Raw genomic sequence first — 62,881 nt, 5'->3', positions numbered from 1 at the left:
GTAACGATAATATTAACGCATATTAAGACTTGCGATTAATTTCACTGTAAATATTGGTGCATGGTAATTTCGTGCGGCCTAGACGCCTAAAAAGATCACAACAGGTGGTGTGGCTCGAGCATGCGAAACACTTTCTCGCGGACTATTAAATTTCACGGCTGCGTTAATCAACATGTCCGAGGTGAAGGTACGATCGCATCTCATTGTTCGCGCGGAGGAGAAACAACAATTAACTCGAATCAAGAAGCCATCGGTGGGTTGGACGGTTGAGTTTAGGGTGTCGCGGTTCGCTGATCATCCTGCCAGTTCTTCCTGCTTAGACGCGATTAAAGCCTTCTCTTCTTTTGTGAATGGTGACTAAACTTGGCGCCTGTGGCTGCACGGGATACCGTGACGAAACGTAAGTGGAGGGTATCGGAGAGATTTCTTATTTTACAGTTACAGCTTGTTATTTAACGATAAATGAAGGAAAGTAGGCAATTTTTTAACGGAATTTTGCTAAACTTTATGGTTAATAAGATGTACGAACGTAACGTTGGGCATTGAATACTTTCTGTGTCGTTTGTCAAAAAGTAGCGCCTAACCGTTCTCCTGGTGCATTCCGTGTCAGTCGTTCGCGAAGAGGTCGCGATTGGATATTCATTTAGAGATGTAACGTACAATCATGTGAACTTACAATAATCGAGCTTCGATTCGTTCAAAATTGAAGTCTAAAAAAATATAACTACTGCATAAAGAATAATAATTTAAATAGTTGAACAATGTGGGTCTGTCATACGTTGTCGTTATAAGTCTAAAAACTATATTAAATGTTTCAAATATTTTTAATACCAGACCCTTGTTAATAGCGTATAAAAAATATGTCACGAGTGTAAATATATGTCACGCTATATAAGTTATGACAAGAAATATTTGCTACTTTGGTACCGTTCTCAAACAGTTTCAACGTAACACTTATTTGAACAGTACACTGCCGCTCAAAAGTTTGGAGCAAGTTATGATTACAAAACAAACGTATCATTACAAACATTATCTTCCTATAAAACGATACTACACCTTACCATACTCAAAAGTAAACGTCTTAACTATAATATATTATAATACAATGTATTCCTTCATACAGTATGTGATAAAAATTAAAAATGCTTATTGTCAGACCAGCGAAAAGGTGTTCGAAACTTTCGAGCGACGATGTACGTCAGGCATGAGCGTCCTATCAATCAAACGATCCCTCTAACAATTTTCATCGGATTCCAATGTACACGGGCCAGCTCGCATCCGCCTTCGATTTAGAAGAGCGGCTGGCACGCTCGCCCGAAGGCGTGATACACTTTTATTCGCGGCGCGTGACTGAAATTCGTAAGGGAGCAGACCATCCGCGGAACTAGGTGACTCACTGACAGCGCGCGCGCGCGCGCGCGGCTTTTGTTGTTTTTAGGGCACTTTCAGCATCGCGGCAAACGTCGAATTGCGTAGGACCAGATTTGGTAGAGGCGGAAATTTGGTGCGACGAAAGCTAGCGGTGTCGAGTCACTTGTTAGTAACATCGGCTTCCTGACCCACATACCACGACCGCCATACAAACGTACCCGTACGCTCAGGTAGGTGTGTGCATTCACGGGGAAACACAAACGCAGGTACGCGCGCATCAACCGTACGAGAAGCCAGCCAGCGTTGTCGGAGGATAAGGTCCTCGTTCACGTCCCTGATCATTCCGACATGGGAAGCCACGGCTATTGATGTCGCGCTATAACCGTCACTGACACCCTTTCGCGATTAACCCTTCGAGTAGTGAGTTATTTTTGGAGGCTCCCAGAATTTATTTTATGAACAACTCGCGCGTACACGTACGGCTGTGTTTTTTTAAATATCCGTGCAATTAATTTGGTTCGTTATTGCAATACTTGCCACACGCCATATGTTATAAGAGTCGCGTCGTCAAACAAATATCGTTACTGAGGACTTTATAAATACCTTCAGGCTGCAGTGAGTTACTTATTGTAAAAAATATTTTAATATTTAATGATAATAATGAATCATGATAATAAATTGACATCAGCTTAGTGTGACTTCTTTGGTTTATAGTCGACGGTTATAATGCGACATCGCTGGGTATACGAGATAGAACTACCATTAATCGGCACATTATTGTAATTGTTGGTGCTTTAATATTAGAAATAGCGACGATGAAAGTATAGCCATTTGTTCCAAATGAATTGGAGCGATAGGTATTTAAAACAAGATTCTTTATACGTACCAAAAAGATTACGCGAAGCTGCGATCTAGTCATTTGGGCTACTTTGATAGTATGCAACTTTCTTACAGTTTATATCAGTTGCTCGCAGTTAAGAATGCATCACCTGGGAAATTAAATGAATAATTTTAGAGTTTAAAAAAGTTACACGTATCAAGCTTGCACACCCTGAGGCACAGATGTATAATTTTATGAAAATTAATATGATTATACCAGATAAATATTTTCCTACTTAGTGCCTCATCACTCATGGTTTCCAGAAATCAATGAATAAGCAGTAGATGGTTCTTCGACTATGTAAAAGTAGGGTCATCGACCGAATGGATGTCTAATCCGACCAAATCAAGTTTCTCCGTTAACCATCGTTCGTGACTACATATCGATGACATTAGTTTCTTCCATGCATATGAATTCATCGGCCATATCCAAAAATATTTGGGTCATCGATGGTTTACTCCCCATATCGTTCTTCTTCCTTTTAATTCTGATTATTGAACACTGAGCAATCGCACGTACAGAAGATCTGAAACAATAACAAAATTATGGAATCAGATATACAATTAAGTAAAATATTTTTAAGTTCTTTCGTTTGGACCTCGCATACTTAGAGATTTTGTAATAGATGGTCCAAGGTATGCACAAAAATACAATACCAACACCCAAGCCAGACAATGGACGCGTGAAAAATGACGCATTCAAAGCACATGGTATGCCCAGTAATTTTCTACCGTTTTTCTATGCAGTTTGGCGTAAAATACATTGTTTGCGTATATGCAACACATTCCCACAGAATAGTTGCACAGTTGTGTGTTACACGTAGCAGCGGCGTGACCCCGATTTAAGCACCTGCAGATTCCTCGAGGCGGCCGATGTTCATGGAAAGTCAAAAGAGTAAGAAGATCCTAGATACGGATATAGTTATACATATTGTTTCCCGTTCACATGCGCAACGTGTACACGTATCATTTTCTCACAATTTCTAGCTTTCCCGGCCCATTATCTGTCGCTGTTGTGCAATTCTGATTAATTGATTGCCTGATTAATTAACATTTAATTATTCTGACCGAGCAAATTTCGTAAGTGGCTACTGTATTTGACGAGACTCTTGTAGAAACATCTAAATACCATTTGCACGCTTTACCTTGCATTCGAAACGGTTAAAAAAAGAAACAAACTCATAATATATATTGCAATTAATCGTTTTCACGAATTACACAAACGCGTTTCTTTCTCTGTGTATATTATGGCCAATTTCAATGCTGACGACTCAACATTTGGGTAATCCGATTCGTGAACGATTCGACAGCGGAGGAAACAAGATGTTGCACTAATTCGTATCATTTTGAAAGTAGCACCGCAATTAACGCTTTAATAGCATCTCCGGCAACGTCCACGCATTCTCGCTTTCGACTTGTCACGCGAGAACAACCTGTCCCCTTTACGTCCGGTCGAGATAGCATTATTTCCGCCTTCGTTCGTTTCCGCAACCCCGACAGACGTCTATTCTGTCGTGTAGCATCCACGACGGACTCATTTTGCGCAGTGGTCAGCCTTTCGAAATTTTCCTCCATCCTGCGTCGATCATTGCGACATTGCATTAATCGCGTGTTATGCTTCACCGCAATAACGCATACGACCCGCATTTATGACAGTCTGCATCGCTCGGACGCTTTCCAATTATTCTAACTCGGATACGTACTTCTTCTTTTCTAAAATACAATTAAGAACCGTACACAAATAATAGAGAAGAAAAGTAGAAAGAATACATTTATAAGTAGCACGTATAAAATGTACGAAGCAACGAAAAGGTTAAATCTCTATTATACCATGCTTTCTCTCATAATTAAACTGGAGAGCATTCATTTAGTAGAATCACTGAAAATGCTCGTTAAAAGCCAAACTACCATTTCGGCCCTATTAAGGAAGAAGTGGATTTTTATTATAATTAAAGCCACCGAGAAAACGTTCCTCGCTTTTTTTGTGTCTCTCCTCTCCACTGAAACCTTTCGCTTATGAATTTAACCAGATTAATGACTTTTAAACAGCTAATCATTCGACATCAGCACTTTCGTATTACGCGATTATTTATTTTGTTTCTTCCATACAATTGCACAACAGTCTATATATGCATATTCTTCCTTACAATATTCTGAAATGTTTGAACAACCAAACAAACCGACGAAAGTGTACAAATTTGGAAATATCATTTGGGACAAAAAATTGCTGTCTCACACTTTTTTTTCAATCTGAAATAATTGCACGCGAGGAAGTCTTAATTTAACAAATTATGTCTTTCAGAGCTAAGTTAAAAGCGGTATGTGTTATAATAACCCATAAGAATTTTGTTTTTTGCCACGTAGTAACTTTTCGTGGAAGAACATGTTGAAAGATATGTGTTATTAGCTAAAATACTTTTTACAACAGACTATATAATCTTGGTATACTAGAAACTTTCTTTTTAAATCTTATGTTTAAGATCAGCCAGCAAATTATTCACAATCTCTTTTTACTTCTAAGCTCGTCAAGTTCCTACCATAAATCTTGCGTTAACATTAAACTTTACTTTTTCTCTGCTTCCCTTGTAATTGTAATATATACGACTTTCTTTTCCTTTTTTTAATTACGTAATGTAATTTCTACGTGCATGAAGCCACTGCTATGTATGTAGTTTCTGTTGCTCTTTAACTTTCTTCGCATTCCGTAGTGAATAACAGTGACTACAAAATACCGTTCATACCCGTTCATCATTCCCTGCTATTTTCCCCCATTATCCATATTGATATCCCGTTTTTTTTTCTCTTTATTAGGTTTACATCGCATTTTTCTGCACGAAAGTTAAACCAGTATCTTCTATCGTCAACCACCAATTATTTCTCATTTGAAAGGTCATAATTGAAAGTTTTCTCACACGTTCATAAAATTTGTTTTAACTCCTTGTCACTTCTTTTTGCATCATCGATATTTTCTGATGACAATTCACTGAACCTTATCGATCAACCACTCGCAGACTTTTTACTTTCTCCCGATTTGTCCATCCTTCGAACTTTCTAGACCGCTCCATAACGCATCGAGTGGTTTTATGTCTTACTGGAATTAGTCGATACGGTTTCGACTCCATTCCATGTATGCTAAATTGGTATTTTATCAAAGGTAATATAGACTTATTAAAATGGAGGAAAGAAGGAGAACTAATAAAGTAAAATGAAGGAAATTAATGTCATCGACGAAGTCTTTGTAAATCAATTCACATGCGCATAGTTTTCACTTTCTTCAAACGATAGATCAGATGTACGGTATTTCTATTGGAACGTGAAAATTACATGTCGTCTAAGGCGCGATAAGATCGAGAAAATATAATCGAACTAGATCAACCAACGAAGGACACAGCCCTCATTTTTTCACCTATTTGCAGGAGAAAGCTACGCAAATTTACTAAGCGTGTGACTCGCGTGAAATCGTTCGCGCGAAATGCTTAAAATAATTCTGTGTCAACGCGACATTCAAAACGATCAAAAACGTTTTGTCACCTTCCTTTTAAAATTTCACTTTTCAACCTGTACATAAAGCGAGATAAAATACGAAAACTGGACATTTTGTATACTTTATTTGAAATATTTAAGACCTTTGGTTTTATATTGTCTTCCACTATAAATAAATGTCTCCTACAATTGAAATATAACTCTTTTTTTAAAACGATACTTACATGTATAAAAATAGCATCAATTTCTGCTTGTCGCATGTTCCAGGTTGTTAAAGTGCTAAGACCACAGCCAATTCTACGTATTATCCACGGAAGTTCAAAGCCAGTTGCACTAACGGTCCTCCACCTGTTATTTCTATAGTACAGTCTACTTCAGTGTTCTGTAACAAATGTCCCATTAAAATTTTAGAGATAAAAAGTATATCAATTGCTTATTATATAAATTTAAGTAAAACTCGCATGCACACACACACAGATGCACACTCGCACGGACATACACCAATTTGAACTTATGCTCTAAAGACTCATTGTAATATCATATCACTAATTCATAAAATTATTTGTATGAAAAAATCATAATCATTTGAAAATTTACAATAAGAGAATGCAAATTGTACTATCCGTAGAAATAATAAAAATTAATGGAATTATTTTGACAAAACCTAATTGCAAAATTACCCTTATTAAAAGCCAATATTTCAGTAATGATTCTATGTAGAAAGCATATTTTAACTTTGTTATGCGTGTCATAGTTCCACGATGACACGTACTTAAGCAGCTACAATTACCAAAAACGATTGAACATAACTTTTAACGGCTAACGAAGTTATTAGCCTCAACCGCAACGCGCGATACCATGCAGTTATTTAGTAGCGGTAATACAATGACCGCAAGATCGCCGATAGTTTCACCGCATTAAATTAACCAATTGCGGGTCAAATTGATCGAAACAAGATAATGTTCCGAAGAATGTGGAGCGACGTGAAAGTTGCTTCTATGGATCCCAGGAGAGATTAAAAAAAATAGAAAAATGACTTAATCGTAGATATTAGAACTCGTAAGCTGTCTGGGTCTCCTGTTTCTCTGCAACAAATTTCACTTCTGGTTATTCCGAAGAACATCATCGAGAGACATTTCTCTGAATAATTCGGTGAATCATGTCTTCTGGACTCCCCCCTCACAAAGAGGAGGTTCAACGAAGGGAGAAACGATCGCATCACCATTTATTCTCGATTCTTCGAAAGTGATCTCCTCAATTCTATACTACAGACTGCCTTTTTCGTTTATTTTTAAGTTTGATTGGTATTATATACATTTCTTAGCTAATCAGTATTTCTGGAGAGAGAACAGCTGATCATGATAAATTAAAAGCATCATATAGATTTGCATACATGTGTTTGCATATATGGTATGTAACTATCATAGTAAGGGGTACGTGTAAAAGCATAATCGGACACATCGTACATAATTATCTTACCAGATTTATCGTGGGAATTGTGAATGCAATAACTAAGATGATTCTGGTTAAAACAATCCTACGAGAGATAAAGAAAGAGAGAGAGAGAGAGATGAAATAGATAAAGAGATTAAATGTTAACTATCAATCGAGGTTTTCATTGCGTATCGAAGAGAACGTGTACTAAATCAAACGTACAAAATAAAATCGGCAATATAGGAAATTACATTACAGTATCAATATAAAAGGAATCTACTTTCAAAACTGCGAACCCAATCAAGGCATGGTAATTATCAAAACTACAGAAACTAACACTAAAGTGGTAGAATATTTTTATATCTTAACATTCATACTGCCAAAAAACCTTCTAACAAACATTATTTTCACATGAAATAAAGCTAGCTGCAAAATGTTACGTCTCCTCAATGTCAATCATATTTAGAACAATAATGTTCAATAATTAAATGTGTATGAAATAAAGGCAGCTGATAAACACTCAACAACACGACTTAGAATAATACGCAGTCGATAAATAGGCTTGTGAATATACCTTAAAAACAATCAGCACGACATGACGCAACAACACCTCGATAATACGTCGTACCACGCCACAATAATTAGAGACAGCTGATGAACAAAGAATAATACTACTTAATAAAATAACAATTGAGAGTAGTACGCAGTCGATAAGTAAGCTTGTGAACATACCTTAGAAACTATCAGCACGACACGACGGAAGAACAGCACACTAATACGTCGTACCTCTCCGCGCCCCGTGCGACCCGCGACTGTCGAAGATCGTTGTCTCTCGTTTCCCCCACTCCAGGTCCAAATTCGCTTCTCTTATGTACAACGCGTCGAATTTAAATTTTATACCTATAATATACGATATTCTCATGAAATGAAATATTCTACTACAGTCAAACTATATCACATATTTAAATATAAAATGTACATCGCAGATTATACATGTTACTAAAGAAATAAACCAATTATCATACCTAAAATGACTATATATATTACTTTATTATTCGCATGATATTTATTGTAAATATTCTAAAGTATTAAGTACTTAAATATAATATCTTAGTTAATATAAATATAAGTACTAAACTTAAAATTCTTACTGATATATTTCTGAGATAAATGTTGAATTTACATGAGAAACTATGAAATTAAAAGTGTTTCAAGCTTCTGCTTCTTTTCTTTAACAATTAAGGAATTTATGAAATAGATTGTAATAGTATATGCAAATTGAATTAATATTCATTGATCAACAAGGGATGCACTCACCATGAAAGCCCAGGAAGGAAGAGGAAACCAACCGAAATTTTTTCGCGCAGGTAAATTATGATTGGACGAATTCAAACGACTTTTCTGAGGGAAAGTATTACCAACCTCTTCCAAACAAAATCTAAAAATTAATCTAAAACTTTCTTCTGTAATCGATAGCAAATTAAATGTATCGATACAACAAGATATTACAATTTCGAGCTGTCTTATATTTTATATAAAAATTGAAAATCTAGTACGCAATAATAATAGATGTATGATTCAGATACCTTAACCATAATTAACTCAATTTATGCTCGAATGATAAAATTGCTACAAAATATTTTACCTGACTAATCGCTTTACTTCTCGTTTCACGATTTCCTTAAAATTTCCACCTTCAAGAGCAGTAAAATAAGATAAAAATTCATTCAATGGCGGAACACAAAGTAAGATTGGTATCTTGTCTATGAGCAAGCGTAACTTATGACTTGCAGCCGGAAGTAGAGGGCTCACGCAAAAGAAGAATTTATTTTGAAATAACGGAAATGATCGTTTGAATGAAATGATCATTCAACTAACATTTCACAATTCCGTTCTTTTAGAATAATATAATTCAATTAAAATATAACCAAGCAAATATTGTTTAAGAAATAAATGGTACAAAAGCGTTCAAAGCATACAATAAACATTCTGAACATCGAAAAGATATAAAATGAAAAGATACACATATATATACATAAAATATACCTCAAAATTAACTCTTAAATGCTGTTCATCTGCAATACAAGATTCTATAATGTACAATACTCTATGTTAGTTATGGGGATGCAGACAAGTAACCATTCTATCATTAATCGACTAGATTGAATGTAGTTAACAGCACAGAATGTCGTCGCAGAGATACGATGCCTTTTTTCCATTTATTTGCTTGAACAATTGACCTGACTTCTCCACGATTAAATAAAATAGATCGATTGCTGATAATATAGCAACCGACCAGGGAGTTGCAGCGCTACCTGTAGACGAGGCCCGTAATCGATGCACGTTCTTCTTCTAAAAGCGACCATAAGAAGAGGCAGTGTGGCAGGCCGATTTTAAGGTAGCTAGCGCATACCGTGTCACGTGGGCAGGCGCGACGAGCGCATATTCGAGAGAAACCTGGCGCCCTGGTGGCGGTCTTTGGGGCGGCCATATTTTCTCTCGTAGGTTTCAGTCACGAAGGTGGTGGTTCGCTGACAATTTCTGGGATGAGCCGTACGAAGACGTTCTCGCGTGTTTTATACTCGTAAATAAGTGATCGGTGCCAATCATGGCTAAAGGAAGCAGCAATCTGACTGGAAGGCGGTCGTCGTCGCATAATACGAAGCCCTACGACGCAAACAATGTGAGTAGCATCTCCTTGGCACGAGTCCCCCGCGACAGAAACGAAACCTGCACCGAAATCCAACGGTCCCTCGCGCCTTGCCGCCTAAATTCGATCATCCGACGAAATTGCACCGCGCGCTAACTCCAACTCGGACACCCTCTTGCGCAGCTACCCTTTTCCCTAAGATGCACATTCATCGGACCTAGACGATGTCACGGTTATGTGAGTCCACTCGATAACCTCAATCTTTCCCATACCACTTCGCTCGCGAGATATCCATCGAGAGACGCCTCCAAACCGTGTAACCTTGAAACGTGATTCCTTACCAGGAGATCCCTCGTAAGAGTCCGTCGCGCGATGCGGCCCTCGCAGGCCCGTCACCTTCGTCGACTCGATGGGAAATTTAAATGTTAGCGGTTTACGTCCACGTCTAATCCGTGCGTGAGAACCGCACGCGTATGACGTTGGAAAATCACGTTTTGCGCAAAATCGTGCAATATCTTGTAATCTCTGGCAAAAATAGCTTTTCCTCCCCTGTTTTTTTTTTTTTTTTCAGGATACACCAATATTCGTTCGATTCGATTAATTGAGATCAATGATGGAACTTGGTTAATATTTCGATCGAACATTTCAACCTCTAATTCGAGTAAAGAATACTTTTGCTATGCTGCATAAAAATGTATACCCTGTTTGGGTATTTAAACGTATTCGTTTTTGATAGAATATTTAGAGTTGAACTTTACACTTGAACAGCTAATTTGTTACTGTTCGTTTTGTTCGCAGCTATTTGAATCACTATCTGCTGTTAGGCATTGAATTAAATAAAACTGATGAATAATACAAATATGTATATATAACATCCAGTAGCTTGTTACCATTCTTTACATTGCATATTTAATTTTTTGTCCCAAATATATTTATCCTGTCTATTATACCTGTATAGTTAATGTTATATATGTATATAGAATATTATTATGAACAGTGTAAAGTTATTTTATACGATAATATGTGATTTCATTTCAGTCTTTTGTAAAAAAAGTGGCAACAAAAATGACAGATCTTATACCACAGAGGTCCTGGATCAGTAAGTGGTTTAATTCATCTCAAAATGAAGATGTGTTAGAGGACAATGAGAACCCCGAAGAAGTTGAGTCTGAGGAGGATATTCAAAAACCTCCACCTTTAAAACGACCATGTATTCGTATGGATGTTACTCATCCACCTGGTACATTTTCAATTCAGCCTAGAGCTAAAATAAGTAACAAAGCTTCTCCGTGTAAACAACAATATTCAATCCATAATGAAGCGGTAAATATAACAAATGAGAAGATAATCTTAATTTAAAGGCAATTCAGAAGATTCACCTGTTCAATAACTTCTTTGTAGTCTGAAGATTTTTGTAAGCCTGCAATGGCCGGACCAAGCGGGATGAGCCATTTAGTAACTTCTACATCTGCAATGCAGTCAGATATTAGAAACACAGCAGCTCAGAGATCTGAGTTAAATTCATTAGTTGCAACCACAAATAATGGAACAACAAATGGTACAGACGATAATTCTGAATCCAGCGAGAGTACAAGCGGTTGTAGCTCTCTTATTCCACAAACTAATAGACAAGAGGCTCCATCAAATGTCTCTTACAGCTCCTTATTTTCTAATAGAAAAAGATTACACGATGACAAATTAAGTTTCAGTAAGTAATCTTCAGCTTGGGATAATCAAAGACATTGATATTGAAGCATTTTCTTGTACATTCGTAATAGAACGTTTTCTTTTAAAAGAATATAAGCTGTTATGTAACGAAAAAATTACTTTTTTCCAGCCAATCATATGCAGTCTCCGAGGTCTTTATTTTTGGATAATACTACCCGAGATTCTTTAAGTAGTCGTAGACCAAGCTTCAACGCATCTATTATGACTAACACGCCGGATCGTGCATCTCCTTTGGCATCTCCTTTTTACAGTGGAAATATTACTTTCGGTGGGGCGAATGCAGCGGGTCTTTATAAACGCGGTCGCAATTTATTTAATAGTTCGAACGAGGTGCGTACGATTTATTTGGATCAATCGTTTTCTAATCAACCTTTGATATTAATCGCACTAATCGATTTAAATTTTGCCTAGATTTTTTGTATATTATGCAGAAATTATTCTTGATTATAGATTCAGCTTAAAGTTCCTAAAAGAACAAGCGTTGAAGTAAAACCACCTAACGCAGCAGGCGTTGATTCATCTGGCATGAGTCAAACTGCTAAAAAGATATTGGAAGCATTAGAACACTTTTCGTCGCCAATAACTGATGCTAAGAAAATTCCATTAAAGATGTTGAATAATACATCATCAGTAAATAAAAAAAGAGCACGGGAGGATACGCCGCCAACAAGTAAAGTTGGGTTGCGTCATTTAACTCGTGAATTAACTGTACCAACTATACCCGATATATTGAAGTTAAGACGACGTCAAAAGCTACAGGATACAACAGCCGCGGCTAGAAGAATTGTTTCTGCTCGAAGCGAGCCTCCGCCTCCACAAGAGTATCATCTCAGGTGAATATATCGATGGTGTAATCCAGGCAACTGGATCTCTGCGTCCACCTACAAAAAAATTAATAAAGTTAGAATCTGTCCCCTCGAAATCGTCATTGAAATTATGAACGAAATATTCGTAAACATATTAATAATCATAATGTATAGAATCATAACACGTGTAACTCTTTTTTTTTTTTACAGAACACAAACTGATGAAGATACAAAGCAGCATCATGGAAAAGTGAAAGCTAAGGCAGCTAATCTTGAACAGGAAGAAACCGTTGAACCGGTTAACTTACCAAATATACCTTTACCGATATCTTCTTTACCTAATTTCAACTTTATGGCGTCTAATAATTCAAAGTCGGTAGACAAGACTAATACAGATAAAGGAGGTACATTCACATTTGCAAGTCCCATAAAAGTAACGATTACCGCAAAGAACTTAAAATCTATCAATAACTTTACATTTAGTAGTCCAATTAATGCTGATAAGCAATCGGTTGATCAGTCTGGTGATTCAGGTTCTTCCTCGAAACGAAGTAGCGCTAAATCTAACACATCTTCTAGCGATTATATGCCTCCGGTAACGCAAAACTTCATGTGGTCTGGTTCATCCACAGCTCCTAGATTAAAAGAAAAGGCGAAGAATAGTGACAATGCTATTCCTGCTGCTTCGAATGAATTGAAGTCAGGAAGTGTAATGGATGTTCTCTGTAGTAAATCTAAGACGGGTGAACCCGAAAAGTCCTCGATCGAAGCAAGAACGCAATCAGACGCAAGCAAAGAATCGACCAACAACAAAACGAATATCTCAGATACAACTAAAGATGATGATGCTACAAAGCTTGCTAATTCAAAGTCTGTTTCTCAACAAGATACCTCGACATTGTGGGAGTGTCCTGAATGTTTGTGCAAAAATAACAGTTCTGAAACACACTGCTTCGTTTGTAAAAAATCTAAATCAGCTCTCGAAGATAAGAGAACTTCTGCAATGTCAAGCAATGCCAGCGAGCAATCGAAGGCAGCTGCGAACGATCAGTTTGGATCTCAGTTTAAACTTTCAAGCAGTCAGTGGGAATGTACATCGTGTTTTGTAAGAAACAAACAAATGGATACTAAATGCGTCGCGTGTAGCACGCCTAAACCAGCTGCGAAACAAGAAAATAAATCTAATGCAGTAACGTCATCTAACTTTGATGTCGGTAGCGTAAAGCCTCTAGAAAAATCTTGGGAATGCTCTAATTGTAAATTGAAAAATCCTGAAAATTCAACTACATGTTCTTCTTGTAATACGTCGCAAAAAGGTGTGAATACCACGAATAACACTTTCGCAAGCCACAGTGCAACCGCATCAGTTAGTACATCGTTCAATAATGCAAACACTACTAAAGACGAAAGTATGGATAAATTTAAACCAAACAAAGATACATGGGAATGTCCTTGTTGTATGGTTAGAAATGCAGTTTCTGTTGATTCTTGCCCATGTTGTAATACAGCTAAACCTAATACTGGAGCTGCAACTAAACATGTTCCGTTGTTACTTAACGGATTTGGAGATAAGTTTAAAAAGCCGGAAGGTGCATGGTCTTGCGAGACTTGTTTGGTGCAAAACGAAGCAAAGGCTACCGAGTGTATAGCTTGCGGTGGTTCAAAAGCAGGATCATCATCGAAAAATGACGGTTACCATTTGTTGTGTGGAATGACTCCAAAGTCTGCTGGCTTAAAATTTGGCATTGATAAGGCTGGTCAAGTAGCAACTGATAATACTGTGTCTACAAACGGGTTTAAATTTGGTGAGAACCAACCAAGTAGCCAAACTGGTCAATTCACGTTCGGTATGCCAAAAGAGGAAGCAAAACCAAGTGAAACACAGAAACTTGAGAACAACGTACCTTCGACCACCGGAAGTGGTTTTGGGTTTATGATAAACGCAAGTAGCAGCGAGAAAACTGACGTAAAGCAAGAGCCTGAAACAGCAGAGAAGAAGCCAGCACCGGTATTTTCATTTGGTATACCCAAAAGTGAAAGTGGGCTGGTAGAAAGTGATAAGTTACCTACAAATGTAACAACTGCTATGACGGTTCCATCTACCTTTACGTTCGGTATACCTAAACCTACAGTTGTACAGTCAGATACAAAAGAAGAAAAACAAGATGCTTTGCTTCCAACTACTACAGCAGAAGTTCCAAAGTCAAACACAGAAACTACTAAGTCTCCTGCTACCATTACTACCAGTACTCTACCCGCTATAACTCAAAGCAGCATTCAAGAAGCTAAACCCGCTGTTACATTTTCATTTGTTGTACCAAGTAGCACGATTGCAATTACTAGCAGTGCCTCTACAACTGTGGTCTCAAGTCTTCCATCTTCTACACAATCTTCCTTTACGTTCCTTGAACCAAAATCGACCGTACAAACTGCACCTGTAGCAACTTTTGGTCAAATATCAACATCAGCTCCTACTTCTAATTTATCCAGCACCTTTACATTTGGAGACAGCAACGCGAGAGAGGGGTCTGCAATTACTAAGACTTTTGGTGCATTGCCAAATGCCTCCTCTGGAAGTTCATTATTCTCCAGTATTTCCAGTGCACCATCGTTGTTTACTAATAACGACGCGAAAACTGCACCAACTTTTGGACAAGCTTCGACTGAGGAGAACAAACAACCTGTGTTTGGTGCTGCAAGTACAAGTAAACCGTCGACGTTCGCAATGTCGGAAAACAAACCATCAACTTTTGGTGCCACGGAAAATAAACCCTCGATTTTCGCATCAGCTAATCCGAAAGTACCTATGTTTGGAACTACTGATAGCAAAACAACATCTTTGTTCAATGCAACACCCCAAGCGCAGCCTGCTGCAGCACCAACACCATTTGGCGCACCATCGGCTGCACCAATACTTTTTGGATCGTCTGTTACCTCCGTTTTTGGTAACAACACTACAACGTTTACTACAGAGCCGACACCAAGTATATTCGGATCTACCTCAAAGACAAACGAAACCAGCGCACCAAACTCAAATTTATTTACATTTGGCACCACTCCTGCTCAACCGGTAGCAAAGCCAGGAACCGGATTTAACTTTCCTGCGAATACAAATCCTGCTGAGCCAGCTCAAAAACCGCTGTTCACATTTGGCAGCAACTCAACTACACCGCAAAGTGGTAACTTATTTGGAACTACGTTTAATAATCCTACACCAGCGTTCGTTCAACCTGCAGCTGCGACTCCACTTTTCGGTGCACCACAGTCTGGTACACAAAACCAAGCATCGTCGTCGTTTTCATCTACTCCTTCGAATGCAGGATTCAGTTTTGGATCTACAGCACCCGCTACATCGTCAGGAGGTTTTAATTTTGGCGCAGTTGTGAGTATAAAAAATTTTATGTACTTCTACTAGTATACTAATTGAATTACAGCGACTTGATTTTGTTAACAGCACAGTTGACCCTTGAACAATGCTGGGCTGTCTTTATATGTTCTGTGTTATTTTATTTGTACTTAATAAGCGCTATTAACTCCCATATTGTTCATGGGTAAATTGTACTTAAATTAGCTTTACAATACCTTGACAATACCAAGCTGTCGACGACGCTCATCTTGTCTGGTATTGATAAGTTAATTGTATAAAAGTCTGAATGACTGGTCCTTTTTCCAGGCTCCTGCTTCTGCACCGTCTACAGGATTTAATTTCAATGCACCTAATACTACGCCAACATTTGATCCTAATACTCCACCATCGTATAATTTTACTGGCGGCAATACACCTATAATATTCAAGTATGTACAAGTTATTAAATTATTTACGTATTAGCGGTGTATTCGTCTTAATTGAATCTGAAGAAGATCGACACTTCCTTCCTTTTCTTAGCATTCGTCAAATCTTTATGTATTATTAAATTACGACTTGTCAATTACTCTGTTTCAGTGCTCCACCCACTGTGACGCAACGGAAGATCAAGAAGGCGTTTAGAAGAATGCGGTAGAGGGCAAGTAACGTACAATATTAGTTGCATAAACACGCGAATGCATTTTTTTTTTATATCTACCTTTCATGCAACCGCGTGTACGCAAATATGTTTTTGAATATATGCTAAAGTTACAGTATGATACAGTGAAAATATCATATACCGACCGGTCAGATAAACGTGGTGGTATACCAAGCATCTTATGTAATATAATACGAATTTGTTAATGGGATATATGCTTGCGTACAGCCACTTGTGTTCTACAGGATCTGTAAATTATAAATTATTTAAATTATACAATAATAACAAAACGAGATACTTATAGATGTTGGCATGAAGCCACTTTTGCAAATAAGACGGATCATAATGCCATTGCACTACTAAATCACTTTTGCCCAAACAAGACGAGCTCTATGTTATGTATATGTATTGACGTGACAAAAACTAATTTGCTGAAACGGAAGAAGTACCTCGATAAAAAGAAAAGAAAAAGAAAAAAACTAATAAAGCACTAAGTGCGTGCAATTTATTGAGGATAATTAAAGTGGGAGTTGTATCCCTCAGGTAAGTATAAGTCATTCACAACTCGTGACAATTGCTTTTTGTAACTGAAGAGAACAAAATGAGAAAAGAGAAAGAGAGGATGACTAAACAGTGCCGAAAATACATTGATTGAAAGTTATTTTTTTGTAATGAAAGAAATGTTGCAGCGAATTGCAATGGCTTTATTCTTGTATTTGTATGTAAAAACAATCATTCTTACCTGGCTAATTATTTTTAATAAATTCAGTATATACACGACTTTATATAGTCAGGTATGTAAACTTGAAGGAGCTTAACGAAAGAGCACGCAGTTAACAGAATTCTTTTAATTGATTTCTTCTCTATAAACGTTGACAAGTTACGAGTATTGTGAATCGACTGAATATCAATGAAGTCCCACTGCGTATAGACATTAATTATATTTTAATTAGAATTTTGTGGACAGTTCTACAAGTCCTTTGTAGTACTAGTCCAGGAAAAATGTATCATATAAAAAAAACAAAAAAAAAAAAAAAATGGCATTCGGATAGTACAAAGTCACGATTACTGAACGATTGTATCGAGTAGTCGAAATTGTATATTTTTTTTATATATTGAATGAATTAATCCTATAAGAATATGCTGAATGCCATTTTAATAGAATTAAATTATATAGTAACGTTGCGTGTTTTATCATAGAATGAATGGAAAACGAATCAAGGAGTATGTTGAATGGGAATAAATTATTATGGGACTTCTAAAGAGTTACTTTTTTTTAATTTGTTACTAAATCAAATTGTATTTTTATAGTAAGTTTCTGAAGCTGTTATGAATTTTGTATACTATGATTACACTTAATACGTACATCATGAGAACGTATCACTCTGTATTACAGTAAATATACTACAATAAAAATCGCTAGAAATAGTATTACGAAAATTGTAATCGTTTACGGAAAATTGTAAAACAGGAAACGGTAATTCTGAACAGAAAACATATTATCTATAAAGTATAATTAATTTTAAGTGAAATTATGTTCTTTTTAAGTTTCACCATATTCTTTTATATTCTTACGTCCTTAACGATATTACTCGTGGAACTGCAGATTTTTACGATACGTGCAATTTTATCAAGAGTGATATTAGTTTCTGTAAATGTAAGTACAATTAAAATCGTTCCCTAAATAATAAGGAACCACGAAGTAGATGATTCTTTTTAGAAGTCCCTAAATGCAGAAAGTAGTTAGCAGACGTGTCAATGATTAGTGAGTTAATATGGACTCATGCACGTCCTATTTAAGATTAGGATAGTTATATCTATAATGTTGGCTTATAAAATTGACAGTAGCCAAGAATAACTCGGCACAAGACCCACCTTCTGCCATATTAGATGTATGTAGGTACAAAAAACTGTTACATATTGTTATTCTATATGTTATGTAATATTTACATTGTAGATTTTAAGGCAGTTTTTAGTTTTCGCGTACATTATCAAGAAGCAAGTATAATAAATAACAAAGGTATCTTAATTTCACGTTGATAATTTCCAAATCGCATATGCTACAAAATACCCTTCGTAGCTCGTTACCTATTAGACTATTAACAGTATCGTTAAGTATGTAAAACAAATGGAAATGTACCAACGTAATTAATCGATCCTTTCTTTGTGTAATTAGAATCACTAATAATGTACCATTTTTAATGTAAAACCAGAGAACTATAGCAATTCAATCATTGAAATTGACAAGTGAACTTACTACTTATGCAGTACCTCTTAATCTGTTATCCTTTGTATAGGAAGAAAAAAAAAAAGATAGATCTTGTCTACGAAGGGTTCTTCCGCACGTAGTTATATTGTGTAACTTAAAGAATTATTATTAGCTTTGTATGATAATTACCAGCTGAAATACTAACCAATGGTAAAGTGAGGCTGCGCTGAGATATGTCTACGCTGCTGTCTTACACTGTGAACATTCTCTGTCGAGGCTGTGTCGTCCATTTGTCTATCCCTAGGCAAATTTCCAAAATTAATAAATATATCAAACGCTGTCTGAAATGGGGCAGCATCTTTGTATTAAATCTCGTATATGGCCTTAAAGGGGGAAAAAAAACATAACGAGCGCGTGACGTAGATGTATTAACGATTGTAAAGCGAATCGTATTGGAATTGTTTTGTAGCAGTTTGTACTCTCCATTGCGATGTGTTTGCATAAATACTTGAAGAGCACTACATTAAAATTATTCAACAATAGATACGTAACATCTCGTGACTCGCGTAGGACATTTGTCTTTGGATTTATTGTAATTATTGCAAGTGGAGCGATAAATTGCTTATCTGTAAAATTCAGCATCGATCTGTTGACCAAAATTTAATTGCATTATTTAAAGGACAATGGGATTTTTCTATGCATACGAAGAGGATAAATAGTCTGTCTATAAAAGTAACAATTAGTAAATTGACAATGTCCAGTCGAAAGGAGAACCGTACAAAAGTCCTGCGAGTTACGCGATGTAAAAGAAAAAGATGAGTCAAATGATCTGAGGCCTTATTATAATCTTAGTCCATGAAAATTATGTATCGTACTGAATTTACACGGATATCTGTAACGGTTATATTGAGAATGTATTAATCAATGATCTAATGTTCACAAATGAGAGAGTTTGTTATGAAATAAGTCCAATGACTGCCTGTAATTAAATAAAATGTACATGGGAGAATGTTCACTGTATGCTTCAGGTGCTATGGGGATGTTGTAACATTCTCATGACATGGTATAATGTTAGATAATATTGTAAAGGAGTATCGGTGTTTCTCAACCGATGTGCCCATTTATCATACGGTTATCTCTTCACTCGCGCACAATTAAGCACGGAACGATACCTATAACAATAAAACAGAAACAATTGTTAAATTTGCGAATATTTTATTTAAAGGAAAGAGTATGAAGACAGACATATTTGGTTTATTCAAAAGTACGTAAATAGTAATAAACATGAGATTATAATTAAAATATTGATATATATATATATATATATACAGTACATAGAATGGAAGTAGCATCTACTTGCGCGGAACGAATGTATAAATATAATCATAACAAACGAGAGAAAGCTCGATAGCCTCATATTGTATAATTTATTAAATAAATGTGACGTTGCTACGATGTGCAACAATTTTTGCAATGACGAGGGCTATTGAGCTCGCGTTGAGAAACACCGTGAATAGGATACATTCACGTTAACATTATTACCATTATTATTCTTAATACTATTCCTCCGCTGTACTCATAATAATTATATTATACAGTACTAGGATAATACGACGAATATCAATTGAAAACAATGACGTTTAATTTGGGTTTACAATTTTATTTTATAGCTAGTAAAATAACGATTTTAGGAGGGCATTTAGATGATAATGCGAATCAAGGAGTTTTTAAACATGTACAATTACCGTAAAATGTAAAATTAACTTTTAATTTTCTTCTTAGTAAAGAATAACATGTGCGAGGATAAAAAACCGCGCGCGACCGCGCGAATACATTGTAAAGAACTCTTTGGTTCGCATATAGAAAGTAATCTGTAAACGAAATGTTAAAATTCAATCGCAATCTCGAATTTTTAAGACTCATGTATTTGTTTCACGATTACGTTTCGCATTGCTTTTTTTCTTTTTATTTCTATAAGTATCAAGCTCACTCCTTAACAGTTCCTTGAAGAAAATATACAAAATAAGGAATCCGTATACTATAACTTTATTATAGTATCCATGGTTTTTGAAATCCTAAATGAATATATCTCGACGTCTGTTTCCTATGTGTGCGCATTTGGTAAACAATATTTTATTTTAATACGCACACACATAATCTATAATCCCAAATCGAAAATACAGAAAAAGCAAGGAAAAGTAATCCCATTTTTAATGATTCGATCGAAACCAGAGTGGGCAAAATACCGAGTCCTTTTTTCACATTTCGGGAAATATTACAAAAACGAGTAGTGAAAAGTTATATATTGAAAAGGTGTCGTTCTCCACCATAAAATAGCTCGGTTACTAGTAATTAAAAATTATAATTTATATTATGTCACATCGTCTACCACAAAATCTACGTAATTCAGTTTTTGCTTACAAAAGCTATACAATAATATTAACGCAATTCATTTTCTTATGTTGCACAGCTGTATGGAGGAGTAATGCAGAAAATAAAAAGTATCTACTATTAAGATATAAACTAAACGTTTTTCACTTATTTATCTGTTTTTGGCACGCTCTGTACAATACGCGTTAGTAATGCAGTGTTAAGGTGCTTTTTAAAAAAACATTCAGAATAAGTAGCATATATATTAGATTATTGTAAATCTCTAAAATTATTTACAAACTTTATACAAATTTGAATTTCGTCCACTAGAAATTTTCATTGCGTACAAAGTGCGAATATTTTTGTCCTTTTTCCTTTTTCTCCCTTTTTATATAGTAGTATATGTTAAAAGGGGAGTTTTCGAAATAGAAGAAAAAATTGCTGCGATCACAAAGCAAAGCTAGTTTCATTCGGTCTCTATGGGAGTTAGGTGAGACAATGGCGATAAAGAACTGAATTAAAAACTTCTGGCACGAATTTTATTCCGAGATTTACAACAAAAATGTTTCAACTAGTTAAAATGCCGCTTAATCTTGGGATATGAAACATTGACACGTATAACATAGGTAATACAAGACGATGTGGACAATTCAATAGTTTGCAATGAACTGATAGAATAGATTCATTTTTTTTTTTCTATTTACTTAGTGTGTTGTGTCTGCGTGTGGATAGGCCTCCTGTGCTTCCCAGAGAGGTTGGGTTTCCTAATTAATTGTAATAACACTTCGTTAGCTGATAAACGGAACGGCCAATCCTCTCTGGGCAGCCCAATATTCATTACTATTTTTTTTTTTATCACTTCTATCATGATATTATAATTTAGGTACAATCTTAATTATTCAATATTAATGAGAATATTAATAATTATGTTTTATTTTTTGCATGAATTAATTATAGATTGTAATTATAATTACTTTATAAAGTTTCTTACACTAAGAATCGTCAGACATGAAGGAATTTTGGGATTTTAGCTCCTCCAGTGTTTGAATTTGTTGACGGAGAAATAATATCCTAAAATATTAGAAAGAGAGCATTGATCAGTTCGATTTTATAATTAAAACATGCCAAGTTGATCATTTCACAGAATTAACCCTTTATAGGCAAACTTATTTTTTGGCATGCTGCGGTCATTGAAGGCCAATCCAAGTTTCATTCACCGCTCTAGATTTTCAAGACACTTAGAAATATTTAAGATAACTTCTCAAAGTGATTATTATATTACCTAATAAATTTTGAAATCAAGTATATATTATCTCCGACCTCCTTTCATTTAGAAAAAAAAAAAAAAAAAATTTATAGTTTAATCTAACAATCGGTATACAACAGGTACAAAGGCAGGAACTTCGTAAAAACAGCGGATCACCGGCCCTTTATGTCTCTGAAAATGAATACTGCGATGACAAGCCAAACACTCAGGAAAAAAACAATGCATTTCTTTTTTATTCAAATTAGTCTGGAGCCTCAGATGTACGAAAAACCAAAGTTTTCTACGTATCACGCTAAAATTATACATTTCTTACCTTCTTTTAATAACTCTACATCTTACCAGGAAAGAAATTTCAAATTTAAAGAATGCCAAAAGTACACCAATATTTAAAATATCTCAAACATGTAGTAAGAAATAGTACAACATTGTGAACAAATGACTACGATTCTGTAATATTTGAGTTTGTAAGAACGAGATTCTGCAGTTAGATGTCTTAACTCTGTTCCCCATCAACGACTCGGTTTGCCTATGGAGGGTTAAAACAATGAAAATAGATAGCATACCTTTGTTCCTGTAACGTTGCCTGAATTTCCGTCAGCCTCACTATCGATCGTGCCGTTTTTAATTCCGCCGACACTCTTGTACACTGCAGACTTCCCATTGTATGTGCTTCTTCGCTAAGTTTTTGTGCCTGGAAAACAATGATCAGCCAAATATTTTTCACCACACGATTGTAACACGCGACTGCCAGACATTAAATATGTTAGTCGTCTAAAGTAGTCTTGAAATATGGCGGCAAATTAGATGCAAGTGTTAATAATTTGAATCTAAATTTGATATATCGATTATATATTCGTTTGTTTCTGATATAGCCGAATGAAGTAAATAAATAAAAATTAAATCGTATTCTGCTTAATTTCATTATAAATTAATGAAACTTTTAATAATTTCGTTTCAAATATATCTCACTCAATATTCTGCAAAGATAAGGTTTTATTAGTTCCATTCACGCACACATACACGCATTACATCTGTAAATATTTTTCGAAAAATCATACTCGAAGCATTAATATTATTCATTAATACGAAATATAGACATGTATATATATACCTGTTTTTCAAGAATATCAGCAGGAAAGGCACGCACGTGTTGCGTTAGATCTTCCCGATAGTGATTAGCGAGTGATGGTGTTAAGGAAGGTGTTAAAGGAGGCTGTACTCTAGACAATGCTTGTAAACCTGTATTACTTAAATTTCCAAGGGAACCTAATGTGCTAAGATTTTGCAATGAGCTTAAACCTTGTACCCCAGAATTCGTCCCCCCAGGACTTGTTACTGTGGAAGAGAAAACAAATACGTGGTTATTAAAAAAAAAAGAACCTATTGATATCTACTACTTTACTAATATAAATACAAATCGAGTCATCTATTAACGTACACTTTCGAGCGTCGATGCAATCCTGGGTTTCCGAATGTGTAGGAGTAGGTGGTCCCTCGCTTGTAACATTGCCGCTTGTATCAACTTTTAGCGGGACCATTACGTCATTTCCACTATTGTTTCGATCTCCACTAGCCGATTGCTATAACAATTTTGTAATAGTTATCATCCACTAATACTAGACCCGAAAAATGCAAATAAATTGCTCAAACAGATCATCTATGCCATTAAAAAGAGAGAAAAAAGTAAATACAGAAATCACAACTTAGTTAATACATTGTTTCATGGATGCACTCTCTCGCTTATGGAAAATTAGATGGGTTTATTCGTAAATGTAGAAAAAAATATCGATCATAATCTATAAATATGAACTTACTTGTCTTGACAACAGGATAGCGGCGGTCTGAAGTGTTTGTAACGCTTTTTGTGGTGTAATGTCGGGTTGTTCCTTATTGCCTGTGATTTGAGATAAAAGTCTTGGAAGATTTGCTAACGAAACCGGTGGCCCAGGAGCATTGCTGTTCCCTTGTTGTTGCGTTGGTGAATTAAGCTTTCCAGGTGTTTGTGGTGTAGATGGTGGATGTGATGTTAATCGAGGTAATGCTGCAAACAATTATCAATCTATTAGCATATAGAATATTCGTAAAGTAGTAGTACAACCGGCATAGAAGTGATTCTCTACAAGAGTCAAAATAAAAGGCAACAAACTAACAGTTTGCCTCGCACAAGATATGTATTACACATCATAATCAATCGCTGATATTTCTACATTTTTCTTACAAAGAATCATTTCGTTATCGGTTATACCGTAAATTGGAGAAAATCCTATACACTTTCTTCCATCTCATTTTATTTTATTGTTCAAATAAAAACATACCAGTGGCCAACAAAACAGGACCTTGCGGCAGTGGATCGTGGGTACAAGAAGTTAGAGGTTCGGAGGTCGGTGTAGAATCACCTGGAGAAATATCCATATCCTGAGCTTGGCGCTCACCTCCAGTTTCTTCTCTACACGGTTCCCGATCTCTTTCGCGTTCCCGTTCCCTTTCCCGTTCTTTCTCCCTTTCCCTTTCCCTAACCGAAACATCCTCTCTGCTGCTACCGCCACCGCTTCCGCCGCATGAACTCCAATATTCTCGTTTGTCGGATTGACGCGACGATTTACCATCTCGCACACTGCTACTGCTATTCGACCGCGAGTTGGAATGTTTATCGTGACCTGCGAGCAAGTAGAATCGAACACCAACATCTTGAATACTGAACGATATCTCTTTAATTTCAGAGTACAATATTGTAGCTCGTAGAATGGATGTTAACAGTAAGCAAATAGTAGTTTCTCGAATAATGGAATCGAATTAGTCGTATGTAATATTGTTAGACGTACTTGACCTAGAAGAATAATCATTGGACTGACGCTGCCGATTTTCTGTTCGACTAATCCATTCTCGTGGTTTTTCCCATTGTGACACTTCCGTTTTACAGTTGTAATAATACTTCTTGCCAGAAGAACTCATGTGTTCTGACCAATCACCGAATCTGGTCGAACGTTCCATTGCACCTCCTCGCTCATCGCCACGTTTGTCCTAAACAGACTGTTCTAAAATTTCCGGAAACAATTGAATCGGTGGGAAATATTTGTACGAGTTCCAAAACTTGTTTCGAAAAGTCGAAATTACATTTGCCCACGTTGTTGACCCTGTGCACCTAACAAATCTCGAGTCTTGACAATTTTTGAATTTTCGAAAAGGAAAAGAATAAAATAAGAACGAAAGAAGTACATCGTACATTATATGCTTCAACAGTGTTGATTGAAATATCGAACCGCGTTGTTAAATCATCCACAAATGTGATTACATTCTAATTTTTATAGTAACTACTTTGCTTGTAACTATTAATGTATAAAACTATTTTCACACAGTTTTTGCTTTAAAGTTTATTAGTCGAATAAAGTATATTTTATACTGACCTGACAAGAATTGTGTGATGGTTTCCTCTGGGATGAAGACTCTCTAGATGAATTTGATGTTATTTTTATAGGATGTAAAATCTATAACAATAAACAGAGGACATTCAAATACATATTATATGCGAAAGACATAACATCTTTATAGAATGTTTAGCTTCAAAGTATGTAATTGGTGTAGGCTATGTCAGTTGTACTATTTAACAAAATTTAAGATTATTTTACACAGATAAAGATAAAAGAAACTGTACTCATCGTTTTAGCACAATAATTAATCAAATGTTTGGGAAAGAAGTTGCTTGTAATAATGAAATTTGCATCTGTTATTATTCGACTTTCTAAACAAATGAATTAAGTAATATTCTTACCTCTCCACTACTCCTATCGTGGTTGGTCCTGTGTTCTGAATCTCTGCTCTCACGGCTTCTCTTGTCTTTTGGGGATCGTGCACAATCTACACATATGCAAGCAAGCATGTTACAGCTGAAAATGTTAAGACACAACCCTGTTTTTATACTGAAGAAAGAAGAATTAAAGCTTTATTTCTCAAAGAAATTATACAGCCTACTTTGCCATAGCACAGTTTTCTATAATACAATTAAAGAAACTGTAAAGTTACATTTATGAAATTTCTTGCAGCAGAAATATTTTATAAATTTATTCACTACTTCTTCTCAGTTTGTCTCAAATACTTTACACACTTTGAATACGATTTTAAAATAGAACAATTCTATTTCATGTTAAACAATTTAAGAAAAAGGCAGCATTTAATTTACCCGAATACTTGTCCCTAGAGGAGGATAATTTGTAGTCTCTATTTTCTCTCTCCTTCTTGTATAGGGGCTTGGATGTGTAATTACGAGGACTATCCCTGTCTGTTCCCATGCCCATACCCAACCCCCCTGCTGGACTGTAAGAGTTGCCATTTGGGGAATCTCGCATACGTCCTTCGTAACGACTATCTGACGACGTCGTCGATGAGGAGTAGCCACCCTTAGAACTGCTGTACTTTGGGTTCTGCGAATTAAACGTCAAACATCATATATAATTAAAGCTTTATACAATTTAGAGCCACCGCTTTTTCCTTGTAGATTACAGTTATAAATATCAATTTATTCTCATTTACAATCCGTTTCATTTATAGATATATATTCCATTTAAAACAACAAATTCATAAGAATAATTAAGATATAACATTATCATGTGTAGCTGCAACAATGATAGAAGTTTGTACGCAATATTCTTAATATTGATTATTTCATTCATATGAAATGATTTATTGTATCAAGAGATCCAATTTAAAGTAGAAAATGCTGAATAATATGTATTATGGTTTGTATTAAAAAATAATTCAATCTGCAAGTTCTAACTACTTGCAAGAACACAAAATCACGTGTATTTTCACTAAAACACTACTGTTACTATTGAATTCTTTCAGAGAGAATGTTAATTAATGGTTCCATCCAACACTTCCAGTGTACTATTAGTAATCTGCATAATATAGAAGAATGAATTATTGATTTTCTGAAAGTGAGGTTATGTTTACAAAATCAAGTGAAATTTATATCATCCATCAGAAATAGTAAATATATCGATTCACATGTACGTTTGGACGGTGAATAAAAATTAAACGAATAAAAATCACCAACAATTGTTAGATGTACAATTGATACGTGTTTTTCACGATATTAACATGTGAATGAATAATTCAAGGACAATTTCACATACATCGTTACAGTTTTACGCAAATATTTTAGAAAAAAAGGCTGTCAATACGTTCTCGTTATATATTCAACACTTAGAATTGGTCCAATAATGTGGAAGATACGAAAAAAAAATGAGACTCTCTATGCACTAAGAAATTTAGCCAAACAGATTGAACAAATATACCTATAACTGAATAATTCATTGTTCGTGACATTCAAAACTTAATTTTTTCCATCTCTTCGACGAAAAACTAGAACGACAATCAATTTCACTTATGCATTTTTAAACAGACATCTACTCTGTTCGTATCTGAAAATTTACTGGAATTCTACAGAAGAGAAAACGATGTCCACGATTAATAAATCGTATCTCAGGTGACTCTGATAAAATAGTTACACAAAGAAATTTCTTTGACAGTCGTTTATGGGAATTCTAATGCCAGACAATATATATATATCTATATATAATAACATACGTCACGAACACATACAATGTACGCGATACTTGTACCACTAACGAGACGAGGAAAATACGCGGGCAAATAACACGAGAAATGTTCAGCAGCAGCAGGAAAAAAAGACGAGCGAAACAAGCGTAAAGAAATTACAATGAACCCTTCCCGATTGATCTGTGTCAGTCGAAACTTTCGTCAACAACAGCCTACAAAGAGAAAAAAAGAAAACGAAGATTGCAATACAGGAAATCCAAAGGACTATTGACACGGTTGATCGCGTAATTATACAGAGAGGGGGGGAGTGGGGCGGAAAAGCGCAAACGAGAGGTGAAAAATCCAGCTTTTCCAAAAAGGAAGACACAAAGAGAATCGCGGTAAAATTACGCGCGTAATACCACTGTAGACGAGCTGCCCCACTCCTTCGAATACCCGACACAAATTTGCCTCGACGATATTTACCTGATAGGGATGGGCCTGGTGCTTTTCGAAGTACCTGAAATCAGAGACAATAGATGGTGAATAAAATCGCGAGACGGCGGGACGTTCCACGATGTGAAATGCAATTTCCCATCGTGGAATAATCTCCCGCGAATGGCGGTAGCAGTGATGTCGAGTGGGTCGGATGGACGGACTTTGGTGATGAGAGGTGAGGTGAGTAGAGGTTGGTTGACAGGATTGGGTATTTGACGGCGGTACCCTACCCATCGCTGATCCTTTGTGGTTTCCTCGCATGCATTACCATCAATGCCGGTGTCTGTGGGAAATTCGCGGCCTCGGATGTTCCCTTTTCGGTTGGTCAATGTCATAAAAACAACATTAACGCTTATTTAATAATCAACTTTCTTTCTACCCGGACGCCATGTCACATACGTGATCGGCCGCTAGCGGTTATTATAGCCGAAAAGTTCGAGCAACGTCTGCGCTTCGGTGTGCAACTTCTCTCCTCAGGGCCGTACGTATCGAGACACTCTGGAGCGACGCGTCCATCGTGCACGTGACAGTCTGATTCGCGCTACGGAACAGTTGTCAGTTCAATGGACAGAACTTCGACCAGTTACGTAAAAGTATGTCAACCGTGCGACGGGTTTGGATGGACTGAAAATTATTTCGATGGTTGAACAGGTATCAATGTTTATGTCACGCGTAGCGTAAGTGTAATATTTGTTTCTATTGAGTGATACGATAGTATTACCTTAACAGTTACGTAATCGCACTCTCGATAACGTGCGTCCACTTTAACGAGCGAATAGTAAGAGGATGTATAAATGTTTGGTAAAGTATGACACATTGTGAGATTTCAGAATTGTTAGTAAGAGAATTTTGTAATTCTTAGGGATACACGTGGGTTCTGTGAACTGCGTGACCGTACCTGTGCACGCAACTTCCGTCGCGATGGTTCGAACGTTGGAAACACGGCGGCGTGAAACTAACGTCGACGCCAGGCGTCGAGTTTTACTCGATTTTTAAAGTGTCCCAAGTTTCGAGTCCACCAACGGCAGGCGGCGCAAGCCGCGATAAAATTACTGTTGCATGCGATTTTTCTCTTGTGAACGCGAGAAACCAAATCGATGCGGTTTGTTTATTCGCGATGGAATAAAAGTGACCACTGTACCTGGTTTGCTTCATTTTGTTACAGGTACGCAGTTGCACGCGACGCTACTAATGCGAGTCGAAGAAGTGGAAACGTTTCGTCTTTTCGTGTACGACATTCTTGGAAAAACAAATTCTTGTCGAACTAAACCCGCGCACTTTCATTACTAATTGTTTCGAAGATCTCCACGCAACGCATACTCAAACGGTAACACGCATTAAGTACATGCTTTATGTAACGAACGAACTGTGTTAAATATTATGTCGTTCACGATTGTATGATGGATTTAATCGGTTTTAATGAGTACATGTTTACATGACGTACATGGCGATACTGAATCAATCAATGCGCAACATGGAAGTAGAGTTCTTTTACTTTTAATGAGAATATACTGAATAATATTTTAATAAGAGTTGACCTTTTTTTATATCTTCTGCAGTAATTTTAGGGACTTTGATACCACGTTGCTTTCTATCCATAGTCTGTCCAATAAGTGAACGGCACTTATTGGGAACTAGGTACTTGAGCTAGTTCAATTTCCGGCGCCATCAGGCGGCTAGGAACACTGAAGATAGAATGTTCAATGACTGCATGGAAACCTATGTAGCCTCATTCTAGCCTATAAAATATGAAAAAAAAAATTAACTTCAACATAAATATGGCTTTTGAATCAATGAAGTCTTTCAGCATTTTTGTATTCTACCTATAGAATGTTGTTCAGAAAACACAACTAAAAAATCAACAATTTTTGAACCCCTAATGTTTATACTAATATTGCACATTGTTTGAATTGTTTTCCTAGGTTCAATAAATACATATTTAACGCCAATTATAGCGCAACTTATTTAGTATATAAAAATTACTTAACTGAAATTTTTACTATTCATTTGTATGCTGTTACTTCTCTTTAAAATGAAACCAAACATACTTAAGTGAATGCGTACAGTTCTGAGTTTTTTAAATCACGAATGTATGTTCTGATAACTACATTGTTAAATATATCTTGTTATAAGCTTATCTATATAAATTTAATTGACATGGCATATTGTTTAATTAAGGTATATGGTATGCTCTAATGTTCCCTAAAAAGAATCATTGTTAATTTAAAAGTTACTGTGCAATGTACAATTAAAATATATAATTATATTGCACAATATGTAATTACAAAATGTCAAGGGTATTTAATATTAAAAATTCACTATTTTTCAGTCTTCGAAATAGATGTAAATACAATGTGAAACATGTAATATATGTTTCATTTGTAGAAAATGAAACAATGATGTTGTATTTGATTAAACATTGTAACAAACTGAGTAAATGAATAAAATTACTTTTATAAAAAAATAATCAGTAGTAAAGTTACTCTTTTATCTATTCTAATACATATTACAGAATGCGATTCGATTTAAATTATATTATATTTATACATATAAATAACATTTAACACAAAATAATATAGAGTTATATACTGTTAAATATAAATCTCTATAAATTCTATTAAATTGAGTTTACGCAAACTCATGTAATCCATTACATTACTAAAATTATATGCTAGTAAAGGATCCTTATACACTTAAAAGTAGATATATTTACAATTATTGTACACAAAAGTTATAACTATACATGTACTATATACACATATTTCTACAGCTTCTCAGAGTTAAAATAATTTGTAATCTCTTCATCTCCTCTTTAAAGTACTAGTTAAAAATATTTTTGATGCGCGAAAAACACTACACAACTATAATAATTTCTATACTTCATAAAATTTTTAATAACTTTACTTTTTCCATGCATATCCTATCCTGCTTCTATGCTGTATATGCACGAATTACAATTGTACGGATTACCATTACATTATAGGAAGTCATTAGAAGATAAAAATATTCTTTGTTTGCAGAATATGAAGTAGAGGATAAAGCTGTAACTAATAAAATGTAAAATAAGTACATTAAAAAATTGCATATCTGTTTGTATTTAACGTATATTTGTATAGTTAAATCTCACCATAAATAAAATAAAAATCTCATTAGAACACGATTCACCATGTTTAAATTAAAATCAATCGAAACAGAGATATTAAAGGAATATTTAAACGATTACCCTGTTATAAGCTACGTCTAACCCTAATCGTAAACGTAAAAAATTTACGCTGGGGACGTACATACGAGGAAAACATGTTTATGATAACATCTCTCTCACAGAACCCAGTCCATGCATTATGCATAATGCATGTATTTTACAAATATAGGTAAATACAAGTTTATTCATTATCATGGCAAAATGTTCTACACATACACAATACTAACTTTCCGTTTTCCTTTTTCTTTGATGAACACGAATGAATGAGGCATCTGATGTAATGTTACTACTCTATATCATATTCTAGTTTATCAGACTTGCTTTAACAAATACTTCACGCATAGGACAATTTCTCCCTGTAAGTAGCGAACTATCCATATATCCATGTACATAGATACACGGAAAAATTTGGCAATCATTCAACCATGTAATTTTTATGACTGTACCAAACTATAAATTTATCTATATTACATCAACTTAAATCTATCAGACTTTTCTTTTTTTTTCTTTTAACGAATAAATAAATAGTACTAATAAAAAGAAGAGTAATAAATTTTGAACAGTATCGCATGTCTTTTGTTTTAATGTAAAACTAATTATAAACCATAAATTCTATAATTTAAATGAAGTGCTGCATAGCTTGTACGAAAGGGGTTGCATTTCAAATATATGTTTCGCGATGTCAGATGGAGGCTACAAAGATCCTTATGTTGAAGTATTTAACTAGATACATATCTTGTTTTAAATAATGAAACGTATCATTAATCTAGCCCTGATTAGCTAATAATCACAGATATAAGTATCAAACATAGGGATATGGCACTGAAATATGCAAGTCTTTTTATATTTTGTAACAAACAAATATAACTCTTTTTTATGTTTGAATAAAAAAAGATAACATTTGAAACAAAAATGAATAGAATTAACTTGTAATATTTTTAAACCAGGGATGAGCAATCTTCTTTCTGTTACTACTATTGCTATAATTTTATCCTGTGACCTATTTGAAACTATACTTATTCTTTTTTTAAGTCATTTCATGGTTTCATACCCAATTGTTTCGCTACATGCATGTCTTTACTGACTGAAGTTTTCTTAATTTATCAACTTTGGGGGACCTCATATTGCTCATTACTGTTTTAAATCATTACTCCAATTTACAATTGCTATTAATTTGTAGGGTCATTTTAACGTTCAATTTCATATCAAATGTCATATTACCTTGTTTTACTCAGAATTTGTACAGTGAGACATACTTTATCCAAATTTAAAGAAACTGCTCGAACTATTTTCAAAAATATTCATTAAACTTCGCAAAGCATGAATTATGTAAAGGCGTTATAAATTCGAGTATCGTATCGAATGACTTCTTATTAGAAAGCTTTATCGTTCTGATAAGTATACAAAATTTAAGTACTGTTCGCTCGTTTTTACGTGACATTTTGAGTTGTAATCTGGAGTTCTTTGAATACATATCATTTTCCCTTAGGTTCCTATTTTTTATGTAAAGTAAAAAAGTTTAAATTCACAATTAAAAAGTGATGACTAGCTATGCTACTTGCATTGTGACATCTATGTATTTTATTTATAACAAACAATGCTGTTATATGTATGGAGAGGACAGGTTAGAGAGTTGAAGCCAGCTGATATTTCCTATTCTATTCTTGCGTGGTGGTACGATTATTTCTATGTCATTTGGCAAATCTATTGATATCACATTTTGAATTTCAGCATTTTCCTAAAATTCTTCAATATGCGGTAATAATTAACCTGAAATAGGGGATATATTAGTTATGTAGTTCTGTAATGTAGATTAGAAATAACTTTAAAGAGATATTGTCCAGAAATACAATTTCCACATAAATATAACAATATCCTAATCTTACCTCTTCAATGTTTTTCTAGCAAAATATAATTTTCTGTTCAATCTGGTTTTCTTATTTCTCCAAATTTACATAATTTTCTTTCAATGAACTGAAAAAATAAAAATTATATTAGTCTCTACAAGTCAGGTGTTCCATATAATGCCAATACAAGCTGAGACCAATGAAAATTGCTTCTGTTTTTCAGCTATGACTTTTTACTAGCCTCATCCTGTCTGTATCCAAATGTACATTCACTCCTCATTCAACAGGCAGATGGTTTCAGCTTGTATTAGCATCATATGATGCATCTAAACCAATTAGACTAATGATTTTAGAGGTGTACACTTTGTTGAAAGTTACACATGTTACTAACGAAACACAGATGATTGTGGCAAACAATCAGATAATATAAATCACCATAAATTGCCAGAGAACAAGTTTGTAAGTTGTTTTGAACTGCTTAATAGTGCATTCACAATTATGCGTAAATGTAAACTATCTTACCTTCCATATAAGAGTGATTAAATCGAAACTCTTGCGTGCAATTATTTTGCCTTATTACGACATATTTACAAAATTATGTACAAAAGTGATTTTGTCCAGATATATAAAAAATCTCAACTACTCTATAAAAGACGAAATTTTTGTCCGAAACGATCACGAACGCCACTTAATTTAATTACAACTATTAGAACTACGTTGAAATTAATCAGTCATCGACAATTGATAAAACGTGATATAATACTGCACAGCTTTATACAAAAACAAGAATTTTACGAACACTAAAGAATTTCCTATCGCTTACGAAATCGCTTATGCTCAACGTAATACAGGTACGATCTACAAAATCTGAACATCTTCCGTGTTGTCATTTTCATTCCGTGTTGTTGCGTGTTTCCCAAAAAATCTTCACTAATGTTGATCTTCGCGCGTTGTACTATACACTTTTTTTTTGCCAGTATGCGAATATCTTCCTAAGATAATTTATCTTCACGATTTGTACAGTATTGTAACACTTATGCAGTAGAGGTATTGATTCTAATTGTGGTTACGGCTCGTGCCGATCTTCGAGCTGACGAATGAAGAAAATAATGACGAGCGATAGAGAAACTGGTCGGAGAGTGAAACAATATTCCTTATTTTTGTTAACTACAACTTTTATCAATGTAATCGCCTGAGGTTTTTTTTTTATTAAAATATCGCTAAACACGATACAGCTTGAATCACATCTCCTTATTCAATGAGTGATAACTTATTTTCCTCGTCCACTAAATAAGCATGCGATTTAAACTATATCGTGCTCGTTTCTTTTTTTCTTCTTTCACCAGCACATTGATAAAAGTTTAAACAAAAATCTTATAGAATCAATGTACAACGTGTTCATTCGAATGTCCGAAAAATTTCTTACAGTAGGCAATTTTGTCACAATGAGGCGGTGTCGATCATCGACTAGTCTTTTTGCGTTTACGTTTTGACTCACCGGACGGATTCCATTCTGGATCGACATCGGTGTAAGAATAATTTACTTTAGGAACGTTTCTTTTTGAGCTTCTCCTTTGTCGTAAAGGCGCTTGTGTTTTATTTACCTTTTTGTACGTTCCTTCCTGCTCTATTGATTCTATCTTGAAACGCTTTAACGCGTTCATGTTCGATAAATTGATCTCCTTCTGTTGCACGGGCGTTTTAACCGACCTCTGAAGACAAGACTCTTGGCACATTGTATTATCGGACTGATCGTTCGCTAATCGAAATTGACGCTCAATCTTCCTCGTATTCTCCTTCGTGTGATTCGGATGAGAGCCGCCAACGTGCACGTCCTTATAGTAATCTCTTCTCACCAAACTGGAACTGCAATGATACCCGCTGCGTGTTTCCTCTTTCTTCGAGAGGGGTAGTTCGTATTCGGACTTCACCATCTCGCCGTACGCCATGGCGTGCGCTTTCCACCTCTTTTTCAAGGGCAACTTGATCTTCGCGTCCTTATTGAATATCTTCTCCGAGTCGCACTGCACGTCGAGCTTCTCCAACGTGCTGTTCTGCAAGAGGTCCTTTTCTAACTTACGCAATAATTGATCGTCGCATAATTTGTCGATGACGGCGTCGCTCTTCGCTCTGTCACGCTCCTGGACGGCGGGGCTTTGTACTGACGAATGCGTTGGCAAAAAATACGGAGCACTTTCGATGCAAGACACGTGGGTATCTGTAGGCGGATGCATGCACTGTCTGCAGTGCGCGACGATATCGTAGGTGCAGTTTAAACACGAGCAACGCGATCTACCGCACGGGCTGCTCGACTTCCCGTGGGAATGTAGGGAAGTGGTGGCGTTTATTTGCAAACTGCACGACACTGACGTGCAATGCTTATGATATGGTATGCACAGGTCCCCGTTGCCAGCACAATTTCCGCAAATCGATGGCAAGGTGTTGGGATGCGTCGCGGCAATGTGTATGGGATGTTGAGCGTCAACTTCGTGCGTGTGTATCCCATTGCATCCCGGAATCGCGCAGTTCGAGGCGATGTGATTTGGGATACTGTTAAACTCTTGTTTGATGTTCTGTCGAAACGCCAGATTCGACTTCGACGGTATCCTCTTGTCCACCGGCTTGCTCATTATGTTCACATCCTGGTACATCTGCGAATTAATAGAGAGCATATCAGTTGGCAAGGGTACTTTCTTCGAATACGATTTCACGTCTGAGAAATTGCTGTCCTCGGGTTCTACCTTGATTCCTTTACCGCGCACCGTAGAGTATTTACTCTCTTGACACGATAATTCTTTACTGTACGGTATTAATTCCAAATTATACGATGTGTGTTCCAAGGAAGTTACGGCTTCGAACTGTCCACACTCCTCGGATGGAAATATCCAACTCTTCTCTTTTAACCTGTTGATCTCTTCATCGCTGTTATGATCCTTCGAGTTCTCGGCCGCCTTATTTATGATGTACAAATTACTGTTTGGAGACTTTTGCAATAAAACCACGGTTTCGCCATTGAGTATCACATTCGTGTTCTCCTTCGTGGTCTGCACGTTATTCTCTATGAGAGCCAAATTGTGTGTCACCGCGTCTACGTCGTAATTTACGTTCGCCTCCGGATGGGAAACTACTTTGCACAAATCGTTATCGCCGTTTCCACTCTCTGCTTTGTCAGATGTTACTTCCACGCGTAGCGTCACTTTATCTAACCCGCTTTCGGGATAGATGCCAACAATTCTGTTGATTACGTCCGTGGATGGATTCTCAAGCATCTGAGAAACGGTGTTCGACGAATCATTGGTATCTGCTTCGTCGTCGGTAATTTGATTGTAACAAGAATACCTCAGAGTTGCATAATCTTTCACCTTTATTTGGTCACATTTCACGTCCGACCCGGGCTTCAAATGAGACACGTGCTGTGAAACGCTAGCTAACAACGACAGACCATCGATATTGTCTTGTAACTCGGAATCTTGAACTATATATTTATTTTCCGCAATATTGTACATGTTCTTTTCCTCTATTATTTTGTATAAATTATCATGCTCCTTCGATGTTACTTCCGGCGACACTTGTAACGTTCTGTCATATTCACAGGGAGCAGCTTCCTTATTAACGTACTCGCCGAAATTACTATCGTATTTGCCGTCTATTATATCTTCTACAGGCTTTCTAAAATTCGTATCGATACAAGAATTTTCGTTATTCTCAGTATTTTTATTCGGGCACATTACACGAACAGTATTAGAAATATCTTCCTTATCCATAGAATGAGATTCGAAAATAGATTCTCTAATATTAGCGATGCTTGATTTATTTTCTCCTATATTCTTGTTTATCTTCTTGTAATTACAAATCTCCAATTCTGTCTGCGGGCAGAATTCGTTTCTCACTCCGTTTGTACATTTTGATGATTTCGACTTTATTTGCGATTGAAACTGCTCTTCCATTACTGAATTTTCGACGCGCATTGATTGTTGCTTCTCTTCGTGATTCAATATATCCTGAACAGGAGACGCGTGCACGCTCCTTGCCATTTCAATAATAGTCACATCATTGTTATCGTTACTTTGCGCGTTAATTAATTCATTGGATTTAACTGTAGAATTAACCATCTTGTCAGCGCAGTCAGATTTACAAACTGTTTCATTCAAACAAACATTTAATGTCCCGTTGTCCGAGACGCTCTGATCATTTAGTTCGAGCTCCACGTCCGTTCTCGACAACGTTATTCTGTCAGTTCTATCATCGTTAGTTACATTAAAGTTAGAACGATTAGAATTAACAGAGCTATCTTTGGAATCATATTGTGTACATATTGTGGTACTATTTACATCTGGGCATTCTGTTTCTAGATCACAGACTTTTGTAAAACTTTCAACTCTTTCGCGTGCTTCAGGCTCCAAGAAAACGTCTGTCTCTATCAGTCGCTTGATCACAGTTTGTTTATTAAATCTATCGTTCTCCTTTTCATCGCTCTGTATACTCGAAATATCCCCATTACTTAAACAATTACTATTCGCAGTAGTGTCCGAAATGTTTGATACTTGATTCGATTGTGGGAGTATCTCAGTTAAAACCGCTTTACTGGTCACCGTAGACGCTTTAATATCTACTTCGTTAGTATTGACTTTCGTAACAGTAACGCAACTTTCGGTCGGTTTCCTTAGGTTCTCTGTACAAGTTATCGGCTGCTTGTCAATTTCCATTTTATCTTCACCCTCTTCAATGGTGGTGACTGCCCGGCATACTTTCGATTCATTTTTCTCGCGGATGTTCCTAGTGGCTGATACCAATTGAGACGAATCTTCCGACTGATGACTAGCACTCTGTGAAGTTGTATTCGATGGATGCGTGTGATTGACATTCTTCTGCTTCCTCTTCTTCTGTGATGTTTTCACTATCTTCAGGTCGATCCTCCTTTTCGCTTCTTCCAACCACGGTAATTTCCTAGAGTTCCTTTTTTTTATACACTTTGTGAGTACAGTATCGCTGGTCAAATCGATAATAATGATTTCATTGGACTTTTTACATTTTTTTTGCAAGCGAATTTTATTTGATTTAACTGTTTTAGGATTAACGTGTTTCGTAGAAATATTATTCGAAAATGTCTCTAAAGGTTTAAAACTAGTTTTCTCTTCCAAATTTGAAGGCTTAAAAGATTTTAGCAAAGAAATAGATTCATTCTGTTTAGTTTCATCTGATATAATTGAATTTACGTTATTATCTACATGTTCTACATCTTTATTAGCCGTATTTTCCTGCTGAGCCTATGAACAGATAAGATGTTCAAGTATACCCTTCCTATGTATATGCCTCTCGAAGTCTACTTTTATCTTATCGCTTATTTCGCAAATAAGTTTTAATTATCGCGATTAATTATTTCATGTAACTCTTGTCACAAATTATAAGTGCCACTTATAGCAGTGCACACGACCGTAATATATCAAGAAATAAAGAGTGCAATATATAGCTGTGTATGAAAATATAGAAATAGTACAAAAGTAAATACCAATTCCGAATTAATTCTACTGGACGAAGTTGCAGGTCCGTCCTTCTGGCGTACACATCCGTTACTTTCTCTGCAGTATTTTACAAACATTTCACAGTGCTTCTTTATATCAAATTTATGCTGCAATAGAGCTTTTGTAGAATTTGGTTGACTCTTTGGCACTTTCGGCAATACATCTTCTACTAGACTCGGCGAGAACGTGGATGGCAATGGCCCCAGAGATGCGATTGCAGCAGCAGTTATTTGATTCTTAACAGCCACATTTTCGTTTATTTTTCTCCACAAACAATAAATAAAAAAGTAACGTATATACATGATACTTGACTCTGGATGCGTGGGAATATTTTTTATTATTTTCCTAAGGGAGAAAATATCAAAATTTACATTATAAATAGTCATTTTACAAGTATAACGTAAGTTTAGTGTAAATATGTTATATGTCCACATTTTGTTTAATTTACATTCTCATATCCTATGATCAACTTTTTTGCTATTCTTATACTGTTTTAGTTCAATTCATGCTCATTTTGTTCTACAGATAATCTGAACTTATTTATACTTACATTATAACTGGATCTAAAATATGATGGTAATTGTGACACATAAATTGTACTTTGATCAAAGTATCTAATAAATGTTCAGTGGAATGTTCTGAAAGAAACACGTGAATTTTTCTTTAGAGTAAGTATATAATGACATAGCACTTCATATTGCTAGTAACTTAATTAAATAAAATTACTGTGATAAATTTGTACAACAATGACCATACCTAGATAAACATAAAGGCAAGAAGTAAGTCTGGCATAAATTTTATCATGATCCTCGTTGCTCTTCCTAGATGCTTTTAATTCCATATCTATGTAGAATGCTAATAAGTTCGACATGTTATTTAAATAACTGGACCTATCACGATCCTAAAAGACAAAATTATATTAAATCATGCTACATAGAAAAAAAGTTTAGGATACAGTTATATAAAATCATCAATATTATAGAAAATAGCCTACCTCAGAAAGATCACGATAAATATACAAGAATAACATTAAGGTGTCACTAATAGAATCTTTTAATTTTGCTGCTCTCAAGGGCCTTGTATAACACTCATTTATACTGACGCTTACATTTCTGTAAGGAAATTATTTAAGCATTTTTTAGTCTATTATAAGAAGATTCACAAATTTACTGCATACCACGCATTTCTATCTTTTTATATAATTTAACATACTTCAATTGATTTATTTTACTGATACTACAATTAAAAATTAATACGATTATATTATAAAGTATATTCATTATTTTCTGTCACTTTCCAGCCATTCTTTTTTAATACCTACTGTATTGCATAAGAATAACTTTTCCATTACAAAATACAGTTGATAACTCAAATTTGTTATCAATGGAAAAAGCATGCTCATATAGTAGCTTTCAATTACATACAAAATAATCTATGATGATAGCTACATGATTGAAATGTTCATTGTTAATGATTTTTATACCAGTTCTCAGAAAACCTGTTACTGGTAAACTAAATGTAATACAAATTAGTAAATATATAATTCATTACCTCACATAAAATTGCATAAGTTTTGTTAAAGATGTCATACTTTTTTCAGTATGTATATGGCTGCACATTTTACTAAACTCTAAGATCCAAGGAAATAATTCAGTACTTAATGACTTTGATTCATCGTTATTCTGTTCTAGTTTCCCATTGTTTTTAACCATTTCCTTTTTGATATCTGTGCATCGATAAAAATATTTGTTGAAGGTGTTTGTCACAATAATCAACTTGCCAAAAAGGACTTCACAAAAATTTATGAAAAATAAACCAATGAATAACTCACAGACGTGGAATAGAAAATAAAAACAAAAAATTGAGCACCATGCAATTCACCATGTAGTGGATATAATGAACCTAATTAGAATATTTCCAATTTAACCAAGTGCGAAGTGAACAATACAAATACATTTTTAAGTGCACATAAATTTGTATACTAAATATTTCGAGTGTGTTTAATAAAACATTAGGTTTCAATGTGAATAATACAAATCTCATCAACATTTTTCACACACGAATGCTTAAAATCCAAATATGTTAAATTATTTCAAAAGAATTTTATTAATTTACTTATACAACATAATAGTCAAAAGCACATTTATATACGGATATTCTGAAAGATTCTAGAAATTATTTTTGGCAATTAATTAACGACGCAACAGAACAAAACAATGACATGTTTTCATAATCGATGAGACACAGTATAAAATAGGCAATAATTGTTTGAGACACTTTCCTCGCTATTTTATAAAAACATTGTTTAACATTTAACATGTCTATTATAATTCTTCTATAATAATTTAATATATAGTTAGAAAATTCCTGTTACTTGAAGTCGAGAACGACTTTAAATATATTTATACAAAATTACGAAGCTTGATCAATTAAAACTAGAAAATAAGATCAATATACAAGATACTCAATAGATAAATTAGAATAGATTAAAATGCACTGAAACGAATTATTCTTCTCTAGACACATATGCATTGTTCACTTATCACAAGGTTGATTTTTCACAGTACACTTGTAATAGTATCAGCGAAGGACATATCTTTGTTTAGCGTCGTTACGCACTATTAACGAGTCGCGTCGGCGACTTGAAGAATGAGCAAAAGCTACGCGACTGAACTCACAATCTAAAAGTCCGTCCCTATCACAGAAAACGTGAAACAGAATGGTTTGCGAGGAGATCGCTTGGAACTTGAACTGTTTCACCAAGTGAAATAGAAAAGAACGTACGCGATATATAAATTACAAGATCTATCCTACGAAATGAATATCAGTCGACTTTTTTTTGAAGACAATCGAAAAATACAAAGAAGAACTCCTCAACTCTGTCGAAGTACTCGTTAGAGCCACCAAAAATCGAACGCCTGAAATAACATTTTCTATACCGTGGTCCACTAATTTACGCGTGAACGCGTGCATTTGATTCGACGCACTTCATTGGTTATCTGTGCGTCCCTCGTGTTTTCGCCGGCGACTAGCTGGTCGCCGCCAACTAAAACGCGTACGTATTTACGAGCAAATTGTATTCTATTGGACCCCAGTAACCGGCTACGACCCGATCGCTGGCAACTGATCGGCGATGTGTAACGACCCTTAGCGATTTCATTTGCATTTCTATTCACTTGGCAGACACTGAATAGCAGTGGCAATAAGTGCAGCGACATATCGATCGAGTGCGCGTCGAGTTTGCCTGTGTGCGGAGGGGCTGGCGTGTTTTTCGGCACTAAACATTCGTAAACAACAATAATAACGGAGGACACTTTTTAACGGACACATAACCCACGTACCTTGCACCAGAGCACTCTTGCTCTGCATGCTGTGTATCCGCTCTTGCGCAGCACAATTCATTTTACTGAAACTTTTAACAAACGCGTTAGTATTACGTAAAAACGTTCGTCCCTGCCAGAGCGTACCTAATATTAGAGACCACAGAAACTATCGCGACCGCGTCTCTCCACTCACTGCGCTCTCCACAACGGCCATATTGACACTGACATTCCGTGCAGCCACCGCGAGAGCGCGTCCCTTACACCCCACTGTTACCAAGCTCTCGTATATATTATATCTTTCACTTCAAAAACACCCACTAAAACTAAAATCCAACTACGTATGCATATGTATTCGAGCGAGTATCCGTCCCCTGGCCTCTCGCATCGAGCAGCCTTCCCTTCTGCTGTTGCGTGCTTAAACGATGCGATAGAGCGCCTTTGATGCCGACGCTTCCGAGGACTAAACTTCGATTTACTTCGTAGCATTCTTCCGAGGGTTAAAAGTCGCGAGGGTTTAGAACTGAATGGCTGATTCGCCAGCCTTTCAGGTAACCCAGCCAATGGTGGCCCGCCAAACGAGTAGCGCGCAAATCATGAACCGAGTAGACCGATCCCTCCTCCGCGGAGGGCCCAATCAGAATCAAGTAATTAAGTAATTGTAACACGGTGGTTTGCAAATATGCATTTATACGACTATTTTCGTGGTTTCGTCGAGAAATTAACCGTCTCGACGAAATATTTCGAGTGGAGATTAATTTTAAGACTATATAATGTCTTTTACCTGGAACGTAATGCAACAGCAAGATAAATTCGATCAGTCTTGTAAAAATCTTAAGATCAGTATAAAATGAAATTAATTTTGTCGCCAACAAGTAAGTTAACAAATATAGAAGTACAAACTCGTCATATATCCAATCTTTTGTTCATGGTGCATCTTTCTAATATTGTAACAAATGTTCCAAATACAGAGCCTTCTACCAAGAAAATGTGCTACACTTCAGATTGACTTTTATAATGAGTTATTGTGAGAAAAATAGTGACAACTACTTGTAACGTCTCTCTACCTTTAGTACCACTGATTAAGTTCAAGAACGAAGAATGTACTTGTTCAACAACATTTTCTCGTCAAACCAGTGGTGAGATCTGAAAAATAGCGACAACTATCGCAACGTGCATCCCACGCATTTAATTATGCCAAATCTGACTTGCGATACGCTCGACTAACGACATGCTCGCACAGAGTAACATCGTTTGAATGGAAAGTATCAAGCAAACCCGTCGTGGAGCGATAAATAACCGATCCGAAATCCAACGGAAATTTTAACAACTAAAAATTGATTCAACTCCGACGTGGTGTGTAAAGGCGCGTGCGCAGCAATATCTGGAAAGCTCGACTTGCTCTCTCGGTCCTTGTCGGCCGTAGCCACGATCCTCCGTTCCGGCGGTGTCGCCTACCTCGGGCTCAGTGAGCCGATGTGTGAGCGCCGCGACGCCCAGAGCAGCCCCGACGTCAAGCGTCGCCGACGTGGGTTTGACGAGAGGCCACGTTTTCTTTCTCGTCCTCGTCGTCGTCGTCGTCGTTGTTGTTGTCGTCGTCGTCGTCGTCGTCGTCATTTTCGTCATCGTTTTCACAGTTGTCTTTTTTCGATCGGCCATTGTGGTGGCGCACGCGGCTGCACATCGCCGATCGGTTTGGTGCGCGACGAAAGGCAGACAGAGAGAGAGACAGAGACGCGTACAGTATACCTTCCTCTCTCCCTCTCTTTACCTCCTTCTATCGGTCTCTCTCTCTCTCTCTCTCTCTTTCTCTCTCTCTTTCTCTCTTGGCCTTTCCGCCCTGATTATCTCTGTCTATCTCTAATTTGACACTCGCATGTTCGCTTGAATATCATAGTCTCGCTGCTATCGTTGCTGTCCTTTCCATCGGTGGTTCACGTGTCCCGCGGATGCGTTGCGAAACGCACTTGCTCTCTCTGCTCTCCACCGGTCACCCGTTGCTCGAGGGCGGCATGGCCACGAAAAGGAAAGGGGATGACCGCGGACGAGGACACGGTCAACGATGAACCAGCAGTAAGGAGAATGACATAACACGCAACGGGTACATTGCACACATACGTACGTGTTTGATTTGGTTCGAGTTGTACGCGATTCGACGCGCGACCGCGGACACCTTTTTCACGCGATGCATGCAAGAAAACCGCCCATAGCCGCTGTCTTTTTCACTCCTTCGTTCGAACGTGTCATTTCTGTCTTTTTTTCTAGAGAATCCCCCGGTTTTTCTTTCTTTTTTTCTGTTCGTTGTCCCGTAGTTGAAGCATTGGGAGAAGATATTTGCTACAACGAGGGGCGAGAAACAGAGGAGGATAATGGAGTGCGAGTGCGAGCGGAAGGGGAGGGACGCGCGAGGGTTGAGACGGAGAAGAAGAGACGAGGGCGAGAGAAAATGTGCTATGACTGATTGTGAGTGCACGGGTGAGCTATGGGGGATGATAGGGTGGTATGAGACTACAGTGGAGGGGGTACAGAGTGGCTCGTATGAGATAGAGAGAGGGGTGCATGACACGGGTGAATGAAGATGGCGATGCGCTTCGACATAAGTAATACTTCACGAGGGTAACTCCGTGTGACGGTAAAGGAGTGATTATAACTTTCCAATTATGCAACCCTTCGAGTTTACTACGGTTCTCGCTGCACCGTCTGTCGATTCTCGCGAAATTTTTAATTAACTTCACGCTGGTCGATTCAAAGAGCATGCGTCGATGCGTGGACAGAAGAGAGACTGTTTGAAAAGCATTCGGTGAATTGTTACATCCATCCAGTTCAACGACTTCCTCGTAACAAGGCAAAGAACAATTATTTTCCGTTTTTTATTCGTATTGCGATCTTCGAATACGTGTCGCTTGACCAGCACAATCTCGAGTAAGATTTTGATTCGGGGTTTACCTGTTGATTCTGCAGAAAACGGGTGTTCGTTATGCGAAGTATGCACGTTTAGTAATTTACCTGATACTATCAATCGGTACATGCATGGCTGTGACTGCTATCGTGCGATACGATTTAAAGTTGAATTTGTCAATGGGGTGTATGCACACGCGTAAATCTTATAACTCCTCTTATAATGTTTGCGCGCCCACTCTCAGTGAAAGTATTTAAACGAAATTGTAATTAAGATAGAACCACGCAGCATGATTAAATGCCCCTGATCGTCTCTGCGTTTTCAGTCAGATAAAACAATTTTACTTGTACAACTTCTAACTGGTACGAAACTGAACTCGTAAAATACCGAATTCGTGGAAGAAGACTTAATGTATCTATAACTGATATATGTGTACACACGTACTCTACAACGAGAAATGTGTCACGAGCTTGAGACAGGTGAACGCTGACCTAATGCCATTAGCACATCGTAAATTAAAAAAATATCGACCGCCATTTCGTGGAGCACAATAATTATACCCGGCCACGCAATCTCTTAATTACTTTAGGTAGCGTCCATGTAATACGCTCTAACAGGTCTAAGTTTGCATTAATGTAACACAGCCAGACGGAAATACCGTTTGATCACGAAGAGAGGCAACGAACAGTCCCTTTTTTTTTCCCTCCCCCACCTCTTTTCATTTTCTAGATTACGGAATCGTTTCATATATTTGAGCCCTCCGTTGCGGCGAATCGACGAGAATGTAAAAGCACGGCTAAAAATTGCACGGCAGTTTCTACGTGGGAGTGAAGATGCAGGGTAAAGAACGCGGAGGATCCGTTCAATTTCTCCTTGCTCGTTCACGATATCGATGCGAGTGTACGCGGCAGTGAACCGGTTGCCCACTTTTCAATATTGTTTGTGACAGAAACATTGCCAGGAAGCGAATTAAAATTCATAGTTCTGTGAGAGCCACGCGTGTCGTATATTGTAACGGGACTAAAAATCATGAACGGCGAAAGTTTATTGAGATAAATTCGTGCATAGAAGAGAATTCGTTGCTGGACGACATCTGTATGGTGAGTCCTACTTGATGTTGGTATATGTTGTCCATTTAGAATTAGTCGTTGTTAGAAATTAAAATTCATGCTGATTGGTGTCGAAGAGCAATGTCAGTGTTCGTTGTTGTACTCGTTGTCAACTGTTGTGTTCGTACGCATTCAAGTCTGCATGTTCAGTGTTCGTCGTGTCAAAGGTGTACATACTCTGTGTTCCCTAATTTCACGTGACTAGATCCTACGTTTAAAATATGCACAGGCTAATTAATGCTGTGTAATTGATCGAATTTTGGTAGCCCGTAATATGTTTCGCGTGCACCTGCTGCGGCGTTATAATTCATTTACCCATATCGCAGGTGTAAGTGTTCGAGTTTCACGAACAGTGTGTTTCGCATACTTATAAATCATAATTCGATGTTCACATCGCATGTTAATTGCTTCAGTGGGTTCTGCTATTAAATTCGAGCACATCTGAATTTACATGTAAGCGTAGAGGTTCCATTTATACGTCAGGACATTATAATAAAGTTGAACTCTGCGAGAGATGGAAGAGTTGGGAAGAAAATTTTTTTGTTTTTTTTTTTACACGTCTCAAACTTTAATGCGAGCAGCGAGAAAAAGAAATTTCACGAGGAAAATCACTGGTCGATCAATGACCATTTCGAAGTTGTTCTCAAGTAGTTATCACGGTTTCACCATTTCAGATCTGTCGCGTTTAGAACTGTCAGAAGTGTTCTGATAATTCTAAGTATGAAAGTTTTCTTTCAGTACTTGTGAAATAGATAGGCAACCTATTTTTCATGTATTTAAATAAATTTTCCTTCGTTATCGCTCTTAACATATCATTAATGTATTAATTAGTGCCTAATATAATAGCAGTGTACGTTAAGTATTGCTATCGATTATAATTGAGCAGATAGCTGCTGTATGCTTAGATATAATTGAAAGTAGAGTCAGTGAACTCGCACCAATCCTGGCACGTGAAGGTATCGATCCTTTTTCCGCTGTACGTATTTCTGTACGCTGTATAATTATACTCTATCAATTCGTATCAAGTTAGATTAGTTTCTGAACTATGTAGAATAGACCAGGGCAACGCAAATATTGCCACTTTATTTGTGTTTTCGTGTACGTACAGTATACATGTCACAGCTTTTGCGAGCTTATCAAAGTAGCAGATGGATTTAAATATGAGTATTCAAGAAATCATTTAAAAAAAAAACTGACGCACGTTTTTCATAAGTTAGTGTTATCGAAGAATTGTAGAAGAAATAACACAGCACCACTCATATCTCTGGGAAAATCGATATTGAGGTCTAATATTTATCTTGATAACTATTAAGTGTTTTGCGAAGATAATATTTTCCTTTCTCAAGTATAAGTATTTTCCATTATCTGCAGTCTAATACCGCAATTTCTCATTTATCGTCAAATTTTACATTGCACTGTGTGCACAAAATTTTCCAAGTAATAAAAAAAATGATTAACTACTCTAATTTCTTTAAAAATGAGTGAACAGAAGCAAATGATATTTTAGACGAACAGTATTTGCATGAACCTTTCCAAATATTTGATAAACGCTAGATGAGAAATATTTTTAGCTGACCTTCTTTATGGTCTGCAAACAATATTTGTGGCGATAGTGCGTTCAGTCTGGCTCGAACTAAATTTATGAATTCTAACTATGACTACATACGTAGTTTGAAAAAGTATGTTTCACTGACAAATTCTTACGTTAAATCAGGTCTTAAACAATTCAAATGTTCTTGAAAATCTCGTTACATTGTACTTCATTTTAAATAATCCAAGCGCGTTGAAAACTGCGCGCGTTTAAATAATAAATTTATTTAAAAAAAATGCTCCAATTACACACGGAGAACTTGTTTATTTAAATAAATTTGAAACGAGCGTTAGACCGATAGAGTTTCATGCGGGCTCGTTTTTGTTCGAGTATAATGTTTCTGATCGTGTCACATCTCGCAAGTCCTGCTTCTTTGTACGTTTTAAGTCAACCCGTATTCAAATGCCACGCTGCGACATAAAGGACTATAGACATTTGAGCCCCGCGTGAGCTATGTAAATGAATACACGGATTCAACTTCGCATCCCTTTTACCGTGAAGCGATAAAATGTGTCAGCCCCTTTACATTTCTCTCGCTTCATTACCCTTCACTGTTCATTGATTGCACATCAAATTTATGAATATGTTATCTTTATTGTTATTTTCTCAGTATTTATGACGATCAAATTTCGGATATATTGATTTCCAATGCTGTATCCAAGAGTCAGGCTAACTCTCGCTCATTTTCTCAACTCTTTAATCACATACACCTCTGCCTTTATATTACTGCAAATATTGGTAGTAGCTTTAGAGCAAATGTTTGACAATACAGATCAAATGTATCAACTATAATATATTTCGCGTTTCGACCTCGGTTTAATTGATAAACTTCACTCGAAAAGTGATATGGTTGTACTTACCATTTTTAAAATCCGCGCCATATAAATCTGCCCGCACGTGGTTCATCAATGGGCGATCTAACCTCAAACACGCACTTCACACTCCGCACATCGGCACATTGTACACAGGACAAAAAAAAAATCAGCTGCAGCAGGCATTTGCATTCGCTCACGATGGTCTTTTCCTCAAAATATCCTCCAACGGCACTCGGATGTAAGGTCGCCAATAAGTCTCGTCACTCGACGCAATCTATTTCCCCTCATTTTACTCTCCTTCGTACGCGTGATCGCTTTCCCGTTGACAGTTATATCGAGCGTCATTCTGGCTCCAATATCCATCCCACGAGTACTCCCGAATAACCAATGTTACAGGTTCAACCAGGCGAGGAAAGATTCTTAAAGAGTCCTACTCGATCGAAGGACGCGTTCGCCGCTTAAAGGAGACATAACAGTCGGCGAACAATCGCGATCAGCGGTTCGATGCAAAGGGAACTTACACGTAGAGACGTTTCCTTGAGCACGTTCGTAGCGTTCCATCGTCGTGATCGGGACTCATGGCGGTTGTTGATCGTTCGTGGTGGCCGATAAGTTTGCTTCGACCAGCTACGATGCTCCTTGGAGAGAGGTTAGGTTCCATTGACAATGCAACTTTGTGATACGCGATATGAGCCGGAAACGAAAGCCGCGGTTGGTAATTACATGAAGCCACGGGCGCGGAATCAGGTTTGCACGGTGTGGAAACGTGCAAGGGCACCGAGTCCGTGACACTGATCAACAGATTCACACGTATCGTATCATTCACGTCTCATCCCACGAGCGTACTATACATTGGTAATTGCCTCGCAGTGTGAGTCGCCCAGGGCCACTAATACCAAGGACCAACGTAAGAGCTCGCTTACCATTTTTGCCACAATCGAGCACGTTCACCATTCGAATAATGTACGAGCCGAGCAATAACTGGCCGATCGATTCGATGCCCTTTGGAGCACACACACGAGTAGACACCACGATCCCTTGCTTACCACTTTTTCGCGAACGATCCCGACAAGTATTCCTCGCCTATCTGTTAGCCACGACCGCTGCCAAAACAAACGCGATGCGTATGATGATACGCCTTCGTGTATACTGCGGCGGTGTGTCTCACGCTCATTTCATAGCGACAATGAAAAGCCCAATATGTGGTATACGATGTACCATGCCGTGATGCGTAAGAAAAATGGAATGCACCTCCGATTGTAGATAGTTCCCTCCGTTTGTCGTGCTCATTTTTTATCCTCCCGATTTCTTCGCTCGTCCCACTCTGTTCGAACCGAAGAGAGATCGTCGTTACTCGCAAATAAAAGGAACGGCTCGTTACGAATTCGTAATATTTGTGTATATTCTTTTGAGAGCTGAATAAAAGTGGCATAAAAGTGGAATTATGGCGGAATTATGGCGGAAACGGTTTGAATGTAGATTAAGCTATAGAGCCGCGATGCAAAGCAGGGTTTCTATACAACTGCCTTCATAATGCAACCTATTGTTTGCTAAAGTAATATAAATCGGATTTATATCTGGGGAATTAAACGAGATTATCCACTTCAAGCGGTGTACTACTTACGTTATAAAAATATGCTATAGAATTGAAAATCTATCGAATGTTACGGTTTGCAATACATTTATCAATTTGTTTTGCAGAAAATTCCGCGAACGCAACTTCTAAATATACACATAGTACTTCGCTAAAGAGTTACGTAAATAATCGTCAAATTTTACATTGGAGAGGTAAATTTGGATCTGACGGCCAAATGTTTTCATTTTTTTGCCAGTTTCACAAGCTATTACAAAAAAGCGTACCCCGCAACAATTGATTTAAACGACATTTGGAGCTCTGAATGGACGTTCCACAAACGGATGAACTATAATTAGCATCTTATGTTCACATTGTACGATACGTAAAAATAAAATGGACAAAATCGAAGGCGATTCGACTGCGCGAGAACGGTTTTCACGAGAGTAGCTGCAATAGATCGATCGCCTGTTTGCGCGTTTACAAAATAGGCGCGTTTACACGGCGGAATTTCTATTTTCGACAGGGGACAATTCGAGCCGCCGAATCGCAGCGGCACGATCTTAGAAATACGAATTCGCGCGCGTAGCCGGCTTTAAATAGTAGCCTGTGGACCAAGAAAATTTACCAGGGGCAATATCAGGGTATCGTGCCCTTGCGAGACCGCAGAGAAGCAATATGTACTTGGATTCTGATTGCTCTTCTCCGTTTCTATCCTCTCTCCGGCCTTTTTTCCATCTATTTTTACATACTTTACCCCCAGCGCTATTCCAACGGGAATGCTCAGGGGCACGGGCCACGCGAAAGAAGTGAGTGCGGTACGATTGACTATAAAAGCGAAGCACCGAAGATTACGCTCTACTAAAAACTTTCAGCGCGATCTAGGCACAAAGGAGGAGCGGCTAGAGAAGGAAGGAAGGAAGGAAGAAAGTTGTACTGGAAATTTCCGCTCGTAGAGATCAAGTCGTCCGCTGGAACACACCTACATCCTGCAACTTTCCGTGAGATTTTAATATGGCGATAATCTTTGGAATTGGATGGAGCGCCGTGAAATATGGAGCGCGCGATACGCGCACGCTGCGAGCTGCAAGTTTCAGATTATTGTGCGTCCCGACAGGGAAACGCCAGTACCGAAAAAAAAAGAGAGGAGGGAAGTTTGAAAAACTTTCTGCTGAACAATGGAAGTTGGATTGAACCTCGTCGAGGAACGAATTCTTTATAGTAAGACGAAAGTCTGCGATATTTAAATGTGATCGTCGCTATCATACGACCAGATAGGAATAAAATAACTGGGGCAACTGATTGAATTGAAATGATACCACTGCGATTTTGCTCGCTGCTTATAAATAATGCGCAAGTGAATGTCGTTTCAGCATATTTCACCACAAACCATGAGGGAAGATCGAATGGTACTTGACCCCGTAAGGTAATTGATGAACGTGATACGACACTAGAGTTCAGAAGAGTTCTACGTATGAAAAGTATCTTAACGTCTTGCTTATTCTTGCAACAGTTAACCTGCAACATAGTAGCTTATAACATCACTGTATAATTGAATAAACAAACACTTGAATGTCTAAAAAAGAATGCAATGATCAGAACCCAATCCCTTGTCAAAACGTAACTAAAATATCGATTGTATTTCGAATAAATATTGGTCCTGTATGTGCTGTTGGTGGATGCATACATGCATATATTATATCGATCTGCATGAGCTTTAAAAGCCTGTCGAAAGAGCAGATGTTGCGGGTGCAACAATTTCGATCACGTACGTACATTGTGTATATACGTTGGTAACACAACATTTCTTGTTAAGAATTTAACTTGCCACATTTACGTTACGCAACGATGTCTGCTTCCTGCTTTAATTTACGAGACAATGATGTACTATCGTATCCCAGTTGCATTGTTGGATGCAGGAACGTCTATTATGTGGTATGCCTCAACATTATCAGGTTAAACATCTCTTGGATGCAGTTGATCGCGTCATTAGCTCTCTGGTGCAATCTCGAGAATCAAGGCAGCTCTTCCTTGTGCGATTTCTTAATTTAATGAATTTATCGAACGCGTGTAACTGGGACCGTTATCGCTGGCGCATATTTTTTTTCTTTGCGAGGTAGAAAAGAGGACGACGTTTTAATACCATTTGGCAACCCATACAATCGCGACCCATTAAAGTGGTTATCTGCGCGTATCAAAAATGTCCAGCCGACTTTTACAGGTTCCGTTTTGCATTTAAATGCAATTACCATCCTCCTTATGCCAAACCCACGGATGCGCGCGGCTCGATAAATCGCTGAGGTTCGAGCATCAAATATAAAATGTAAATGGACAATAATTTCCGAGGTAATCGTTTCGATTTAACAGTGAAACATCGTTTTGTCATTGTAACACGGAGAGTTAGGGGCGGAGGAAGAATTATTCGCTGCTCCTCCAGCATTAAAACAGTGAAATTGCACGTTCACGACTTCGACGCGGGGACGACAACCGTGACAGTACGCACAAATTAATTGTATCCGAATTAACTGGCTACGAGTTCGAATGCTCGTTAATTAAACAACTTTACGATATTTCACGCAACAATAATCCAGTGTTTCTTGTCGGAACTTTATGGTTGAGCGTTTCTCTGACGAGAGGTACCATTTTTCTTTGCGCACCTCAACTTTGTTAAAGATATCTTTCATTCGATTCTTCGACGAGTTACTTTTATTGCACGAAGATTATTGCACACAAGGGGTCGTGCTTACTCGAACTGCGAATACTTTGCGTGTATCTTGATAAATGTTTCGGTTGTTACAAGATTCAGATAAAGTCGCGAAATAAATATCGCAATGGAGCCAACAAGTTTTAAGCACACTATCTTTATGATCATGGCAAAGATATGTTATTTGCATTACCGTGTACGCGTTATCACAGTTAACATGTTTCAGATGTAAGGATGGTCAACGGTGATAAATTCGCTTTCGCTTCACACTATTAGCAGTTATTTCTTGTATACGATCCGCAGTATCATTGGGTCGCCCATACCAACTACATTTTCAGTCACGTATTTTTATTTAAAACTTCCCTTCCACTTAATTGTGCCCACGCGAAGTATTAATTGCAGATTGCATTCGAGCGTACTCAACACTTCCATCTGCGCCCTGCAACTTCGTTCAACAATAATTTCCCGCTGGGATTAGACGAGGAAAAAGGATTCCGCAATTCTGCTTATGGCAGAACTTTCGTAACGTATATCAGTCGGTTCCTAAGTCGAGGAATTTACCAACGAATATACGTGTCCCCTAAATATGTCCCAGAAACAACCCAGTCCATTGCCTCATGGATGTGGCCTGCGTAAACTCGAATAATTCAACGTTTACTACGTTTTCTTTCCAACCTTCCTCAACGCCATAAACGACGACGTAGCCAGTAGTCTCGCCCTGCTTTCCCATCGCTGTTTTGGCTTGTTCGCCGCTAGGTGTGCATACGCTCCTCGAGCTCTGTATTCGCGCAGCTTGCCTCGACCGACATAAAGGCTAACGTAAAGAAACGTTTCTTCGTTTTCAAGTGCAAAAACAGTGGTGGTAATAAAGACATTTGGCCAAAGCTCAAAGACACGCACGTGCATTCTGTGTGTGTGTGTGTGCTCTGAACAACCGTACGGTGAGAGTTCACCACAGGTTACCCTTTTCTTTCACGGTGGATGGCTCGTTCTTTGCAAATCCAGTCGAGCTTGTTGCGGAGGGAACTTCCTTTGAAAATCTCTCATCGTGTATTCCTCGCTCGCGGTCAAGCGACACCTTTTTTTTATTCGCTCGGTAAAGTATGGATCGAGGTTCGACGATGAACAGAAAATAAGGAAGTCCGCCAAGTGAACAGTATATATTTCTGTTTCACGGCTGTCTTTTCAGGGTTCTTTTGAGACAAAACAAAGCGAGTCTTAAAACCGTCGTAACGTCCCCCCCTAGAGTTAACATATGGTCCAGAAGATAGAATCCAAGACCTACAGCTATCTAATGTATCCAAAGCTAGAACCAAGCGGGAGGGATTTCAAAGGATTTCCGTCGCTTATTTCGATGGTTCCACAGGAAATTTATCTTCCAGTTACGCAGTACATATATCTTAATTCAAGAAACTATGTTTTATCCTCTTTTTCTTACAAATTTCTACGTCGTTTTAATTACCAGAGCAGTGTGGTTGTTAATAGTGGGTAGTAATCTCTTCTTAGTTAATCTCGTCTTTAATTAATTTTCAGAAATATTTCTGGCGACCCCTTGGCTAAGTATCTCCAATTACTTCACCGCCAGCTATCCAACACTTCTAATACAAATTTCCTGCAATCATACCTCTCTTGCCTCTCCTTTTTGTGGTCAACGTTCGTTTCGCTTTTCTTGCCCGCGCGCTATTCGCAATTTGAATGATCGCACTCCGTTCCTTCCTTTAAAGTTATTATTGTTTCTTCCTCTTTATTTTGTACCCACCCTTTTCGCCTCCATTACTTTCTTTGTGTTACCGTGCACTCATTTCCGGTATGCCTGTACGAGATGCAATTTACCAAAGAATGTTCCATCCCCCTAGCTCAATCATTGCTGATCTCCTCGCAGCATCTCTTAGAACCCTTTCGCGTTCTCTGGTGTTCGTCGTTCGTTGCAAATAATCAATTATTAAGAACAACCAAGAACGTATAGCGTTTTCGAACTATTTCTATATTTTTTTTTCTACAAGTTGTGGGCACTAAATGCTAGAGAAAGAGAGAAACGAGGACTTAAAACGGTGTTCTTCAGAGAAGAACCAGACTGGAGCACTTTCAAATACTCGTGTGGGCTTCGACTCTTTTTGTTTCGTTCATTTTGTCCTCTGGTTAGACCCCAACGAGCAGACCCCTCTTTAAGCCCTTTCGCGTCACACCTGGTCTGTTCTTTCTCGCTCTAGAGGTCCTCAAGTTACACGTCCACCAAAATTACGGAGATTCACGACATTTCTGTCGAACAGTCAGACGAGCAAAGTTAACAACCTCTTCTCTAACATTTATCTGGACTATACTCGAAATTTTCCGATATCAGCTTGTCTGCTTTAGTCGAAATCAATCTTCTGACATTAATCGTGACACAATTTTATTCTTGGCGTGTTGAGGCTCTATCGCGTGCAATGCAACTCGTCTGGAAATAGTCGCGAAACGATGAAAGTAAGCGAATAAAAAGATATACACTTTCATCGTTCGTTCGCCAATCATCGAAAAGGGTAAGACAAATAGTGGCGCTATAAATTGACGCTTTCATTCGTATCGATTTTCCGTTTGACTCGTGCCGATTTTCTTTCGTCCGGTTTGCGACGCGCCGCGGAGGGGTGGGCGTCTCAACGGAAGTGGGAAATTTACTCTTTTCTGTCGATTTTACAACTGCGGTGGGCTCATTTCTCTGCCAACGTGAAAGTACCGCCATTTCTCTTGCCTCCCACTTGAAATGCTTCCACCGTCGAAAGGAACGCTTGAGAAACTCTGCTCGGGACCATCGTCAATTGCTAGTTTTAGGGTGGATATCGTCTGCACGCGTTTATCCAAATTAGCCGGGCTAATGGTCGGTTAAAGGATTTCTGTTCGAAACTTCCCAAGCGTGCTCTCTCTCGTTCTCTTTGGTGAAATACGAACGGCACGCAGAACTCTTTTCAACGCTTCTGTGTATTCGATGGACGAGGGTGTCCTCAGCGTCCAATCCTTCCCTTCGCGTAATTGGTAGCGTAATTTCATTCGAGAATTGAATAATAAAAACGAGAAGAGGATATTCCTTGTCAAGCGAGTCGTGTCAGCCGTCGCGAGTGATCGCTGGCGTTTACGAAATTGGAATATAACGGACCGCATTAGCGACGGACGTGGAAGCTCGGCGCGCAGTATTTGAATTTCAAAATATGTCGCTCGTATTGGTCGCAATTTGCGACTGGTTCGCGCGCGAAAAATATTCGTCCGCGACACTGTGCATTCGGATTCACGGACGTGGAAAACAGATCGATCATGCTATTTACCAGGCGCGCCATGGCCGAAAGTCACCGAGAACGACTCGTGGCCCACGTAAATAATGCAATGGACGTTTTAACAAATTTCTGCGGAAGTACTTTTCGAATTTATCCAAAATGAATGAAGCTTCGTATCCAGCTGTTCTCTAGATCGATGGAAACGTATCTTAAGAGATAAAAATACGAACACTCTCGACACTTTTTTAGATTAAAAGATTCTTTTTCAAGCATCGAAGCTTATAGGATGTTACGTTCAGAAGAATTCCACATAATGGGACAAAGATTTCATTAATTTCAAATCTTCTTTGATCTCGAGCGAGCCTTTATTAAAACAGGCCAAAATTAACTCGCTACGCTTCTCTCAACGATCTCTCTCTTTCTCGATGGTAGCAAACAGTAAATAACATCCCCTTTAAGATCACGAGGGAATAGTATTAAAATATCCTCTGCAAATTTATCAGTAAAAAAATATCTGATCTCTGTCCTTTCTTTTCGTTTCTCTGATATAAATTTAATTCTTATGAACAGCATAATTAGAATTATGGAATCGACTGGTCGTAAAAAAATATCTGACATTTGTCCTCTCTTTTCATTTCTCTGATATAAATTTAATTCTTATGTAGAATTATGGAATCGACCGTTCAAGTTCATTTACCCTGGTCACAATTTCTATCATCCATTCAGCCACATTCTATATGTACAAATGTAGATATAGACCAAGTACCACGTTTCTTATCGATGGCCACTGAAACGTAACATATTCAGCGAATATCGGTACGTGCACTAATTTGGGTTGGCCATAGCCCCTCTCGAGCAGCGATCTAATTTCTAAAGGGCAATTTCACTTAGGTACATCGTTCGGTAGCGGAAACGCGGGACGAAACGTTCGCCGCGCCGCCTCCGCGGGCATTAGCAATTTCAGAAGCGAGTCGTTTACCCAAATCACACGGTAACGCGTCCTACGGCCACTATTTTAATACACGCGCGTCCCCTGAAGCGATGTGTTTTCCCTGCCGGTTTGAGCGACGGTCCCGATATCTCCCGCTCGCGGGGATCTTTATTGAGTGATCCGGCAACGATTTCCATACGAGCGGCTTCGTCGTTAACCGAACTTCGAAACGGACGAGTGTTCGCGGAATGAGAGTTCTTCGCTTTTAATGGGAAACGTCTGGAATCTCGTCGTGCGCCCGCGACATCTCGATTTTGTTGCGAACGAGGAGGGGGCCCAGCCGTTTTCGCATTTCAATAACGTCTGCCAGGGATTTGGAAGGGTCACCTATTGTGCATGCGCATCGCTGCTCGAAAGTGTCCAGGACTTTTCACTTTTTTTCCGTGGTGGGGTCGTGGCAATCGAACGTAACGTAGTAGACGCTCTTGTGACGTGCATGTTCCCTGTTCGTGTTGGAAATATTAACGCTAAAGTGGAAACACAGACACGTTAACACTGCTCGACACTTTACCATGATGACCCTGGCTCTGAAAGAGGGAGAAAGAAAAAGCAAACTGACTGATATTCTACAGAGGACCAAATTCTACAAAGTTGTAATTGCCTGCGAATGCTTGCGAATACAAGGCAGCGTTGTGAAACGAGGTGAGCAAGAATTTTCAGCAATTTATCGTCCCTGCGATTCAGTCCTTAGCGAGGGCAAGAAACCATCGCGTTACTCAGGAGGGAAGCATAAATATCTCGTGGACGTATATTTGAAGAGACATCCGACACACAGTGGATACACTTGGCTCGACACTTGGCTGCGTCGATGAGCAGAAACGAAATCGACTTGGAGGAGCAGAAGCGTTGACCGGAAATAAAGTGTCCGTCCCTTCACTCGCGACGTATTGTCGGCCACGTACTCCTTCGACAACGATCCTTAATACAATTTGTAATCTTCCAACAGAAAACAACAGATTGCAGGAGTCAATATATCGCACGAGCTACACGGACCATTTTTGGGACCACTGTACTCTCAAAACGTTGAAGTAGAACACGTATCAAGCACGCTGCCATTCTTTTCCTCTCGCGAAACAACGTTTAACCGAGCAATCGATACTCGAAAGTCCCCAGAACTCTTTCACGCGAACGTAATCCGCGAGAAGAGACTGTAATCTTCAAACCCTTCTCTCGCGCTTGTTCAAGACAGTTCACGAAACAAGTATCCAAAGGTGTGCACCTCTCGATCGATTGTAAACGATGTTCGAGCGATTGTTTGCTGTTTAATGCCCAGAGAGACGCGTCCACCGCGATGGCACACAATTTCGACGAGCAGTCAAATATGTTTCGAGTTACCAGGGGAGAAGAGCCGGAAGCTTGATCAAATAGCGAGTACCGCTCGCGAGGGCACGCGTAACGCTGCGCTGATGCATGCAAAAAGGGCGCGAGATGACTTCACCCTTTTTACACCTACCACTTGAGCTGTTGACAGGCGGCGGATCTCCTGTCTACGCTGTCGTTCTTCTTTACCTGTTAGCCAACGACACGGAAACTTCTTTCGTGACAATTTGACGTATTCACCCGGGGTGGCTGGTTGGCTTCTGTTGCATTTTTAACTCGAGAGGACACGCGAGCACGAAACTCACTCGCTAGCGGAGCTATGGGTGCCGGCACCCTTTGATGCTCGCCCTGCTGGGTTGCTCTCGAGTGGAAACTCATTGTTACCTTTTTTCCTCCTTCACTCCGCTCTTATCTGTCGATTTGTGTGCCTCGAAGGCTCTCTCTGCGCTGGTTTCATTAGAATCGAAATCCTCGTCCACTGTTCATAATTAACTCCGCGATACTGCGAGCAGCGGAAGTATCCACGCGGTAATGGTGTTATAGTGCAGGGTTTGGAAGCTAATTGGAAATTGAGAAATAAAATTCGATCGTTACAGGGTCCCAGTCTCGAGGGAATTCAGTTCGCAGATGTATCGAATACGAGCGCGTTTTACGAGTTTATATTTAAACGACTTTCAACGGACTCTCGTTCGTTTGTCGCATATCCCAATCGATGCCAGGGTACAATCTGGTTCAGTTAGATAGTGGTCGTACACGGAATTCTCGATATTCTGTTGAACGTTCGACTCCACCTTCGTTTACAATATTAAGTACCAGGATATTTATATCTTTATATATATATATTTAAAAATATCTTCATCGAAATATCAAATATCCAATGTATAGTCTGTTCTGTTCTACTGTCACGTGTCTGATTGAGCTCTCACGCGAGTCGAAAAATGCTAAGCTAATTTCTAATTCCCATCAACGTCCATCGCACCTGTATTTTCTCAGCAGCCGTTGTAATTGGTTATTCGCTCGGCTCGCAACGTTCCAACTGGGACGAGATGACGTTTATATAACGCGAGATGGATCCTCGTGGCGGTTACAGCGGGTTTCTTGTTAAAGATAGAACGTCGCGGACCAGGCTTATCGTCTCCAATTGATCGAGGGATCCTCGTGACGCGGAAACTATAGAGCCTCGGCTGTAGAGCTTCCACGGTTCTAGAGCCGGCCCAACAATCGTTTCGATCCCGTTTGAGATGCAAATCTCGATCGTAAACGCGAGGTCCTTCTGCTAAACCGCTCGTTACGCGTCTCCGCCGCGCTGTTGCACACGCTCACGTATCGGAGATTGATTAATTACTCGGCTACCGTTATTACATTATCGAGTCTGTTAATCGTTGCGCTTCCAATCGCGACGCACCATCTTGTATTCCACGCGCGTCTCCTCGCTACCTTCCTATCAATTTCGCACGGTAATGGCGATCCTTTTTGCTTTTTGTACAATCTTTTTTCCGCAACTTTTCTTGCGCGACAGATATTTATTAAACATTTCTTCCAATACTTTTTGTCATCTCTGAGGATTCCGTTGCAAGGGTACGCGTCTTGAACGTCGCGTGTCCTGGGAATTTACCATTTAATTATAGTACGTTAGCAACGATTAGACAGAAAATTTGTATTGGCATATGTGTGGAAGTCGCGATACTTTCGATCGAAGTATCTAGTCCCACAATCTACTATCGATTCCTCGAGTTGCTCCAGGCAGCGCAGCAAGCTCTTATTATATCCTCGTCGGATTTCCATTGAGAACTGTCTGCAATTTCTCATCTTGTATCATTCAAGGCCATCAGAAGGGGTGGTTCGTCGTTCATATTGAAATCACCACTCGCGAACCTCTTAATCCGGACTTGACAAGATAATCTCGACCTAACATTGTCTACCATACATGATCATAAATTATTCTAGATTAGAATAATGGAGCGTTCGATGCACATCTCGCCAGCTTTCGCTGGCTGCAATCTTTCACATGACTCATGCAACGCGTGTCCATCAATTTTATTACCGACAGAATATAACTCGTTGTGATCGACGTAATCGCGTAAACGTTCCGATTGTCCTCCGTTCGGACGGTCCAGCGTTGGCTAAACGGCCAATCGGTTTAATTAAAGCAGAGGGGCGAAGATATTTTCCTGCATTCGAAAAGTAAAAGCTGGATAAGGGATTTCCGCGCGGCATGCGGGCTGCAAATACCAATTACAACTGCCGCGAATAATTCCGCGTAGAATATCCAACTTCAGCCGATGTTTGCCGCGACACGAACTTCAATCACGACTGATTTAATTACGAAGCTACACGGGCGTGCATCGAATGCCTATCATTACTGGGCGGCGTAACGATCCAATCTGCCGTTCTCCACCCTGTTCCACGTTCGGACGCTTAAAACGGTCCCCGGCTGCGAATCGTCGTCGTAAACTTCGTGCAACTTTACACGCTATTCTCTTTAATGGAGACAAGCGCCCTGCCAGCCATTCGTTTACCACGTGTTTCGGGATCGCCCCACCTCTTTGTTCCTCTCCACGGAAAAGGCTGTGTACAGATGCGCCGATGCATCCCAGCCGGGGCTCTCTCGCCTCGGTTTACGTATCTCTTTCGCGTAACGGTTCGTCAATTTTTATACCCACGGCTCTGGACGCCATTACTCGTCGAAAACCGAGGCGCAAGAACCCGTGCCGGATAGTGCAAGGGCCCTTCAGTTTCAGGCCTGCACGCTCGTATATTAAAGAGAACACCGTGTAATGAGTTGTTGTAATTTATCGCCCGGTTTCTGCGACTTGTCCCCACGGTTTTCAATCCTGCCGCACGTTTAGCATTCCTGTTACGCACTCGTATATCCACCGTGTGTGTTATCCGGCTTTTATTCCTTCGTTTATTTATGCTTATGGGTCTAGAGGCGAGATAACGCGGACGAGAATGGAGCGAAACGAAGTTGGCGTCGACCACTTTGTACGTATACGTGTACGGATTTTAAGTTCGCGATCTGGTCAGCGTTAAAAGCGGAGAGTACGGTGGAGGGGTAGAGGTAGCTATCGGGTGTGGTGATTTGGAGTTTTGAGAACCGTGTACTTCGAAACAGTTCCACGCCTTCTGCATCTGCACAGCGTGTTGGTTGAGTTTCCACTCTTGGAAACAGTTCTGAGACAAGGTTTCCAGAATACCGTTAAGCTCCTTTAACAGAGATACCAGAGAATCTCGGTTCTTTCAGCGTTTTCTTTAATTCTGAGAGTCTACTCGGGTGACTAGATTGGGCAGGCAACTTTTTCATGAAATCGATCGTCAAGAGTTCTTGTGTCACGGTACACACGCAGGTTTGTACTATTACAACCTGTGCAAATAGGATCACAAGCATGATCCCATCGAATCCTCCTTGCATTCAGTACACCATTAAAGCTCGAGGAAGCCACGAGTACCAGACACGAGGAAATCGTCCTCGACGAAGCTCTCGAAACCTTTCCTATCTGGTTCTCAAACGAGTTTTCCAGCAAATCCAAGTAACCAACCCCGACAAACGAAATTCCTTCTTTAAAATCGTATTCTCATCAAGCGTATTTTCCATCATGGCTCGCAAGATTCTCCAACTGCTGTTCAATAGTTTAGTAGCTTAATTTTTGTATGCTGTTTGGTGCGTCGCAATTCCTTCAGCGTTAACCACCTGACGAGGCCAACGCGTACGCAAACGCGGTTCGACGAGCGTAATTACGGGAATCACGAAATCTGTTAGATGATCAGGGCCATCCTCGTGACGGGGCGTTGGTAACTTCGGGTATGGTCGATGGAACACGTGGTGTAAAATTTGCCGGCTCTACGGCACAGTGGGTAGCACCAGAGGTGGGTGCAGGGCCGACGGAAGCTGCCGGTGGTTACCCAGCGAAGCCTCCAATCGATACAGCTTCCCTTCACGTCCTACGCCCATTTCGTTCGGGTGTGGTGGTGGTGCTGCCGTTGGACTACCTGTTAGACGACCCAATACACGTCGTTTCTGCTGGTGTGGGTGCTCACGTGTACTTGTACGTGCAGAAAGGCCGACACGTGTGGATGCACGCACACTGCCTCGAGAATTGTCCTTCTTCACCCTGACGTCGCACTGCACTGGGCGCAGCAATGTGGTGGTTCAAATTTTCGCGCCTCCCGCCACTTCCGCGCATATTTCATAGAGAACTGTCCTCGTGGACAAGTACTGCAATTGCGGTCGTGGCCTTTGCGAACTTTGCGCCTATTCCTGCTGGCTTTCCTTAAGAGAAATCATTCGACTGCCTCTTGTCGTACGTTCTTAATGTCGTTTTACACGATTCTTTCTGCTGTTCAAGTGGTACATTTAAATCCTCGCACAATCTGTACTGTTATTTTCAGCGTACGATTTCACGATTCCCGTTCTGTCCTAATTAAACGCAAAATACACGCTGCAACAGAAAATCAAGCTCGTAACGCAATACGAATCCGACTGGCAGGCGTACGATAATACGCTTGACA

General features: G+C 38.3%; 3 protein-coding genes and 3 long non-coding RNA genes across 14 annotated transcripts; 1 reads left to right on the top strand and 5 right to left on the bottom strand.

The window, feature by feature from the left end:
- Positions 1-2,475: 2,475 nt before the first annotated feature.
- LOC143431407 (uncharacterized) lies at positions 2,476-7,827 on the bottom strand. Its single transcript, XR_013102706.1, has 3 exons — positions 7,742-7,827; positions 5,958-6,115; positions 2,476-2,777 (listed from the first exon to the last, which is right to left on the bottom strand). It is a non-coding gene; the product is annotated as an uncharacterized LOC143431407 (long non-coding RNA).
- A 1,725-nt stretch (positions 7,828-9,552) lies between these two features.
- LOC143431126 (uncharacterized) lies at positions 9,553-18,651 on the top strand. Its single transcript, XM_076907647.1, has 8 exons — positions 9,553-9,850; positions 10,856-11,140; positions 11,219-11,525; positions 11,655-11,875; positions 11,996-12,378; positions 12,562-15,733; positions 16,025-16,146; positions 16,295-18,651. Exons 1-8 carry the CDS (start codon positions 9,776-9,778, stop codon positions 16,350-16,352), a joined length of 4,623 nt encoding a protein of 1,540 aa, XP_076763762.1. The 5' UTR covers positions 9,553-9,775; the 3' UTR covers positions 16,353-18,651.
- On the bottom strand, positions 16,419-18,854 carry LOC143431139 (uncharacterized). Its single transcript, XR_013102684.1, has 2 exons — positions 18,770-18,854; positions 16,419-16,603 (listed from the first exon to the last, which is right to left on the bottom strand). It is a non-coding gene; the product is annotated as an uncharacterized LOC143431139 (long non-coding RNA).
- Positions 17,154-28,657, bottom strand: Wcy (WW domain-containing adapter protein with coiled-coil wacky). Of its 5 annotated transcripts, XR_013102683.1 has the most exons (14): positions 28,465-28,657; positions 28,223-28,256; positions 26,379-26,619; positions 25,971-26,056; positions 25,606-25,686; positions 25,024-25,222; positions 24,517-24,858; positions 24,016-24,242; positions 23,640-23,781; positions 23,313-23,536; positions 22,765-22,892; positions 21,926-22,005; positions 18,754-18,864; positions 17,154-17,276 (listed from the first exon to the last, which is right to left on the bottom strand). XR_013102683.1 is itself a non-coding variant. In XM_076907668.1 (13 exons), the coding sequence occupies exons 1-12, from the start codon at positions 28,503-28,505 to the stop codon at positions 21,927-21,929; spliced, it is 1,824 nt and encodes a 607-aa protein (XP_076763783.1). In that variant the 5' UTR covers positions 28,506-28,657; the 3' UTR covers positions 18,728-18,864; position 21,926. The 5 variants fall into 5 exon arrangements, 4 of the variants coding, with proteins under 4 accessions (XP_076763783.1, XP_076763781.1, XP_076763782.1 ...); XM_076907668.1 differs by lacking the exon at positions 17,154-17,276 and having other exon boundaries at positions 18,728-18,864; XM_076907666.1 differs by lacking the exons at positions 17,154-17,276; positions 18,754-18,864 and adding an exon at positions 21,460-21,698 and having other exon boundaries at positions 21,909-22,005.
- A 3,856-nt stretch (positions 28,658-32,513) lies between these two features.
- On the bottom strand, positions 32,514-34,617 carry LOC143431140 (uncharacterized). The gene is made up of 3 exons (XR_013102685.1): positions 33,806-34,617; positions 33,323-33,410; positions 32,514-33,206 (listed from the first exon to the last, which is right to left on the bottom strand). It is a non-coding gene; the product is annotated as an uncharacterized LOC143431140 (long non-coding RNA).
- A 15-nt stretch (positions 34,618-34,632) lies between these two features.
- LOC143431125 (uncharacterized) lies at positions 34,633-49,514 on the bottom strand. Of its 5 annotated transcripts, XM_076907645.1 has the most exons (8): positions 49,061-49,514; positions 48,737-48,996; positions 40,357-40,531; positions 39,800-39,917; positions 39,562-39,706; positions 39,356-39,443; positions 38,793-39,150; positions 34,633-38,550 (listed from the first exon to the last, which is right to left on the bottom strand). In XM_076907645.1, the coding sequence occupies exons 3-8, from the start codon at positions 40,515-40,517 to the stop codon at positions 34,744-34,746; spliced, it is 4,677 nt and encodes a 1,558-aa protein (XP_076763760.1). In that variant the 5' UTR covers positions 40,518-40,531; positions 48,737-48,996; positions 49,061-49,514; the 3' UTR covers positions 34,633-34,743. The 5 variants fall into 5 exon arrangements, with proteins under 5 accessions (XP_076763760.1, XP_076763758.1, XP_076763757.1 ...); XM_076907643.1 differs by lacking the exons at positions 48,737-48,996; positions 49,061-49,514 and adding an exon at positions 48,585-48,700; XM_076907642.1 differs by lacking the exons at positions 48,737-48,996; positions 49,061-49,514 and adding an exon at positions 42,147-42,462.
- Positions 49,515-62,881: the final 13,367 nt, after the last annotated feature.

Source organism: Xylocopa sonorina, chromosome 17 (assembly GCF_050948175.1).
Source record: "Xylocopa sonorina isolate GNS202 chromosome 17, iyXylSono1_principal, whole genome shotgun sequence".
Classification (NCBI taxonomy): Eukaryota; Metazoa; Arthropoda; class Insecta; order Hymenoptera; family Apidae; genus Xylocopa; species Xylocopa sonorina.
Note: the sequence above shows the minus strand (reverse complement) of the source record. Positions and strands in the feature narration are given on the sequence as shown.

Excerpts from the sequence above, each read along its gene's own strand:
- LOC143431125 (XM_076907642.1), bottom strand. The coding sequence starts at position 42,207 with ATGAATTGTGCTGCGCAAGAGCGGATACACAGCATGCAGAGCAAGAGT. Across the intron at positions 39,707-39,799 it reads TTTATCGTGATCTTTCTGAG|GATCGTGATAGGTCCAGTTA; the intron begins GTAGGCTATTTT and ends TTTGTCTTTTAG. Across the intron at positions 39,151-39,355 it reads ATTTTAGATCCAGTTATAAT|GAAAATAATAAAAAATATTC; the intron begins GTAAGTATAAAT and ends TTTCTCCCTTAG.
- LOC143431126 (XM_076907647.1), top strand. The coding sequence starts at position 9,776 with ATGGCTAAAGGAAGCAGCAATCTGACTGGAAGGCGGTCGTCGTCGCAT. Across the intron at positions 12,379-12,561 it reads CCACAAGAGTATCATCTCAG|AACACAAACTGATGAAGATA; the intron begins GTGAATATATCG and ends TTTTTTTTACAG. Across the intron at positions 15,734-16,024 it reads GTTTTAATTTTGGCGCAGTT|GCTCCTGCTTCTGCACCGTC; the intron begins GTGAGTATAAAA and ends TCCTTTTTCCAG.
- Wcy (XM_076907668.1), bottom strand. The coding sequence starts at position 28,505 with ATGGTAATGCATGCGAGGAAACCACAAAGGATCAGCGATGG. Across the intron at positions 28,257-28,464 it reads CCACAAAGGATCAGCGATGG|GTACTTCGAAAAGCACCAGG; the intron begins GTAGGGTACCGC and ends CTCTGATTTCAG. Across the intron at positions 24,243-24,516 it reads TCCTGTTTTGTTGGCCACTG|CATTACCTCGATTAACATCA; the intron begins GTATGTTTTTAT and ends AATTGTTTGCAG.